This window comes from Mus caroli, unplaced genomic scaffold, assembly GCF_978045245.1.
Source record: "Mus caroli unplaced genomic scaffold, Mus_caroli_1 scaffold_4, whole genome shotgun sequence".
In the NCBI taxonomy this organism is placed as follows: Eukaryota; Metazoa; Chordata; class Mammalia; order Rodentia; family Muridae; genus Mus; species Mus caroli.
The window spans coordinates 140,121,489-140,191,947 of NW_028227259.1; the positions used below are offsets into that span (position 1 = coordinate 140,121,489).

Here is a 70,459-nt window from a genome sequence, read left to right on the forward strand (position 1 = left end):
GGCCCTCTGCGGTTTCTTTCTCCTGTCCCCGGAGTCGGGACTGCTGGGGTGTCTCAGTGGCTTCAGAAGACCTTACTTAAGCCGGGCGTGGTGGCGCACGCCTTTAATCCCAGCACTCGGGAGGCAGAGGCAGGCGGATTTCTGAGTTCGAGGCCAGCCTGGTCTACAAAGTGAGTGCCAGGACAGCCAGGGCTACACAGAGAAACCCTGTCTCGAAAAACCAAAAAAAAAAAAAAAAAAAAAAAGAAGACCTTACTTAGCACTGCACAGTGATGTCAGCTACACCAAGGTTTAGAGACCTAGGGGTGGCAAAAGGGGACAGTTCAGCCTCTCCAAAAAATGAAAAAGAGCAGGGCATGCCAGCACTTCGGAGGCAGAGGCAGGTGGATCTCTGAGTTCGAGGCCAGCCTGGTCTACAGAGTGAGTTCCAGGACAGCCAGGGCTACACAGAGAAACCCTGTCTCGAAAAACCAAAAAAGAAAAGAAAAAGAATCCTGCTTGGGCCACCCAGAGATCAGCTACACTTTGAGCCTATATTCTGACAGGCAATCTGACCAGGTCAAGAGGGAAGAGCCAAGAGCTCTGTGGCAAGACAGGTTCCTCCCTTGGGCCCACCTTATCATGAGGTCCGGGGAGGGAGGCCAGGCTCTGTTCCTGATCCCCACCCAGACAGGATCAGTGCTAATGTAGGCACTTGCGAACTCACTTCTCATAATTTTTTGGTCACTGTCACTGACCCAAATCCACAAGCTGACCCCAAACCACAAGGTTTAAAATTCTCTTCAGGCAGCCTGGGCTCCTCCACCTGGGGACCTCAATCCCCAGCTACTTCCGGGTTCCGGCATTCCCTCATACACTCTCCACCCGCCCCACCACCACCCCAGGACCACATTCTACTTGAAGAATGCATACTAGGCTTCCTTAAATTATTCTAGGAGACCCTCAGTTATCATCCCTTTGTGTCCAGGGTGGTCTTGAACATCATTAGCTGAGGATAATTTTGAACTTCTGATCCTCCTGCCTCCACTTCTTGATTGTTGGGATTATAGGAATGTGCTACCAGGCTTGATTTATGGTGTGCTTGGGAGTGTGTGTGTGTGTGTGTGTGTGTGTGAGAGAGAGAGAGAGAGAGAGAGAGAGAGAGAGAGAGAGACCCGAGAGAGACCCTGCATGAGCGTGCGTATGAATTCATGTGTGTACACCTATGTTATGTCCTGGAACTCTGTAGACCAGCCTGGCCTTGAACTCACAGAGATCTGCCTGCCTCTGCCTCCAGAGTGCTGGGGTTAAAGGCATGCTCCATCACCATGCCCGGCAGTCTTGTATTTTCCTATTCATCTTTTGGTGGTAACGTCTGCCCTCCAAGCCGGATATCTCTCTGGGCCCAGCACCCTCCCGTTGTCCAAGTCTGCGCTTTTGCCGGTGCAGCTGAAAGAAACCACTCAAAGTAGGCAGCGTGGAAGGAAGGCTGGGACTCGTGGAGCACTTGTCCAGCAAGCGCAAAGTCCTAGGATCTAGGCAATTATGATCCCCAACCCCGCAGAAACCGAGTGTGGTGATCCCAGCATTCATGAAGTGGAGGCAGGAAGATCAAAAGTTAAAGGTCATCCTTTGGCTACAGAGTTTGGAGCCGGCCTGAGCTACATGGAACCCCATTTCAACAAATCCTTTGCCTGTCTTGCCAAAAATATATAGCTGGTGGACTCCTCAACAGACCGAGTTGAACTTGAAGTCCAGAGCACTCACTAGTCTTTCTCAGGGCTACCCAGCAAGCAGCTCAAGGCAGAGCAAAACATGATGATGGGTTCCTGAAGCCACTTTGTACCTATCCTGTCACGGTTTAAATAGGAAAGGTCCCCGATAAGCAAATGTGTTTAAACACGTGGTTCCAGCAGGTGGCGCTATTTTGGCAACTTTTAGGAGTGGGGAGCTTGCTAGAGGAGCCGGCCCCCAACCCCAACCAGGCCTACCTACCCTTCTCTCTCTTTTTTCCGAGACAGGGTTTCTCTGTGTAGCCCTGGCGGTCCTGGAACTCACTCTGTAGACCAGGCTGGCCTCGAACTCAGAAATTTGCCTGCCTCTGCCTCCCAAGTGCTGGGTTTAAAGGCATGCACCACCACCACGCCCAGCTGTCCCTCCCTCTCTTTTCCAGGTTCCCCTGGTCCCACCTCTTCTCTTTATTGGGGTTGGGGGGAACGCTCTTCTGAGCTGTTATTTATCTCGCTCAGTCAGGTCTCTAATTCCACCCACTTAGTTAACTCTAGCCCACACTGTCAAAGCTCCAGACATCAAAATTCCTCTTTTTGTTGTTATATTTTGCTTGTTTATTAGACTTTTAAAAACTAATAGAGGCTGGTGAGATGGCTCAGTGGGTAAGAGCACCCGACTGCTCTTCCGAAGGTCCAGAGTTCAAATCCCAGCAACCACATGGTGGCTCACAACCATCCGCAACGAGATCTGGCGCCCTCTTCTGGAATGTCTGAAGACAGCTACAGTGTACTTACATATAATAAATAAATAAATCTTTAAAAAAAAAAAACTAATAGACTTGACTTACTGTATAGATAGATAAATAGATAGATAGATAAATGATAGCTAGAATTTCACATAGCGCGGGCTGGCCTCTAATTTGTTATATAGCAGGAGTATGACCTTGAACTACTGACCCTCCTGCTTCCACCTGCTGAGTTTGGGAATTACAAATTTGGTCATCGTCCCTGACTTAAGGACGATGTTTAAGTTATGTTTAAGTTGGAAGTTTTGTCTTTGTGTATGTTAGACCCTGTGCCTGCTCATCTGAAGGGAGTACACATTGGTGCCACTGCACAGCCCAACCAACTCCATGTTTGAAGCTCTGGAAGTTAAACTCCAATGCCAGGAGGAAAACCACGAAGTCCCCTTGAGCAAACATCCTATGGCAAACCACACATCAGCAGGGTCAAGGTACATCTCGATAGCCTAAGACCTCCTGCGGAAAATAGAAAATCTAGCCATCCTGTTGGTCAGGTGGTTTTGCCCCCATGTTTGGCTCTTACTAGAAAGACAGCTTTAAAAATATTAACTAGCTAACCCATATAGAAAATCTCCAAGTTTGCTATAACTACAATAAATACCCCCCACCCCTGGGCTCTCACTTCTGACCAGTACTAAAGGTGAGTATCCTTGCTCTAGAGCTTGTAATAAAGACCTGTATGTGTTTACATTGGAATTGGCTCCTCGGTGGCCTTTGGGGTCCCTGCGACTTGGGCCTAGCACCACCTTTTCAGAAGCGAGCACCCTTTTCATCCCCGTGAAGACCACCATGCTCTCCCAGCCTTGAGGCCATGAACCCTGCCAGTATCTGGATTTGGGGGGCACAGTAAAGAAACCAGAAGAGTCAGTCTAGTCCATGGGTAAAAAAGGCCGGGGTGGGGGGAGATTTTTCCAGCTCCCAAGGAGAGGTGGGAAATCTTCATGGTTACAAGGGACTGGGAGGAAGGGAGCCTGTGAGCTGGTAGGGCGGGAGCTTTGAGGTATATTACTAGGCTAGCATAGATCTTGATAGGCTGATAGGTAGCAAAGGCATGTGTGAATGGGGGAACCTGCTTTTTTGTTTTTGTTTTTGGCTTTTTTTTTTTTAAAGATTTATTTATTTATTACATGTAAGTACACTGTAGCTGTCTTCAGACTCCAGAAGAGGGCGCCAGATCTCGTTACGGATGGTTGTGAGCCACCATGTGGTTGCTGGGATTAGAACTCTGGACCTTTGGAAGAGCAGTCGGGTGCTCTTACCCACTGAGCCATCTCACCAGCCCCATGTTTTTGGCTTTTTTCAAGACAGGGTTTCTCTGTGTAGACCTGGCTGTCCTGGAACTCACTACCAAGCTAGCCTCGAACTCAGAAATTCACCTGTGTCTGCCTCCCAAGTGCTGGGATTAAAGGCGTGCGCCACCACTGCCCGGCCAGATGCCAAGTCTTTGATCCTCAGAATGCTTCAGGGCTGAACAAGCCACACTCAGGCAGGCAGCCCACCTTTCCCAAGCTTTGAGACTGCCCCTGAATGAAGCCCATATCCCCAGCACCCTCCTATGAGAAGTCCCCTGAGCACTCTCCCAGACCTTACCCAGGGGTTCGCTGACCAACTTCTAACTATCAGACTAGAGAAGACATCAGGTAAGAGGCCCAGGTCTAGGGTCTGGGAGATAGCCCGGTTGATAAAGTGTTAGCCTTAGCAAGTCTGGGGACCTGAGTTCAATCCTTTCTGGGGGCTTTTAACCGAGTAAAACTTCTGGGTGTGGTGGAGCATGCTTGTAACCCCCACACCAGTGAGTTAGAAATAACAGATTCCAGAAGCCCACTGGTAGCCAGCCCAGCTTACTTAGAGACCAATGAGAGAACCTGTTTCAAGGGAGGCAGACAGTGCCGTTTCTGGATGCTAACACTGTCCTCCACATATAGACAGGCACCCACATGGGAGCAAGAAGGAACGGGTAGGGGTGAGGGAAGAGAAAGAGAGAGGGAGAGGGAGAAGGGAAGGAGAAGGAAAAAGAGAGATCTCTGAGTGTGCTCTGGGCTTGTCTTCTCTGCTTCTAGCCTGGCTCCAAGGGTCCTCAAAGCCACTGAAATGTCCCTACTGTGGGACTGACCAGTGCTTGGGCCTGTTGACTGCTAGCCCATTCTGTTACTAGCAGCCATATTAGACCTTTGGCTTTCCCTAGTGCACCTTTCAGATAGGAATTGTTCCCGACTGTGTCTAACTCTCCACACAGCCAACACCTGCTAACTGTCAGTGATCCACTAGCAACCCTAGGCCACTAAGAGGCAGCAGAGGCTCATTCAGGTACTTGTGAGCAGGCCATGCAAACTGCCACTTTTTGTGTATATTTTAATTTTTTATTCATTTTACTTTTTTTTTTTTCAGAAAGGGTTTCCCTGTGTAATCTTGGCTGTCCTGGAACTCATTCTGTAGACCAGACTGGCTTGAATTTAGAGATCTCCATCAGATTTGGCTGTAAGGCATTTTCTTTTTTTTTTTTTTTTTTTTGGTTTTTCGAGACAGGGTTTTTCTGTGTAGTCCTGGCTGTCCTGGAACTCACTTTGTAGACCAGGCTGGCCTCGAACTAAGAAATCCACCTGCCTCTGCCTCCCGAGTGCTGGGATTAAAGACGTGCGCCACCACGTCCGGCTTTTTTTTTTTTTTTTTAAGGCATTTTCTTAATTAATGATTGATGGGGAAAGGCCCAGCCCATGGTGTGTGGAGGCCATCCCTGGGCTGGTGGTCCTGGGTCCTATAAAAAAGCAGGCTGAGAAAGCCAGTAAGCAGCGCCCCTCCATGGCCTCTGCACCAGCTCCTGCCTCCAGGTTCCTGATTTCCTTCAGTGATGACTAGCAACATTAACATGTGTTCAGGATAAACCTTTTCCTTGCTTGTTGTTGCTGTTGTTCAGGTTCTTTTGGGGGTGTGGTGTTGAGATGGGGTTTCTCTGTATAACCTCTGATTCCCACGTTCTAGAATTAAAAGCATGAACCACCACTATCCAGCTCCCTTAAAAAAAAAAAAAATTTTTTTTAATTGTGTGTAGATATGTGTACATGCGTGCAGGTGTCTGCAGAGGCCAGAAGGGGGCGCTGAAGATACAGGTAGTTGCGAGCCACAAGACGTAGGTGCTGGGACAAGCTCCTAACTACTGAACCATCAGCCCCTCCCTGCTTGTTTGTTTGAGACAGGGTCTCTCTATAGTTCTGGCTGTCCTGGAACTCACTCTGTAGATCAGGCTGGCCTCAAACTCAGAGATCCACCTCTTCTGCCTCCCAAGTGCTCGGATTAAAGGTGTGCGCCACCATACTCTGCTACTCCCGTTTTAAAAACAAGGTCTCCTGCAGTGCAGTGTTGACCTTGCTGTGTAGCTGAGAATGATCTTGTATTCCTGATCTTCCTGCCTTCAATATCACAGACATGTGTCACACTAGCTTTCTGTGGTGAGAGGGATGGAACCAAAGGCTACCTGGTTGCTAGGCAACTGAGGTGCCCCCCTGTCTGACTTAGGCTGGCCTTGAACTCCTGATCCTCCTGCCTGAGCTTCCCAAATGGTGGAATTAGAAATATACATAACCATACTCTGCCACACTCAACTTCCTGTATCATTTTTGTGGTGCTGGAGATTGAACCCAGGGCTTTGAGCCCTGTGTGTGTGCTGCAATTGAGCCAATTCCCTGGAGCAGCAGCAGGAAGCCAGTGAGTATCAAGCAATTGTCTGGTTCTATGTCGTTAGCCTTAGTCATGCTAGGTAAGCTTGCTACCACAAAACTGCACCCCAGTCCCTCCCTGGGGGATTCTAGGCAGGGGCTCTACCACTGAGCCATGCCCCAGCCCCTCACTGGGGGATTCTAAGCAAGAGGTCTACTTTTTACTGAGGTAATTTAATCTCCCCTTTCCCTAACCAATTTACTTTGAGACAGGAGTTCATTGACTTAAACTTGTCATCCTCCTGTCTCAGTACCTCCATATACCAATCTCACCCCTGTATCCGGGAATTACAAACCTGAGCCATGAGTTATAGTTTGCTCTGTGTGTGTGTGTGTGTGTGTGTGTGTTTGGTTGATTTGATTTTTTGAGACAGGATTTCTCTGTGTAGCCCTGGCTGTTCTAGAATTTACTCTGTAAAGAAGGCTGGCTTTGAACTTAGAGATCTGCCTGCCTCTGCCTCCTGAGTGCTTCAATTTAAGGCCCTCACCACCGACACCCAGGTGTCTTTGTGAGGTAGGTAGGCTAAATGGTATGCCCTGCATACTTAGGACACAGTGAAATGAATGTGAATTCAAACCCTGATTTTTCTTCCCTCATACAAGATGAGGCATGGCTGAATGACAGAAAACTGATCTTTGAGCCAAATGAGATGGCATCGTGGGGAAAGGAGCCTGTGCCAAGTTTGTTGAGAGACCTGAATTCGATATCTGAGGTCCACATGGTGGAAGAAGAGAACTCACTCACACATATGTAAACACACACACACACACACACATAATTCCTCCAACCCTCCTCTTCCTCTTCTTCCTCCTCCTCCTCCTTTTAAAAAGACTATGTAGCTGTCTGGCTGTCCTGGAATTTGGTATGCAGACCATGCTGTCCTTGAACTCACTGTCATATGCCTGCCACTGCCTTCTGAGTGCTGGGATAAATGGCGTGCACCTCCACACCTAGCCTCATCTCCCTAATTCTTGGTTACAAAATGACTATGGAGGAGCGGACATACTTTTCTTCTTCTGACCTTGTTGCAAGCTGATTCCTAATTGGCCACCATTCATTTGAAATCGTAAATATCTGACCAGAGCTGGCTGGGGCCTTGAATACTACAGAGAGAAGAAACTGGCTTCTAGGTTCCCCGGACTGTCATAGCCTATCATAGCCCACTACCAAAGGGCCAGCGTGTGAGGGGATGAAACTTGGCATATTGGTCATTCACCTTTGGGCTCTCCCAGAGTATGTGGACTGGAGCACAAAGATGCTGAAGCCCCGGTTCCCCAATTAAGGACACAGGAGTAATGTAGATAGATTTATTGAGATCGGTTCCGGAAGATAATATGGAGATGAGGGACTGCAGCAAGTTTAGAGGTCAGAGAGTGGGTCACTGTTTCTATAGCAACCCTGAGGGCGAGGACCACCTGGAGCTTGATGCATCACCCTCTAAAGTCCCCTCCTTCCAAGGACAACCCCTGTGGAGGTTTTTACGCCCTAAAAGAAGGCCAAAGCAGATTATTCCGTAAGGACTACAAAGGAGGAGACAAAGCCGAGTGAAGAGGACCCGGAAGCCAGGATAAGCTCCGCATTAGCACTGCGGCGGGCTCAGCAGCAGAATTCCAAAGGAGGGATGCGAGACCCAGCAACAGGCCGGCCATTGGCACGGAGGCGAGATGCTGGCTTGTGATTGGCTCTTACCACGTTCCGGCTAGAAATCAATTTCCATGCTGGGTGGGGCGGGGCTGAGCCGCGGCCCCGCCTAGCTCACAGCCGGGTACCTGGGCAGTCCGCAATGGCCAGAGGTAGGGAGTGGTCACTCTTAGATGCCTGGCTCTTTTATGGGCACACGCAGGCAGCACAATCCTTCGTTTCAGGCCCAGGTGTTTGGGAAGGGGAACATGCAGAAACTCGGGAATGGAGATCTCAGATGGGCTGGCCTTGAGGTCGCTACTGCCATCAGGGTCTCGGCTCAAGGCTGCAAATACCCGCACTAACCGGGACAGCTGCAGAACCGGCAGCACCCACCAGGGGGAGTCAGAGGACTCGGTGCTGGAGTCATTGAGGGTTTGGGGGAATAGATCCCAGAAGGGAAGACTCCTGAATCCCAGCAACCCCAACTCCAGGATCTTGTATTCACGCTCTACCTTCCTTGGCCTTTTTTTTTTTCTTTCTTTTCTTTTCTTTTTTTTTTTTAGATAACGTCTAACTGAATGACTCTGGCTTCAAACTCACAACATTGCTCCTAGCCGTCTTTGGAGTTCTATACTCCCAGAGCCTGGCAAAACTCTGAGACCCGGTCATATGCAGCCCAAGCTAGTCTGAAATGTATGGAAGTAGGCCTTGAACCCCAGAAATGTGACTTCGTTTTGCACCTCATCTTCTCAGCATCCTCCCCGGCTTTTAACTTTCCTTTTTTTCTGAGACTGGTTTCATGCAATCCAAGCTAGTCTTGAACATTACCTTGCAACTTTAAAAAAGATTTTGTGTGGGTGTGTTGTGTACACTGGCACATGCAGAGGCCTGAAGAGGGTGTTGGGGTATCCTCTACCGCTTACTGCCTCTTCCGGAGCCAGGCTCTTTTCCTGAACCTGGGATGTGAATTTCCTCAGGTAGGCTGGAAGGCAGCAAGCACCTGTTGTTGATGGTCCTTTGGAGCACAGGTCGCCTGGCTTGCCAGGGTGCTGGGTCCTGGTAAAAGCATGGCAAACACTTCCCAACCTAGCCTCGGCTCCAGCCCTCAACCCAGAACTCATCCTCCGGGCTCTGTGAGTGCTAGGAATATCAGGTGTACCCCACTTCACCAGGTGTGCCCCACCACATGCACACCTGGTGGTCTTGATGTACATGGAGTTTTTGTTGGTTTGTTTTGTTTTTTTTTCGCGGCAGGGTTTCTCTGTGTAGCCCTGTCCTGGAACTCGCTCTGTAGACCAGGCTGGCCTTGAACTCACAGATCTACCTGCTTCTGATTCCCAAATGCTGGAACTAAAGGTGTGCACCACCACACCTGGCTCGATTTCATGTATGATAAGCAAACACTTTACCAGTTGAGCTACCTCCCAGGGCTTGTTATACTTACCCAGCTTCATTTTGTCTTGAAATGTCTAAGTCCATGACCATGGCCTCTGTCCAATGCCCTAATTCCTAGCACTTGGAAGGAACGGCATTCTGACTTCCAGACTAGAATGGTCTACAAAGTAAAACCTTGGGTTTTGTTTTTTGTTTTGTTTTTTAAGTCAATGCACCACATATACCAATGATATGGCATCTCTAACTTCTGCCCCCACAATAGGGTCTATCATGGTGGGGATCTGGACAACAGTTAGAATGATTAATATTCAAAGACAGACTCATAGAACAGGCTGGGTTTACCCAGCCGATAGTTGCCCAACCTGTCTTGACTCTCGTTTCCTGATCCAGGGGCCAGGTTTCCATTCTTCTGCTTCCCCTCCCTTACTTCACACAGACTGAGAAGTCAGCACTGTGGAGGGACAGCAGTATTCCCAGCAGTTCTTTTGCAAGAAGAGTCTTCAACTCCAGGGAACACCCCTTACACACACACACACACACACACTCCCACCCTTTTTGAGGCAGGGTTTCTGTGTGTAGCCCTGGCTGTTCTGGAACTCATCCTGTAGACCCAGGCTGGCCTCAAATTTAAGAGTGCTGGGATTAAAGGTAATCTTTGCCACCATTGCCTGGCTGGCTGGCAAAACCCCTTCTAACTAATACGGAGAAAGCACGATTGCTCCTGTGGAATCCAAAGTTCTCACACTAACTAAAGCACTAACAAACCAAGGCATAGCTTGGGGGGAGGGTCCCCCAGCAAGCAGAGGCTACTCATACATACCACATAGCACGTCAAACATTCTCTAGTGATTGGCTGAGGAGGGGGCAAGAAGCTCAGCAGTAGAGTGACACCCCCCCCCCAACTAAGAGCCCCACCTATCTCTGCCTCAAGTGCTGGGCTTAAAGGTGTGCCACTGCCCAGCTAGTAGAGTGGTTCTTAGGAGCACCAGATCCTGAGACCTGCCAAACCAACCCACACCTAAGAAAACTCAGCAACCATTGTGATCCCCTTGCACAAACCCAGCTCTATATGAGATTAAAGAAATGTCTAGGGCTGGTGAGATGGCTCAGTTGTTAAGAGCACAGACTGCTCTTCCGAAGGTCCTGAGTTCAAATTCCAGCAACCACATGGTGGCTCACAACCATCCGTAATGAGATCTGATGCCCTCTTCTGGTGTGTCTGGAGACAGCTACAGTGTACTTACATATAATAAATAAATAAATAAATCTTAAGAAAAAAGAAAGAAAAACGTCTAAGGGGATCCAGTCACATCCATTATGGTGGGAAAAGAACGGAAGTGGTGAGACTCCCTTGATGCAGACTCACAGTGTCTCAGGGTTGCCTGCTCAGAGGTCCCTTGGGAGCACGGACAGCTACACTGTTCCCCATCTTGTATTTGGAGGTAGGACAACTACAGACCAGCAGACCTACCTCACCAGGCAAAGCATGCAGAAGTCAACCATCCTATCTACAGGTCCGAAGCAAGAAGCCTGGTGCTTTTTTGCGGGTGCTGGCAATATCTAGACCTGTAGTTTGGGCCTTGACAAATGTAGGCAATGGGCTCTGTTGCTTAAGACCAGGGTGGAGTCCAGGCAAAATCTTTAGCTATTAGCCTGGGTGCAGTGACCACCTTTAATCTCAAGAATTGGGAGGCGGAGGCAGGAGAATTTAAGAGTTTGAGGCCAGCCTGGACTACATAACCCTCTCACATACAAACGCAGAAATCTGCCTGTCTTTACTTGAGATTAAAGTCAGCGCAACCCCACACCCAGCTGTTTGGTTTTGTTGTCGAGTCAGGGCCTCTCTAGCCCAGCGGTTTTCAATCTGTGGTCAGGACCCCATCAGGTTGCATAACCATAGCAAAGCCAGTTATGAAGTGCCAATGAAAATAGTATTTATGTCACAGCATGAGGAAATGAAAGGGTCACAGCATAGGAAAAGCTTAGAACCGCTGTCCTAACCCCAGTTGGCTTTTCCCTGCACTTGATGCTAACCAGCTCCCCCTTGCCCTGCCCGCCCATTAGATACCCAGTTGATCACGAGGCCAAATTTGTGGCTCTTCAGATCTAACTGTAGGCTGCCATGGCAGAGCTAGGAAAACGACAGAGGCAGGCCCACCAGGCAAGTAGTCTGTCATACCTCGGCATTCAGATTCATCTGGTTATTGAATGTCAACTCCCAGAAATAGAGACTGCTGTTAGCCGGGTTAGTTTTCAGAGGCCGTTTCCCCAAGCTTGCTCTGAGGCCCAGACCGCCATTCTTGGCCACCCGATCACCCTGTGAGTCAACAGGCAGGTTCAGCTGACCAGTGTCAAGGCCAACACATGTGGTAATCACGCATAAATAGAGTGGGGAGAGAGCAGTAACAGGAGCATATGTCCCGGGCAGAAAGAGCCTGCCGTGTTCCCACCTCCAGAGTGCTCCCACCTCCATAGTTCTTGGAAGGAGCAGTACTCAGATAGGGAGGGTCCCATGTACGTGGGTAGGTCACTCCGCTAGCACCACTCCCAACTCCTGCCACCACCCTTTCTGTATTGCTTTTACTTCCCCCCCTTTAAAGACAGGCTCTTCCTATGTTGATCACCCAGCCTGGCTTTGAACTCAAGTCCTTACTTTAGCATCCAGGGTGCTGCTAGGTGCCTCTTGGTTATTATTACTACAATCTCCCCCGACTCCTACCAGACAGGGTTTCTCTGGGCAACCCTGGCTCTCCTGGAACTTGCTCTTGTAGACCAGGCTGGTCTTGAACTCAGAGGTGCAAGCCTGTACCTCCAGCTCTCGGGTGGCAGGCTCATCTTTCAGCTTACTCTGCCTGGGTGACGGTGAGCCTTCCGAGCTCCTGTTACTGTCCAGCCTCCACTCTTCAGGCACATCAAGCCCTACTAAATGACACGTGAGCGGACCCAGCACAAGCCCCGGGGATGTGACATGACGTGCGAAGCACCCAAGTCAGTTGTCTCACTGTATAATAAATGTAAGCTGGCCCTGAATTTGTGATCCTCCTGCCTCAGAGTATCAAGTACTGGGATGACCAAACCAACTTGCTCCCTCTCCACCCCACCCCCCAGCCCCTACAAACTGTGCCGGGAAGTCAAATCTAACCCCCCCACCTGCTAGACCAGAGCTGAGCCTCTGAGCCCCAACCCCCGCCAGCCTCACTCCCCAGTGGAGGTGGAGGACGCCCACCGCCAATCACATTGTCAAAAACACAGCAGTTAAACGCTATTAAATGAAGCTGGGCACCGCCGACATCAGATCTGTAAGTTTATTTTGCTCAATGTACGACGGCTACATAATGACTCACATTCATGAATATTCCATCACTGAGGAAACTGCTAAGAATGGTCCGTGTGCGAAATAATTCCTTAGCGAAACACGGAGTTGGGGGGGGAAAAAATCACTTGATTAGACCTTAAAAATAGTTTCACTGCATAACATGACGAGAAAGCACAGAGGCGCGTTCTGAGAACGTCCGCGCGTTCTCCTGCACTGCGATAGTTACAGTTTCACCATGACAAACACCAGACATTAAGAGTAAGCTAACACTGGTGTTTCTTTTGTCCCCTCCCCCCTGAAAAACAAAATATAGAACTGCATGTCACTATAGCAACATCCAAAACAGATCAATCTGTTACAATCACTATTTGGTAAAGCAAACTTTACCCCTGAAAGGAAAAAATTAAATTAAAAAAAAAAAGTTTAAAAAAAAATATTGAAGTCTTAAGTTTTTTTGTCATAGGATACATAACACCTACAGTGTAAGGTAATAAATGTCAAGCTACCGTATAGAAATACAACACCAGCATGCACAATACTGTATCAATAGGATGGAGGAGCAACCGCGCGGCACTGGGGACAGCATCAGAGGCAGGCGCACTTCTCAACAGTAAAGGAAGGAGAAGGAACCTTCCGAGCTCCCGGCAGGTCTCCCGCTCTCCCTCTTCAGTTCTACCCTCACATGACTGTTCTAGAACACAGCAAAGGTCAAGGCTGAAATGTAAAGAGAAACTAGGTTTTGCAATTCCAGTAGGTCATTTCCAAACAGTACAAGCGGGACACAGACATGCTCACTGCGGACAAGGAGACAACCCCCCGGGTGAAGCCTCTCCGGCCCCTCTGTCCACTCTGGTGGCCAAGCTTCCTCCGCTGCGGCCTTGCGCGGGTCTCGGTTAGGGGGTGCTGGCACACTAGCATGAAGAGGGGCTCCAAGAAAGGGCATGCTAGGACTGTGCAGAGGGGCGTCATCCTTCTGCAGCCACGGCACCAGCTCAAGTGGGCGACAAAGTGGCTGCTGGGCCTCTAAAGACAAGTTAAGCAAGTTTGGGGCGCTGCCCGTCTTGGGAACCCACAAGACCGTGAGTTCTCCAGAAGACATAAACTGCACACTCTGCATGCGACCGGGCGTGTTTATGGAAAGGGTTATCCACAGTGAGAATGAGGGACCCAGGGCTGAGACGGACCATGTAGGACATAGCAGCAGAGCTTCCTTCAATGTCACATGTGCAGCGACCTCATGAGAGAGAAGCCAATCTCAACAACTACGATTTCATTCAAAAAGGGGAAACCAGGAAAGCTTAGGTCAAACAGGGTGAGCATGGCCTCCTGCCGAACCTCGGCTACCCTCCACTAAGCACTTGGGAAAGGAGTGCCGGGGCTGAAGGGGGGCAGGGACAACTGGCTTAGGGACCAGGCTGCCTCAAGTGAACTGCCTCTTCCTAGTGGGTTCCCTGTAGGCTCAGCTGCTGGCACCGGATGATAATCCCCCACCCTCCACACTCCAGTCCTACGCCTCGGGGCACCTGCATGCTGCTAGCACAAGGTGCAGAGGAACATTCAACAGGCAGTGACACTGAGAAGGAGCCCTGGCTGCTGAGAGCAGAGTCTCTGATAAATGACATACAGACCTGAATTTTCTCCGTTTTCTCTGTGTGTGGGGTACTTAACGGTTTCTGTTTTTGTGATAGGCTGACCTTAAGGGTAAAGAAGAACTAAAAAGAAAGTATTCCCCACAGCCCCCTCCCAAACACCCATCAACCAAGACGGAACGGGGAGCTCTGACTCTCCCCACGTCTAGAACTGACGAACAGCCAGACCGACCCGGAAGCAGATGGAAAGCCGACCTGACAAAGGAGAGCTGAGAACCCATGGCTAGGCTCATGTATGGCTGTCATGTATCAATACTGTAAACTAAAATTTAGTGTTAATACTGTCAACCCGTCAGAGACTTCCAAATACAGGGCCATGTCTAACTCAGTAATAAAAGTTGTGCCTTCTAATCTAAGCCTGTCGAGTTGGGTAATTTAAACTATAACTTCTCTGGTGTACACCCCAGGGGGAAAAAAAGAGAGAGAGAAGAGAGAGAGAGAAAGAGAGAGAGAGAGAGAGAGAGAGAGAAATAAAAAGCACAGCCACAGAGAGAAAACAGCCACGGAACTGAGGACGAGGGCATGGACAGAAGAATCCTTACTGGAACCACAGAACGCACTGAATGAGGGCCATCCATCTCCGTTTTTCTTCTTAGAACCCTACTGTCTAGCAATAAGTTAAACTAAAAGGCAGACAGCTCCACTTGCTCGTTCCGAGCCTGCACAACAGTCCGGACGCCTGTGTGAGGCTGCTACTCCCATACCAGCATAGCTAGCCTGACTTTCCACTAGTGGTATTTTGGCAAAAATGTCAAAGAGGCAATCAAAGACAGGACAGTCGTGGGTTTCTCCCTGGGAAGGTCAGCCCTCCCTTTCCCCTCCCCCACCCGACCCCCAACTCATGGGAAAAAAATAAAGACTGCAGTAGTAGCATCAGCGGGCGCTGCCAGTCCACCTGGGGCCTTAGTTGTTGCCTTCACCGCCGTCATCGTCTTGCTGGTCGCTCGTCCAGAGCGTGAGGTTGTCTCGGAGCAGCTGCATGATCAGAGTGGAGTCCTTGTAGGAGTCCTCGTTCAGAGTGTCGAGCTCAGCGATGGCGTCGTCGAAGGCGGTCTTGGCCAGGTGGCACGCTTGCTCCGGGGCGTTCTGGATCTCATAGTAGAAAACGGAGTAGTTGAGCGCCAGGCCCAGCCGGATGGGGTGGGTGGGCTGCATGTGCTCCTTGCTGATCTCGTGGGCTTCGCTGTAGGCCTTCTCAGACGACTCCACCACAGTCGCCCTCTTCTCCCCGGTGGCCACTTCTGCCAGGTAACGGTAATAGTCCCCTTTCATCTTCAGGTAGAACACCTTGCTCTCGTACTGGGTCTCGCTGCAGTTCTTGATCAGGTAGTTGTCCAGCAGGCTCAGCACGTCCTGGCACACGGCCTCCAGCTCCTTCTCGATCTTCTCCCGGTAGGCTCGGACCATCTCGATCTTCTTCTCGTTGCCGTCTGCAGACGTCTTCTGCTCGATGCTGCTGATGACCCTCCAGGAGGAGCGGCGAGCCCCAACCACGTTCTTGTAGGCCACCGACAGGAGGTTCCGTTCCTCATTGGACAGTGGTTCATTCAGCTCTGTCACCTGGAGGAGGAAGGACCGAGCACCGTTACGACACAGGTGACGATAATGGGGTGAAGCTATCTTTACATCAACCCACAACGGGTCCATGCACCATGGAGACAGTTAGCAGGCAGAAATACTGCTCTCTGTCTGGGAGGAAGGGGAGCGAGTGACAGGAGCAGCACAGGTGGCTTCTACAGTATCAAGCACCAGTGTCCTCCACGGAAGGACCACCAGCCTGTCCTAAGGACAAGTCAAATCCTCTCCCGTGGCATGGACACCTAGCACTCTCAGCATGAGATGGCTATGTTCTCAAGCTGACCAGTGCTCTTACTTGAGTCATGGTTCCTCTGGGAAAGAATGAGTCACCCTTAAAAGTTGACTTTTGAGCAAAAGGAAGTTTTGCTACTCCTATGCTAACAACAAACAGATGACACACCACAGACAGGAAGTGACACTGGGCGACTGGGCCAGGCAGGATGGCTCAGAAGGTGAAGTGGCCTATTATAAAGCCTCAACACACAGGTTTGCCCCTGGTATCTACAGTGGCCAAAACTAATTCTCAAGTTGGCCCTGACCTCCACTATCATATAAACTCCCCCAACACACATAAATAAATGGAAGAAACCCTGTTTTAAAACGGCCCCCCCCCCCCCGCCCAAATTTAAAATGGGACTGGAGAAGCCAGGAGGTTGGTGGCGCACACCTTTAAACCCCGACCTGAGAAGCTGAAGCAGGCAAGCAATCTCTGTTGAGTTTGAGAGCACTGGCTGCTCTACCAGAGGACCTGGGGTTCACTTCCTAGCACCCACACAGTGGCTCACAGCCATCTCTAACTACAAGTCTAGAAGATCTAATGCCCTCTTCTGGCCTCTGTGGTAAAAGCCATAGACATAAAATATCTGAGTCTGAAGCCAGTCTGCTCTACATAATAAACTCAAAGACAGTCAGAGCTACATAGAGATCCTGTCTCAAAACAAACAAAAAAAAAAAAAAAAAAAAAGAAGAAGAAAAGGAAAAGACCAATTAAAGATCCTGACCACTGTGGAATCTTAGCAGACTAGGGAAATGGATTTAATACCATCTGATGGCTACAACAGTTCTCAGGACTGGGGTTGCAGCTATGCAATGCTAGGTTCCAACTTGCAGCACTGGGAAAAGAAAAAAGAGGGGATAAGTATGGCAGCCACTTAGTGCTGGAGATGGAACCCAGGGCCTCATATGCACTGCACCTCACCCTCGCCCTGAGCCAAGTACCCGAGATTAACCATCCCATTCCTAGTGAATGGCAGGAGTTAAGAATGAGGCCCCAGCAACATCAGGACTACAAGTCAGACAAGGGAAGCTTGTGCCCACAGGCCTTGGAGGGAAACAGACTGACACCACCTCAGTTAGGTCCTGCTGCTGTAATAAACAAACACATAATCAAAAGTAGTGTTTCTTTTTTGTTTTTTTGAGACAGGGTTTCTCTGTGTAGCCCGGGCTGTCCTCCAACTCAGAAATCCGCCTGCCTCTGCCTCCCAAGTGCTGGGATTAAAGGCGTGCATCACTGTGCCTAGCTTGAAAGGAGGCACTTTAGTTTCTTTTTCCTGGTTCTGAGTTCATGTTTTATCTCTTCTCTCCTCCCTTCCCTCCATTTCCACCCCCTCCTCTCCTCTGTCCCTGCTCCTGCCCCCTTTTTTCCTGGAACCCAAGGCATTGTCCAGGTTAGGCGAACACTCGACTGCTGACACTCACCTCCAGGCCTCAATGGGATAAGCACTCGGACCCTGAGATACATCCCAGATAACTTTTTTTTTTTTTTTGGTTTTTTGAGACAGGGTTTCTCCGTATAGCCCTGGCTGTCCTGGAACTCACTCTGTAGCCAGACTGGCCTCAAACTCAGAAATCCGCCTGCCTCTGCCTCCCGAGTGCTGGGATTAAAGGTGTGCATTGCCACCACCTCCTGGCTGTAGTATTTCTTCGTATAACCCTCAGGTCACACTCCATTACTGGGAGAAGTCAGGCTATGCAGGAAGGGATCTGCTTGGGGACTTGCTTCCCACTCGGCAGACATTTTTATACCACCCAAACCCAGCAGCCCCAAGTTGGTACCACCCACAGTGGGCTGAGCCTCACTTCCTGCTCCCCACCCCCACCCCCTATCACTCATAGAGAGAAAACACCTCCAGATAGCCTTGCCCACAGCTTGTGTCAAGTTGACGAGGAAAAAAAACAAAACAAAACCCCAACAAACAAGCCAGCCAGCCTTGCCTTAAACTCTCACCCCTTGTGCTCCAGGCTCTGCGCTGATGGGCTGACTGTGAAGTGTGGACCAACCTGCCTACCTCTTGCTGAGTTCTGCAGACCTCTCAGTCAGTACAAAAGCCCCAGAAGACAGGATCCTGTTGGGAGACCTGAGGAACAAGCGGCTGCATTTCTCTGGGCCTTGACTGATGAATCTGTGTGGCCCCACCATTACTTTTTAGGTGGTATTAGGGATCAAACCCAGGGCCTCTGGCATGCTAGCCTAGCCCTCTACCCACTGAGCTATAGTCCGACTATCATACCCATAAAAAAACCAGATTTCTGCTTGTTCATGGGTATCTTTAGGTGTCTGAGACAAGGTCTCACTACAATGTAGTCCTGGCTGACCTAGAACACACTGGCCTGCTCTGGCATCCATGGTGGGATTAAAAGCTTGAGCCACTGTGGAGGGCTTAACTCATGATGGAGAAGTACGTGCTACAAGTATGGAAAGATGTCTCTGAACCAACGGTCTTCAGCACCAGAACTCCCCATGAAGCCTCGGCCTTCCTCACCAACAACCACCTCCAGGGCTGTCTGGTCTCTTTGGTCTGACCCTCCAGTCTCTTCCTTAACTCTTTACATCCCGTCCAAGAAGAACCTCAACAGCACTCTGCAGAGAGCTAGCGCCTGGATGGTCAGCCACAGGCCAGTTCACAGGTCTCTGGAGAAACCGAAGCCCCGCTGTGGTGCAACCCAATCCCCAGCTCAGATGCCAGAAGAGCTCAAGTGCCTGCAGCCATGGAGATCTGGTTCTGGCCTTTGCCCTAAATCATGCTGTCCTTATTTCAAGAGCTGGGCGCTATTTAAAGCTCCGGTGACCTCATCAGCACACTACCCGGACGGCTCTGCTCTGGCTGTAGAGCCCAGAGGCAGCAGTGGGTGCTTGTAGAGAGAAAGGTTGTCTCCTTGCGGCCAACTGCAACATGGAGGTTGTGTAAGGCCAGCAGCAACCTTTAACTAGAGTAAATCAGCCATATCTGGAACATTTGCCTTGTTCTCTGCCAGTGAGAACTAAGTAAGAGGGGAAACCCTTAAGCTCTGTCTGCCCAAAGAAAGGAGCCCTGTGGGCAGACCCACCATCTGAGCCTCTAAGGGCAGAGGGTGGAGGACAGAATGGCCAAGGTCTGCCTGATCAACAGAGCAGGGTAAAGACCAGCCTGGGAAACTTGGAGGGGCCCTGTACCAAAACAAAATATAGTGAAACAATTTCTTTTTCCCCTTACAAATCTCAAGTCAACTGGGCATGGTGGGCACACACAACTGGTACAAGCCTTTAATCCCAGCACTCAGGAGGCAGAGGCAGGCGGACTTCTGAGTTCGAGGCCAGCCTGGTCTACAAAGTGAGTTCCAGGACAGCCAGGGCTCTACAGAGAAACCCTGTCTCGAAAAACCAACCAACAAACAAACACACAGCACCCAGGAGCACCTCTGTGAGTTCAAGGACAGCGGGACAGCCACGGCTCCACAGGCCCTGCTGCAGGGCCAACAACTGAAGTCACAGGAGAGAAGGCCCCACAATTACAAGCACTCACGGATCAGGGTGGGTTCCTAGATTCCATACAATAGGTCACAACCTTCTACAGTTTCAGTTTCAGCATGTGCCACACCATCCACAGCCCCGGGCATGTGCACGGACACACTCAGAAATTCTCAATTCCTGAGAATGAGGCCAGCCTGCTCTACCTAGTAACACTCACACTCACTCTCTCTCTCTCTCTCTCTCTCTCTCTCTCTCTCTCTCTCTCTCACACACACACACACACACACACTCACTCACACACACACACACAGCCCTCTCCCTTTTAGAATATGAAGAAGTGGCTCAGTGGTTAAGAGCACTTTCTCCCAGGGGACCCAAGTTCAATTCCCAGCACCCACATGGCTGATCACAACTGTCTGTAACTCCATGAAATTAAAAATCAAAACCATGAAGTAGTTTCTATGGGAGGGGGGAAAAAAAACCCAACAAACTAATTCCTGATCATCTGGCCTACACTCTCCCAAACCCCTCTACTGAATACAATTCATTTTTTAACAACTTTTTAAAATTTTATTTTATATGCATTGGTCTTTTACATGTTTGTCTATGTGAGAGTCAGATCCCTGGATCTATTACACAGTTAAGGCCTGGGTTTGAAGCCCCTGATACCACACACTGAGTGTGCCAGTGAACACTTGTGAGGCCGAGGCAAAGGGATCAGAAGGCCCTAGTCATCCCTGGATAGAGAGGCAACTGTCTGAGAGGCAAGCAAGGAGGGGAAGGATGGAAGGGCACCATCTTTCGGATAAAAGTTACAAAGCGCGACAATCAGATAACACAGACAATCCCGACAGAAAGAACTGAGGCAATTAAGTCACAAAAGGGAACAGCGGCAGTTTCAGGGACACGGCCCTGTGTGGAACTGTCACTGGACACAGATCCTTTTGTAAAATTGTACACAGCATGGAGAGGGAGCCCTAAAGTAGACTGTAAGGCTGCATGGTACAGTCATGTCAGTGGAAGAGTGTTGTGGCACACACCTGCAACCCTAGCTAGCCCTCTGGAGGCTAAGGGCAGCATGTCCAAGGCTAGCCCGGACTCCAGAACAAGATCCTGTCCTCCAAAACTGCAGCTGTAACAACGCAGGCTCAGGAGCCACAGTAAACATTACTCTGGTGAGGGGGGTGTTGGCAGGAGAGAGACTCAGCCTGTGTTGAGGCAAGGGGCACACACAGACTGCTCAGTTTTGCTTTAAACCTTGACTATGAGTGGAAATACCACTGCATACATAAAATAGCAGTGCAGGGACTATCCTACAGTGGGAGCAGACAAAGCAGAGCAGCTGAGTGCAAGGGACACACGTGCACAGGCATCTGTGGAATGTTCCAGAACTCGAATACTGCTTGGGCAATGTAATAAACCACTGAGGAATTAGCCACACACAGTTCTGGGTGGTCACAATTATTCGTGTATCCAAAGGCGGCCCATTCTTACTAAATAATAAACCAAAACTTGAGAAAGAATGGGGTATGTTACATAACTGAAGAACCTTAAACCCAAGCGACACCTGCGCAGAAATGGTTAACAGAAACGCTTGCCCACGGCTATCTTCAGAAGGCCTGCCTTTAAGGCTGACCTGACCCTTGCCAGGTATTTGGGCTCTTGAATCTTGAGGTTTTTACCATACACACACCCCACCTGGGGCAAGAACCATTTAGTCTTTGCACAAACTACCTGGTTTAGGCTCCCATGCATCCTGGGGTCTGGGACAGCCCCACCTCCACCCCACCCCCGATACCTAAGGTCTTTAGAAGACTTCCCTGGTGAACACTGGTCTTTCACTTGTCTGGCTGCACTGGACATCACCCCATGCCATGTCCTTGGCAGCCATGCCTCGCCTTTCCTCTGCAGACCGGGCCTTGCCAACTTTCAGCACAGTCAGTCTCAGCCACAAGCACACTGGGCTTGACCAATCAATGACTCCAAGGTAACCTTGGGAACTCATCACAAGCTTACCCTAGAAATCCTGAGCAACAGGTCACCCTTTAAGACCTGATGAGGTAGCACTCAGGCGGCTAAGGTAGGAAGGTTGTGGGCTGGATACCAGGCACCTGTCTAACAGCGTGATGAGGGACAACACTGACAGAACAGTGCATCAAACGGAGAACACCTGCACTCAGCCACACTGTGCTATACTGAGGACATGGCTTTCCTATGTGATGGATTCTGGGCTCAGTCTTTTGAGTAAGAGTGTGTGGTTTGTTTGTTTGGTATTTTTGTCCTTTCTGTTGTTGTCTACAGCAGGATGCCATGTAGCCCAGGCTGTCCCCCAACCTCTATCTCCCAAGTGCTAGCTAAGGTGAGCCACCAGGCTGGCTCAGAAAGCTTGTCTCCTTAGGGAGACACCACCACAGGCCGGGAAGCATGACAGCCATCATACTGGGTACAATTGGGCAAAAGGGACCATCCCAGGATGCCAGAAGACATCCTTGGCATGCTCAGGGCCAAGGTCACGGTCTCAGGGAGGATAAAACTGGGCTGAAACTCAGGGCTTTGTAGCCAAGTTCTTTCCACACTACCCTGTAAAATGGGCATTACATAAACTCACTGGACAGGCGTGACTCTGAGGGAGACAATGCTTTCCCCAGTCCCAGCACCCAGAGCAGCACAGGGATCAAAGCCACCTGCTTCCCACCCCAAGGACTGAGAATTCCAAAGATCAAAGCAGGCATGGTGACATATTCCTGTAATCCCAGCACTCAGGAGGCAGAGGAATCAGTCCCAAACTGCCCTAGGACCACATACAAAGATTTTCTTCTAAGTGGACAGAGATGACTCCATAATTTAAAGTATTCACTCACTTGAAGTCCCTATGGTAGGAGGTAGCTACTTCCTTCGCAGCTTCAGACAATTCAGGTAACGGGTTCAGGGTTCAGTTCCCAGGGTGGAAGATGGTGCCCCATCTCTCTTTTTTAAACAATGAGTGTTATTTTATGTGTGTGTTTCGCCTGCATGTTTGTGGGCCCACATGTGTGCAGAACCTATAGAGGCCAGAAGAGGGCGTCAGATTTGATGTTTGTGACCACCCTCTGGGTTATGGAAATGGAACCTGGCTCTTTAGTACAAGCCATCTCTTTAGCCCCAAACAATAAATCTTTAAAACAAAAACACAAGAGTAAAACCAAAACACTTCCAAACCTCATTTTGTGTTCATGTTGACATGTCTAACGGAGGTTGGGGTCAACTCTGATGTCTTTCTCTGTCCTTTTCGTTTTTCTGATATATTATCTCACTGAGTGGGCAATGCTAGCAGGGCAGGAAGTTCCAGAGAGCCACCTGTCACTGCTAGGGCTAAGATTACAGACAGGTGCCACCCACCAAGTGTGTCTGTTTATATGGGTACTAGGAACTCTCTCCAGCCCTACACTCCACCCTATTGGAGACCATGGGTGCTAGCTAGCTCCTACCAATGCAATCGACAAACACTGAAGACCAAACGCACCTCCAGCAGAGCCACGCCCAAGTCTGTGTTATAGAGGGGGAAAACTAAGCTACCAGCACCCAACCTGGTGACAACCTGGTTCCCATCATTAAAAAGCTCTCTGCGGGGCTGGTGAGATGGCTCAGTGGGTAAGAGCACCCGACTGCTCTTCCGAAGGTCCAGAGTTCAAATCCCAGCAACCACATGGTGGCTCACAACCATCCGTAACGAGATCTGGCGCCCTCTTCTGGAATGTCTGAAGACAGCTATAGTGTACTTACAGATAATAAATAAATAAAACACTCGGGAGGCAGAGGCAGGCGGATTTCTGAGTTCGAGGCCAGCCTGGTCTACAGAGTGAGTTCCAGGACAGCCAGGGCTATACAGAGAAACCCTGTCTCGAAAAACCAAAAAAAAAAAAAAAAGCTCTCTGCTCTGAAGCTGTATACCTCTGAACAACCCTGTCTTTCAGATTACTGCCCCACTGTGACCAGTTTGCTCCCTTGACTCACCTGTTAGTCACCACAGTATCCTTTAGGCACGGTCAATATTTGCAAAATGACCGAATCTACACTGGATGAGTCCAGCCCAGTGTTTATGAAGATGGCTGTGAGCCCACCCCTTTCCTGTCAGGTGTGCAGCGCCTCCCCTCAAGACATGGGATCTGGTTCAAGGGTCTCAGCAGCCAGGAGCAGCCGGTAGTTTTTCCACAGGACCCAAGTTCCATTTCCATAACCCAGAGGGCAGTCACAATCATCAGCAAATCTGACACCCTCTTCTAACCTCTACACAAACTGCACACATGTGGGTCCACAAACATTATGCCTGCAAAACACACACACATAAAATAACACTTATTTAAAAGAGAGAGGTCGGGGGAGCAGCTTCTACCCTGCGAACTCAACCTGAACCCTCAGTTTAACTGAAACTCCTGAGCTCCTAAGGAAGTAGCTACCTGTTACCATAGGGAGAAGCTGCCCTAACCTGGAGAGCAAGAGAATTCAGCCTCGTGGAGGCAGCCCACACCAGCTATTCTCAACAGTGAATGGAAGTCCAGACATGCCACGTGCAGGGAGGGATCTTGTTAGCCTAGCTGTCAAAATAACATTCTTCCAAAATTCAAGTAAACTTAAGTTGGTTAAAATGTCCTTAAACACAGCTGCACTGAGTCATAATAACCCCCACACCTGCCTCCTCCTCTCTGGCCTCTGCTCCTTCAGTTGTCTCCTGAAGTCAATGTCCTCTTTCCTTACACTTATGTACGGCCCCTCTGAACTTCTGATTTTGGGGAGTTTATCTTTATCTTGTAAAAGAAGTTGCTCTCAAACAAAAATATAAAAGCAAATACAATAAAAAAAGTCAGGTTAGTTCTGGCCCGACAAGACTATGGATGGATGGATGGATGGATGGATGGATGGATGGATGGATGGTGTGTGTGTGTGTGTGTGTGTGTGTGTATTTGTGTCTGTCTATGTGTTGGAAGCCAGAGAAGACAGCCCTGGAACTGGAGTTAGAGGCAGTTGTAGGCTGGGTGGTTAAGAACTGAACTTGTATCTCTGAAATAGTGGCAAACGCTCTTAACTGCAGAGCCACCTCTCCAGCAACTTGTCTGAGGGTCTCATGTACAGTCGATGGAAATAGTGAACTCTTGATCCTTTAGCTTCCACCTCTCAGTACTCCAGTTACAAGGTAGGGGCCACCATGCCAAGCTTCCCCCCCACCCCCAGGTTTGGACAAGAGAGAGGGTGAGAATGAAGCTAGGGTTTGGAGGAACTGCAGACTGCCTGGTGGCCCTTCCTTACCAGCCTTCCTGGAAATGAGACCCTTAGTACCCTCCTTCCTCCCCCAGTCACTCATTCTGGCCTCCACAGTACATGCACACACAAATAATCTGGAGAACTATCCCAGACACCCAACGACACCCAACACTGACCTCTGCCCTTCACACACATCCTCCCGATTAAAATACTCCCAATTCAGTGGACCTGAAATCTGACCCCAGGACTGGGGGGTGGGGGGTGGGGGGGGACCCACTCCTACTCCATGGCTCAGACAGACAGACAGACACACACACCCTGCACACCACTCAGTGAATAAATACATGGTTAAAAACTTAGCTGAAGTCCAGCATAGTTAATGCATGTGCACTTGAAGGCCAGAAGGGGACATCAAAGACAGACACACCACAGATGGTTCTGAACCATGACCTCTGAAGAGCAAGCAGTCAGTGCTCTGAACTACTGAGCCATCTTCCCAGTCCTTTCATGTTTCGTTTTAATTCACTGTAGCCCCAGGTAAGGTGAGATGGTAGCTTAGCATGCACAGCCCCTTGGGATAAATCCCAGAATAGCAAAGCTTCATTAGCCATGCCCTCTTTTCTTTCCCCTGTCTAGTGTGACTAGTGGGTCTTCATCAGCACCCTCTGGCCTGCCCTGTTCCAGCCTCTGTAACTGTCAACTCCACTGCTCAGCCTCAATATTTTCAGCTATCACGGGTAAGGACACTGAGCTCAGGTGTTAAGACCAGCCTGGGCATCAGTGAATCCTACCAATCTGAGAGGGTCTTAGGGCTCAAAGGCTCAAAGCCAGAACTGCACACATGGGCTGGAGATGGATGGAATCCAGATGACAGGCTGTCAGGGCAAATCCCAGCTCCCAGAGAGTTGGAGGCACCCTGCTTACAGCGAGTTCAAAGCCAGCCTAAGCTACATGAGGCACACAGGACCTTGGACGTGTTAACCCCCATGTAGCCCCTGGTATTTATCACCTCAGTGAACAAGTCTGCACTGCTCTAGGGGCCTTTCATGAAGTCAAAAGTGTTCTTCAGACGGAGCATATGGTAACTGGATCCTTCCCGTCTTCCCCCAGTTATCCATCTCTTTTGTAGGCACTCCACTCTGTAGACCAGGCTAGCCTGGAGCTCAGATCTACCTGCTTCTGCCTCCTGAGTGCTGAGATTAAAGGCATTCACCACCAGTGCCCGGCTTCATTTATACTTCAAACGGCTGTCTTGGACAGTTGCAAACTAAAAATGATGTCCGAGGTCTGCCTTTGCTTACTTGCTATGCAGCCAGGGCTAATCGGGGACTCAACTCTCCTGCCTCAGCCTACTGAATGCTGAGATTACATAAGCTTGCACCACCAGACTCCTCCTCCATCTAAACTACTTAACAGCTAAACAACAAGAGCCTCCCTTGTAAGTTGGTATTAACAACTTCAGACTTGCTATTCTCAACTGCTCAGGGCCTGGTGGATTCCCTGGGTGCTACCTATCTATAGTGATAACTAAATTGCTTACAACTTCCTGTTGAGAAGAAATAGAAACGACTTCTATCCCTCCCCCTTAGATAATCCATAACCCACAAATGTTTTATTATCCAAATAAACAGTGTACAGAGAGAGAGATGCACGCTTACAGAAGGCGGACAATCCTGGGCCTATATCCTTCCTCTCCTTCCACCCTGTTTGAGCCGGGGCCTACTTGATGTTATCTCAACTGTGGTCTCTTCATTTCTTCCCACTGCAGACTTCAGGCTAAGCTGGCGTGAGTGACTGGGGATCCTTCCTCTGATTTTTACCTCCCCGTAAGAGCACTGGGGCTACAAATGGGCGCTACCACACCAGGCTTTGGTGTGTCTAATTCTGAATCCAAGCCTTTCCCTACTGAACCATCTCTCCAGCCTATCTGTTGTTTTTTAAAAACAGAACTCGAGGGGCTGAGAGATGGCTCAGTGGTTAAGAGCACCAACTGCTCTTCCGAAGGTCCTGAGTTCAAATCCCAGCAACCACATGGTGGCTCACAACCATCTGTAATGAGATCTGATGACCTCTTCTGGTGCATCTGAAGATAGCTACAGTATACTTAGATATATTACAGGACTTGATGGGTGGTGGTAGCACTCACCTGTGATCCCAGCACTTAGGAAGCAGAAGCAGGCGGATCTCAAGAGTTTTCAGGCCAGCCTGGTAGACCAGCCAGGGCTAGACCAGTTCTAGAACAGCCAGGGCTGCACAGAGAAACTTGTCTTGAAATAAAACAACAAAAACACAAGAGGACTGGACTGACTCCCTGACTGGGTTACCCAGGCTGGCCTCGACCCATCAACTCAAGCCATCCTTTTACACTGGCCTTCTGAGGAGCTGGACTACAGCTTGTACCACCACAGCTGACAAAAATGGTGACATTTCTGGTGGACAAAAAGGTCCCACTTTCCTCCCAGATCTACTTCTTTCCGGCAAGTTGCTTCCACTTTGGTTGGTGCCTGGCATCCGTCTCTTCCCTCTTGGCAGTATCTCCAGGACTGAGAGCAAAACAACCACACTTAGCTCCTCGTGCTAAAACTCGAAACAACTCCTCAGTTAAATGATATTTAAAATACACTGAGCCGGGCGTGGTGGCGCACGCCTTTAATCCCAGCACTCGGGAGGCAGAGGCAGGCGGATTTCTGAGTTCGAGGCCAACCTGGTCTACAAAGTGAGTACCAGGACAGCCAGGGCTACACAGAGAAACCCTGTCTCGAAAAAAAATAAATAAATAAAATAAAATACACTGAATCATAGGGTTAGTGATAGTTAAAAAAAAAATTAAATGTGAAAAAGCATCTGTTCCCAGCACTCGGGAGGCAGAGGCAGGCGGATTTCTGAGTTCGAGGCCAGCCTGGTCTACAAAGTGAGCTCCAGGACAGCCAGAGCTATAAAGAGAAACCCTGTCTTGAAAAACCAAAAAAAAAAAGAAAAAGCATCTGCATTGGACTCTACCAACGTGAACAAACACCGTCAGTAAGGCTGCACTGCGCTATAATCCCCAGCATTTGGTAGTCTGGGATAGAAAGAAAGATGAAATTTATGACCAGCCTGAGCCAACCTAGGAAGAAAAATACAAGCCCCGTGTGAGGCAGAAAAGACAAACTCAAGGTCATCATGGTCTACAGGGACCCAGAGCTATGCAGGAAAAAAGGTCAGCAGGCTGCTCATGGGCTCACGGCCCACAGACCTAAATGAGGAATGGCAACACAAACTCAATCTTTCTCCTGTTGTTGTTTCGAGACAGGGTTTCTCTGTGTAGCTCTGGCTGTCCTGAATATTGCTCTGTAGACCAGGCTGGCCTCAAACTCAAGAGATCTGCCAGCCTCTACCCCCGCCTCTATCCCCCAAGTGCTGGGATTAAAGGCATACACAGCCACCACCACCTGGATAAAATTTTATTATTAATATGTTTACTATATGTTTTTCCTTCACTGTAAAACTGTCAAAAATAATTCTACATAATACTGATAGTAGCAACTACACACACATGTAACTACACACATACGATCTGGGTCATTAGTGGAAAGTATTTAAATGGCCAGTTTCTATTGTGGGAGGGAAACAAGGAGCCCCGGAAGACTGGGATTAGTAGCTCACACCACTACACCCTGCTGCCTACTGAAAGGAAAAATTATTTACAACAGTGGGAGATAGGACGGCAGTACAAGAATCATGATCTGAGTCCTGACTCCTAGCACACACGTGAAAAGTCACCCGTGACAGCAAACGCCATGAAAGCAGGGAAAGACTGACAAAGCTCTAGGGCTTTCTGTCTAGTCACTCTAGCCTATCAGGTTCAGTAGGAGACCCTGTCTCAATAACAACAATAAAGACAGGGGTGGGGGTGGGGATGGGGTGGGTGGGAGGGGGTCAGGAAGACAGCTTAGTAGGCAATGGAGCCTGCCGTCAAGCCCCCATGATACTGGACTTGGAACCCGGGAACCTACCCAGTAGAAGACAACCAACTGTTATAAGCTGTCTTCTGCCATGTTCTGTACCACATACCTCACCCCCACACACAGAAAACAGAATTAAAATAGTAACAATATGGTAGAAAAAATAATAATGAGCCGGGCATGGTGGCCCACGCCTTTAATCCCAGCACTTGGGAGGCAGAGGCAGGCGAATTTCTGAATTGGAGGCCAGCCTGATCTACAGAGTTCCAGGACAGCCAGGGCGATACAGAGAAACCCTGTCTCGAAAAAACAAATAATAATGAAGAACAATTGACAACTCCAGACCTCTGGCCTCCATACACTAACGCTGCAGCACAGGCCTGCATGAGTGAGCCTTATCCAGCTGCTGCCCCTGTGGATTAAAAAGGTTAACAGAGAGTGGAGTGGAAAAAGGCACATGCTACCAAGCCTGAGGACCCAAGTTCAATCCCACAGGACCCATGTGATGGAAGCAGAGAGTACATTCCTGCAAGCTGTCCTCTGACCTCCTTCCCCACCTTCACCCCCGACCGCTGACCGCCCCACCACATACACACACAAGCTAGGAGAACTACAGTGCCTAACAGAAGCAGAATGCTAATATACACAGTCTCCAAGGATGTGTGGGAGCTATTTTCTACCAGAGTTTAAAGAACAGAATAACTCCTTTAAAAAACAAGGCGGCAGCAGCCGGGCATGGTGGCGCACGCCTTTAATCCCAGCACTCGGGAGGCAGAGGCAGGCAGATTTCTGAGTTCAAGGCCAGCCTTGTCTACAGAGTGAGTTCCAGGACAGCCAGGGCTACACAGAGAAACTCTGTCTAGAAAAACAAAACAAAACAAAAGAAACAAAAAACAAGGCAGCAGCCAGGCATGGTGGCACAAGCCTTTAATCCCAGCACTCGGGAGGCAGAGGCAGGCGGATTTCTGAGTTCAAGGCCAGCCTGGTCTACAGAGTGAGTTCCAGGACAGCCAGGGCTACACAGAGAAACTCTGTCTAGAAAAACAAAACAAAACAAAAGAAACAAAAAACAAGGCAGCAGCCAGGCATGGTGGCACAAGCCTTTAATCCCAGCACTCGGGAGGCAGAGGCAGGCGGATTTCTGAGTTCAAGGCCAGCCTGGTCTACAGAGTGAGTTCCAGGACAGCCAGGGCTACACAGAGAAACTCTGTCTAGAAAAACAAAACAAAAGAAACAAAAAACAAGGCAGCAAGCAGGGCATGGTGGTGCATGTTTTTAATACCAGTTCTCAGGACACTGAGGCAGGTATATCTCAGAGTCCAAGACTATCCTGGTATACATAGTGAATTTCAAGGTCATCAAAGCTTTAACAGTAAAACCCTGTCTTAAAAACAAAGGGAGAACAGGCAGAAGAACAGAGACAGAGGAGCCCTTGGTGCAGAGCAGAGCGCTCAGGGCTTGGCACTCAGTACCTCCATCTCCACCCACTCCCAACCCACCCAGGATTTCAGGTCCCTTGTGGCAGTAGGAGCTGATGGTTAAGCATCCTTTTAACACCAAGGGGGGAAAATAAATTATCTACCATCTGGATTTAATACCCTAAGGGGGAAAAACCCTCTATGCTTTAAAATTGCTATATTTGAATGTAAAGACACTGCTGGTGATTTGAGCATCTGTGGCAAATAAGGGGTAATTTTAAGTAGTCAAAAAGCCATCTTCCAAAACAGTAAATAATCCCAAAGGGGCCAGGAAAGCAGCAAAGTATTTAGAATCAAATTGCCAGTATGCTGTAAAGTGGCGTGCTGGTGCGTGTGTGTGCGTGTGTATGTGTACACATGGAGGGGGTTGCAGTTTATACTATCAAACCTTACTTTTTTACAGTCTTCATTAAAGAAAATAAAGTCAGCCGGGCGTGGTGGCGCACGCCTTTAATCCCAGCACTCGGGAGGCAGAGGCAGGCGGATTTCTGAGTTCGAGGCCAGCCTGGTCTACAAAGTGAGTGCCAGGACAGCCAGGGCTACACAGAGAAACCCTGTCTCGAAAAACCAAAAAAAAAAAAAAAAAAAGAAAATAAAGTCAAAGTAGCAAAAGGGAGTGGGCACTTACACATAGCAATCTCCAAACTTGGGAGGCAGAAGGTTAAGTTCAAAGCCAGTTTGTGCAATAAGAGATCCTGTCTCTACCCTAAAAACAGAGTGGGGACACAGTAAAGAACAAAGGGAAAAGGGGGAGGGGCTGCAATTTCCCACACATTCCCCTCTATAGCCACCTAATTTTTAGTACAAAAAGCAAGTGACCACTCCAAACCATTCTCATCTTATTTTTGTGACAGTGGACATTGACTGCAGGGCCTCACTAGGCAAGTCTCCACAACTGAGCTGCAACTCCACCCTTCTTTAGTCTGACACAAGGACTTACTTCTCTAGATCGACCCCGAGATCCTCCTACTGCTGCCTTACTGAGGCATGTGCCACTATGCCTGGCCTCTAAGACTTCATAAAATGAATGTATTTACTGTGTGTGGGCACACAGGCACCACTTCACACATGTAGACGTCAAAGAACAGTTTGTGAGAGGTGGTCCTCTCCTTCCTCCATGTGGGCTCTAGGGACTGAACATAAATTGTCAGGTGTGTAAACAAGTGTCCTTACCGAGCCATCTTGCCCGCCTTCAAAAACCAAATCCCCCAATAGGCTTGGCAGTGAGTGCCTGCCATCCCAGCTGGGAGACAGAAGCAGAGGGTGGAGAGTCCCAGCTCTTTGCTGGCTACAGCGTCAAGTCCCTGGGCAGCCTGAGCTACATGAACTTAAAATACAAAGTTCCATTAATACCGAATCTTAAAAATTGCTGGTTCTGGTGATGCAACACTTTAATCCTAGCACTCAGAGGCAGGGGGATCTCGGAGTTCAATGCTAGCCCAGTCTACAATGTTCCAAGACAGACAAAGCTACAAAGAAGAACTCCATCTCAACTAAAACAAGAGAAAAATTACTAAGTCTATGACCAACCTGAACACAAGTGATCCAAGAAGCTAAACAGGTTCAGACTGGATAAAACAGGTACTGCATATTTTGTGCAAGCACACAGTATGTGCTTATATACATATGGTACACACAATTATTTCCCCACGACTTACACTTGGGGCTCTGTATGTGAATATAAGTCATATTTGTCTTTTTAAAAATGTTACTTAAGGGGCTGGTGAGATGGCTCAGTGGGTAAGAGCACCCGACTGCTCTTCCAAAGGTCCAGAGTTCAAATCCCAGCAACCACATGGTGGCTCACAACCATCCGTAATGAGATCTGGCGCCCTCTTCTGAAGTGTCTGAAGACAGCTACAGTGTACTTACATATAATAAATAAATAAATCTTTAAAAAAAAAAAAAATGTTACTTAAGCCGGGAGTGGTGGCGCATGCCTTTAATCCCAGCACTTGGGAGGCAGAGGCAGGCGGATTTCTGAGTTCGAGGCCAGCCTGGTCTACAGAGTGAGTTCCAGGACAGCCAGGGCTACACAGAGAAACCCTGTCTCAAAAAAACAAAAAAAAAAAAAAAAATTTTACTTAAAGTGCCCCTGAAGAGCCCGGGGTGCTCTAACCGCTGAGCCATATGTATAGTGCCACGTTTCCAGTCTTAAAAGTCTATCAGCGCAGAACTCAAAAGGCTGGGCTTACGAGATACATAGGAGATACGAGTATGTGTCTGTCACTAAGGGAGAAAGGCATTCAGCGCCAGTGAGACAGTGCGGAAGGTAAAGAAAGGTGCCTGCTACAAGAGTTTGGTCTGAGAGCGACACAGTGAAAGGAGACAACCAACGCCCATGGTTTTCTCAGACCTGAACAGTCTCTCAATATAAATCAAACATGATGTAACAAAACTACTTAGAAAAAGAAATGTATTCAGTGATTTCACACATAAAATTAAGGCAGCGGTCTAGGCACTAAATTAACAGGGGGCAAAGGCTGAAGTGCAAGGGGTGAGCTTTTGCCTGGCATGTGTGAAGCTCTACATTCAAACCCTAGTATTTCAAGAATGGAAAAGGCCTAAGCTGGTGATGGCACACACCTTTAGACCTAGCAGTCGGAAGGCAGTGACAGACAGATGGATCTCTGAGTTCAAGGCCAGTCTGTTGCTCCAAAACACCTGAATTCGGTTCTTCCCACACGTCAGGAGCCTCACAACTGCCTGCAATTCTAACTACAGAAGACCCACACTTTCTACAGGTACCGCACTCAAGCACAAACCCACACACAGACACACACATGTACACATAATTCAATGAGGTTAACAGGGTGCCTATATACTCTGGAGGAGAGGATGGATGCCTGTCAAGTTTGGGCCCAGCCTCAGCAGCACAGGGAGAGCCAGGCTTTAAGGTGAGCAGAAGTGGAGCTCACCTCCCAGAAACACCAGAAGAAAACAAGTCTGGGCTTCCATGCCTTCAAAGTACAAGCACCCCAGACTCAGCTCCTAGATAAATGATGCTTAAAGATGGCAGCCTGAGTATCCTATCAACTTTCACAAAGTAGAAGATACCAAAATGATGACATTCATACCTTCCAAAGATATGTTCTACAGTGTGGGCTGAGAATGTAGCTGAGTTCATAGAGGGCCCAATTAGCATGCAGAAGGTCCTGATTCCATGCACTGCATAAAAAAGCAGGCATGGTTGTACAATTCCGTAACCTCAGAGCTTGGGTAGTAGAGGCAGGAGAATCAGAAGTTTAGGATTATGAGAATGTCAGTCTGGCTTCATGAAATGCTGGAAAGATGTCTCAGCTGCTCTTGCATGAGCTCCCAGCATCCTTGTCAGACGGCTCATAACCACCTGAAATCGAGGAATAAATCACTCGTATCTTTTAACGACATCCTGGTCTGCTCGAGTGGTACCTGCAATCCCAGTACTAGAGAGCCAGAAGCAGGAGGGTGAGATGGTCAAGATCATCCTAGGGTTACATGGATGAGGACTTGCCAGCCTGGCCTACCTGAGACCATGTCTACATATGGGAAAACAGACATACTGCCTTTTCCTTTTTACCAACCAGTTAACAAGCAGAGCTAATGCTCCCTGCACACTGGAAACATTCTATTCAGGTCAAGTGCTGGTGGCAATCAATCTGCTTACCTTCCACCAGCCCCTTACAGAGGAGAGCTGGAGGTGGTGCTGTCTGCAATCCCACCACCCAGCCCATCTGGGCTACAGTGGGTATCATGCTAGCCACTCAGCAGGTACCTGCCTCAATCAATCAATCAATCAATCAATCGATCGATCCAGACAACTACCACCTAGCCTACTACTTCCTTGCCAACTAGTCCTAACAGGAAAAGGGAAAGGCATGGTGACACACTCGCAGCACCCCTGCATGCCTTTAATGCCAGAACTGGGGAGGCAGAGAGATCGGAGTTCAAGTCCAGCATGGTCTATGTAGCAGGTGAGCCTGGTGGTACAGATTATAATCTAGTTCAACTACAAGTTCAAGCAGGGCCTGCTGTTAATTATTTCTGAGAACTTGCCTCAAAAGCAAGAGGAATGAACATGTATCTCAGTCGTATAGCACATGCATGGCACCCAGGACCTATGTTCAATTCCCCAGCATGGCAAAGAAAAAGGTATTTAGTTAAGAGTCTACACTTGTTGCTATTATAAAATCACTGGATACTCTAAGTGCAATGAGACAGGCCAGCCACGCCAGCATTCTAGATCCCAAGTCCAAGGCCAGTCTCCACTGCAGTGCATTCCAATAAGCATAGGCTCACACACTCACTCTCACTCTCACACACACACACACACACACACACACACACACACACTCCAGATTCAGAATCCATTGGTTCTGTCCTCTGTGGGCACCTGAGCTCACATGCACATACCCACATACATATAAATAAGTAAAATAAAAATCTTTTTTTAAAAAGCCAACCAGATGATAGTTTCATAACCAAAGTGATAACTGACACCTAAAATAGAATTTGAGGACCAAAAAAAAAAAAAAAAAAAAAAAAGGCCATACATAAGGCAGCTGTATATAGCTTATAGCCTAAAATGGTGGAAAAGGCAGGCAGTACCTCCATAGTGAGACCAGACGATTAGTAAGGGAGGAAACAGAATGCAGGGGGTCATATGAACAGAAGTACGAGGCAGTGAGACACCTCTAATCGTGTCACCCGTTTGAGGGCAGCCTTGGTTACACAGTGAGACTCTGTCTCAAAACTAAGAAAGAGGGCTGGAGAGATGGCTCAGCGGTTAAGAGCACTGACTGCTCTCCCCAAGGTCCTGAGTTCAAATCCCAGCAACCACATGGTGGCTCACAACCATCCGTAATGAGATCTGACGCCCTCTTCTGGTGCATCTGAAGACAGCTACAGTGTACTTATGGATTAGAATAGACTATTAACAGGGTTGGAGAGGAAGCACAGTGCCCTGGTTTTCATCCCTAGCACTTGAAGGGGGAAACAGGGAAGAGCATCCTCAGCTACATAATAACTTTGAAGCCAGCCTGGGCTGCATGAAACCCTCTCTCTCAACTAATTAAAAAGGGGGGGCCAGAAAGACACTTGGCAAGTCACAGCAACTGCTGCTCTTTCACTGGACCTGGGCTGGTTCCCAGCACCTACATGGTGGCTCTCAGCTATCTCTGACTCCTGATCCAGGGCCTCTGACACCCTCTTCTGACCTTCGTAAGCACTGCATGTACCCGGTTCAGCTTACATGAAGGCAAAACTCATACACATATTTAAAAAAAGAAAAAAATCTGAAACTGGTAGGAATACAGAATCACACACTCAGTCAGATAAAGGGTGGCAGGTGGTAAAACTGCAGGTGAGTAAGAAGAGAAACACTCTCCTGAGCCCACATCCACAGGGCCGGCTTGTAGCTGCATTCCCTACCTTCCGCCAAGCTTCAACAGCTCAGCAGGCTCAGTCACTGCCTGGGGAGTGCTCATGAGGGACCTACTATCACACAGCAGGGAAGTCATTCACAAGAGTTGGCCTTGGGCACAGAGGAGCACCAGCCATGTTTTCACAACCTCCCAAGGCTTTAACAGTTTGTTCGGATTTCAGATGAATTGCTGGTTTAAGTGAACATCATATGGCTTTTATGAACTGACTCGTTAAATGAAAACACAAACCTAGCTAGAAGCTAAGTCCCTTCCTCTGCTCTATGAAAGAGTCAGAGGCCAAAAATAAAGACCAAAGGACAACCAATTACCAATGACTTGGGGGGGGGGGGGGGACACAGAGGCAATCTCATTCTGAGCAGCAACTGCAGACCAGCATCCTTTTAAACAAAGGCCTTGTCTCAATTCCTTTTGGTAGGTTTAAGTATCCCTGTATGTTCCAGACTCTACCCTCACAAGCCACACCCAGCTTTCATTTTTGAACTGGGGGCAATGGCTGCCTAAGGAGGTGTGAAATACCAAGTGCAATTAAGTTGTGAGTGTGAAGTTCTCTTACTGGATTGGGCTAAGTTAATATGCTGTGAAATTTATCTAAAACCAAAACAAAAAAACCAGGTATCTATCAGTTGGATGTGATGTATCTGTCCAGTAATTCCGGCACTGGGCAAACAAGGGCTGAAAACAGGTGGCTGAGTTCAAGACCAGCTTGGTCTACACAGTGAGAACCTGTCTCAAAAAAACAAAACCCAACCTATTTTTCTTCCTTCTCGATAACACAGAATTAGTCGTCATAAATGACAGTCCCTGAAGCATCAGGCATGGAATCCAGCTGCTGGGGGCTGCCTTTAATCCGAACAGAATGGTAACATACATATTAAACCACATCCTTTATCTCTAAGAATTCAGGAAGCATATGACAAATTTTCTCCCAATTATTTGGGGGATGGAGAAAGTGCGTAGGGGCTGGTGAGATGGCTCAGCAGGTGAAGATGCTTGTCGGCAAGCCTCATGACCTGAGCTCAATTCCCCAGACCTACACGGTAGACAGACAACTGACACCTGCAAGCGGTCCTCTGGCTTACACACACATGGCTGGTAATTCTTAAAGAGAGAAAGGAAAGAAAATCATTTAATCTTCATTTCAGCATTGTAAAGGACAACATGAGAAACAAAGTTATACGCTAGCTCCATGCCAAGATGCCTATGCCCCAGGATAGAGAACAGCTGGCACAGCTCCACCTTAGAATAGCCCACAAAGGGGTTGTCACTCCATGAGGACAATGGCTATCGATCCGGCTCCTGAAGAACCCGCAGAGATTAAGGGTTTTAAAACCTGCTGACCCCACCAGGAAGACCGATTTATGTAACCGTGGCAGACTTGCTAGCATGACCCCCTGGTTATGAGTGCCTAAACCGTCATCTCAGGGAAGTGATGAGTCCAGAACCTGCTATTCCCCCAGGAGGCCACTGAAAGCCAAAGACAGACTAGCCCTGTGGTCTCCCCCTCACCCAAGATCCTCAGCAGAAGCCTGAAATTGCAGCCAATCCCAAACACAGTATATCTCATACATACCTGTGATAAATTTAATCTCTAAGACAGGCACAGAAAGAGAAGAGCTGATAAGAAAATAGAACAATTATAACAACAGACTGTAGGAGAGGTTGAGGACTTTTATTACATTTCCATCATTTTGGACAGTGACTGGCCAGAGAAAGTGAGACGAGACAGAACCTGAAAATGTGGATGAAGGGAGCTAGGAGTTCATCTATCAGGTTGGACCCATCGAGGCGCTCTGCTTAAATGCAAGATTACATACTCATCTTAAATGGGCCCAGCACTCCCCGTTTCGGAATTCTGCCCAAGCACGATCTCTATCCTAGTCACCTACACACAAGGCTGTGCACGGATTCCAGCCACAGCATTCCCAGAATAATTTCCCTAGATACAACTAAACCTAGTTCCCTCTATCACTCAAAGTTCGGCTTACAGGAGAGCTCAACTGGGGTGGTGAAATGAAGTCTCCTTCCTCATGCCAAGTTGTCGAATGAGGGCGGTTCCATTTTTTCTGGTGCTGTGACCTGAACTCAGGACTCACACACAGGCAGCTGGATGAGCTGCCAAGTTTAGGAACCAACCCTGTTTCAGTTAAGTCTTGTGTGAAATTTCATGGTGAGAAGATTTTCTCAAAACCACAGAAAATAGGTTTAAGGAAACTTTTTTTTTTAAATCTTTATTTTACAAATGGTTCTTACTTCTAAAGTACTGCCAATAAAACACAGCCTTCCCCTCTGGAAAATACTGTATGGGGTTCTTATTCCCTAACAGCTACTGCAGATGGCCAGCAGGAAGCCAGCATTCTTTAAGGTTTTTATGAAAACCCTAAATGCACACCCCACCTCTTCACTCTGACCACAGAGACCTTTTTACTTACAAATCCATTCATTTCCTCATTGTTGGGTTTTTAAAATAAGAGAGATGAATGCTTAAAACTTGAAAGTATCCTATCAACTTTTGTTACTGGGAGTGTTAAGGTGAATGGGCTTGCCTAGATGTCACTGCCCATTTCTAAAAGAAAATAAAATTTTCATTTTGGGGACCAAGGCCCATCTGGTAGAAGATGAAGTGTTCAATGCCACCTGGCTTAACAGCTCATTTCTGCATTACCTTGGACAAATGCCACTGAAAACTCCCTACCAGCCCTTAGGTGCATTGCAGCCTCTGTGTCATTGTGTGTGACATCACTGGGTTGCTATGGATATAGGTGCGAGGTCACTCTCGCTCTCCTGTGGAACTAGAAATAGGGGAAAATTAGATTCTAGATATCACAAACTGAAGACATTTCCAGCATTAGTGACCTGAGAGTCCAGCTTGTATCCTTTAATGGTTTAACTGTTATAAAAAAAAAAGGCAACTGTAACAACACACTAGTACAATAGTATTTCTGATTTTAAAACCAATTATTTTTTGTAAAACATCTGTAGCTTATTTAATTAGGAAAGGATAAGCACCTGGCCTTTTGAAAAACCAAGAAAAAATCATTTAAAATTAAAGTCTCTCTCTCCGGTTTCATTTGTAAGGTTTAACAGGGAGGGGGCACTCCAGCACCCACTTTACACCAGAGATGTATTTAACAACCTTTGTTACATAAGATAGGAAGTTAGATATTAACAGAGTGGAAAACCCAATTATTAATTTTTGAAAACTGTAATAGTAATTTTTCTACTGAATTTTGCAATATTCAGCACCTCCCCCCCCCCCCCGCTGGCAAACTGGTCCCCAATTCATTAATAAATTGGGAGTAACTGACAAAATGGTGCAACTAGTTAGGATTTTGCATCTCAGACAAAAATGCGACAGTATTCCCTTCTTGTCAGAACGAGGATACATTAGGTCAGAAGAAAAAAAGCCTCAGATACATTTAACCAAAAAAAAAAAAAAAATAAATTTTCTTTTAAAAAGACTTTTTCCCCTTTAAAATAAATCCTCCCAGCCTCCACCCAGTCTAGGCTCTCTGCAATATGACAAATGCAGAATCTTCTGGAATGACTTGATACTGCCTCCCACCACCGCTTTGTTTGCAGTATCAGATCAGACAGAATATTTTTTTACACTCAAACGAATTTCTGCAGACTCGTGCCTGCAATTAAGAGAGAAACTGCATGTCTCAGTCAGTTAACATTCAAAGGCATTATATTTAACCCTTTGAAATGGAAAATAAATAAAATGAAAAATGAAGATGCTATATAGAGGGTCATGAATGGGAACGCCAGCGACACACATATCCCTCCCTTCCCAACAGACTTGCTTTGGGGAATGGTTAAAAGGAAGCCTTTTGTTAAAAAAAAAAAAAAAAAAACGTGAGAAAGGTGGTTTCGATTTTACATCATTGAGGCTGGGTTTGGTTTTTTTCTTTGGGGGGGGGTCCTACATTTTTTTTCTTCCCGAAACGTCTTTAAAAGATGTGTCAGTGAGAAAGATGGGGGGGGGCATGATGGAGTGGGGAGGCGGCAAACTGGGAGACCTGCTGAGTGAATGGGGAAGGCGCCGCCCAGACACCAGGGAGAGAAAGAGGAACCGCATCCATGCGGTCCCCCCGCCCCCACGCCTAAACTGGGAGGAGGGGAAGTGGGGCACAAAGGATGCGCACGGCCCCCAACTCAGGTCTCTGGACATTCAGGGTCACAGAGAGACCCCCACCCCACAGCAGAGACCAGCCACGCAAGACCCCGCCCCAGCCCCGAACTCGGAGAGGCTGGGAAAGAGGCCGCGTCACCACTCGGGTGCATGAGCCCCTGTCCCCAATCCCTCCAAGGAGTGAGATGGAGAGGTGACCCTATAGTCGTGACAAGACAACATGCCCCTGGAGCATGCCTTCCACGCCGAGGAACGCGGTGTCGGGAAAGCTGGGGCGAGGCAGGGGGGAGGGGGAGGAGACACTCACGTTCTTCATGGCCGCGGCCATATCGTCGTAGCGCTCCGCCTGCTCGGCCAGCCGGGCTTTCTGCACCAGTTGCTCGCGGTCCACCATCTTCACGGGGCTGAAGAGGATCGGCTGGAAAGAAGGAAACCGAAGACCGCCTTGAAGGGCTTTAGGAAAAGAGAGGAGCGGCTTGGAGCTCGTGTGTCGGAGGGACCGACCCACGAAGCAAGCTACTGAGGCGAGGACGAGGAGGAGGCGGCAAGAGCTGCGACCGCGGGACCCGGCGCAAGGAGGCTGCGGCTCCAATGCGTGCAGCGGGCGGACAACCCCCTGCGGTCCCGCCCACACGGGTGACGTAAAAGTCACCGCCTACTCGCGCATGCGCGCGCCCCGCCCGGTCCCGCCCGGTCCTGCATTTACTGGGCTTCTCTCCTACTGGAACATTCGCGGTGGCTCTTTGCGATTTTCTCAGTGTATCCCCCGTACTCCACTGCTCCCTACACTTTACCGTAAACCCTCAGCTTCGTCAAACCCACCTCTCCTTGCCCCCTGAGGGCCCCCCTTTTTTTTTTTTTTTTTGCATAGCCTCAGGCGCGTGACCTCCTGGGAATTGTAGTTTGACCTGCATCAAACTGAATTGCAGAGCAGACCAAGGACAAAGGGGTGATGGAGACTACATCTCCCAGTGGGCATTGCGCGCAGGCAGAGGCGGACCGGATGGGGGGCAGGGTCTAACCCGCAGCCGCTGGGGACCCCTGGCGGGGAAGGAGTCTGCACTAGCCTAAACGAGTGCTGATTCACGGCCTCGCCCCATAGCCTCTGGGCAGTTGGAAGGAAAGAAAAGGTCTCTGAAACTGAAGTAACTGGTCATGGTCGAGGGATAGGGGAAGAACACGAATATAAAGTAGGCAGAAGAAGTACAGACACCGTAAATCCAAACTGCCCAACCACCACCATGGAAAAGGTGAACCTGTCCTAGAGATGGCCGCGTGAATGATGCAACCCTTGGACAACTCTCTAACACACACACACCAAGGTTGCAGTCTCCAGTGATGCACTTTAACATCGGACTTAACTGGATGAAATCATGGAATGACACATATCCGCCCGGTATATTGCCTATTTTCCCTAAATGGTGTAGCTGCCTGCAGACTGACCCTGGGGGACTCCCTTCTTCCTCTCCAGTGAGCTGGACCAACGCCTGCCTGAACTCACACCCGCTATAGTTTTGACCGCGTATTTTATTTTCATTGTGTTTTTATGGGCTGTTTGGTTTGAAGTAGGGTCTTACACTTCTTAAGGTGGCTCCAGACGAAGTTTTGGAATTATAAGTATGCACCAACACAATGGCCTTGACTGCATAGTTTTGCTTCATCCATTCAACACGTTGAGCACCAGCCCAGTTCCAATGACTTTGTACATTAGCACACAACAATACACAAAGCATACAAAGCACTCCGCTCAAAAAAAAAAAAAAAAAAAAAAAGGAGATAACTGTTTGAAACCCAGAACAAGCAGCTGAGGTAACTTTTAACATATCAAAGTGAACCTGGCCTCCAGGTTCTCCAGGCCAGCTGGGGCACAGGCAGGGGGAGGGGCTGCCCTTTGCCCAGGGGCTCTTCCCTATATAATCCAGACTTTTTGTTTACCCACCCCTTGTTTTGCTCCTTTTGTACCTTTGGCTTCCTGGCTGGTTCCCCTCTTCATGGTTCAGGGTCATGACCACTCTGGACTCTTCCAGATGTGTCTGCTTCTGGCTATGCCTCTTTTATATCTTTATTCCCCCCCCCCCCCAGACAGGGTTTCTCTGTGTAGCCCTGGCTGTCCTGGAACTCACTCTGTAGACCAGGTTGGCCTCGAACCCAGAAATCCGCCTGCCTCTGCCTCCCAAGTGCTGGGATTAAAGGCGTGCGCCACCACCGCGCCCCTTTTATACCATTGTATAAACTGTAATAAACTCTCTCCTTAGCAGTACCTTAGGATCACTCATATCCTTGCCTTTCTTTTTTATTAATTTGTTTTACACTCAACAATCAGGATTAGTCTTTAATCCCAGCATCAGGAAGGCAGAGGCAGCCAGATTGCTGGGAATTCCAGCCCAGACAGAGCATCTCAAAGATGAATGAATAAATGAATGAATGAATGAATGAGAAAGAAAAAAGATGAAAGGCTCAAGAAGTGGCTCCGTGGTTAATGTTGCTGGCTGATCCCCCAGAGAGCCCCAAGTTCAGTCCCTAACACCCAGTCTAGTCTACTGGCTTATAAGTGCCTGTGATTCTAGCTCTGGAGAATCTGATAGCCTTTTCCAGCCTCATTGGGCACACAAATGTAAGAAACACATAAATAAATCTTGAAGCCAGGTGTGTAACACAAGCCTTTAATTCCAGCACAAAGGAAACAGAGGTAGGCAGATTTCTGAGTTCGAGGCCAGCCTGGTCTACAGAGTGAGTTCCAGGACAGCCAGGACTATTCAGAGAAACCCTGTCTCAGAAAAAAAAAAAAATTCAACCTCTGGGCCCAGAGCAAGTGAGGACCAGAGCAAGAGGGAGAAGGGAAGGGAAAGGAAAGAAAAATTCAACCTCTAGCACCACACAAAGTATTTTCAGGTGGGTGGTGGCACACACCTTTGATCGAGGTATTTGGGAGGCAAAGGCAGGTGGATCTCTGTGAGTTTAAAGCCAGATTCTGTAGAGTGAGTTCCAGGACAGTCAAGAGTACACAGTAAAAGCCATGTCTTGGAAAACAAAACAAATGAAAAAAAAAAAAAAACTTTCAACTGGACAGAGGTTCTAAGAAAGATTCTACAATGGGGTCAGCAACATTTCCACCTGAGCCCTCATAGACTAAAGGAAGCATGGGAAACAGTAGGAAGGGTGCTCGCCTTGCAAACAAGGCTTAAGCCTAAACCCAGCACCTACAGTTTAAAAGCAAGCAAATAAACGAACAAACCTGGGTGTGGTAACACAGATGTGTAATGCCGGCCTGGTGAAGGCTGAGAAGACTCATGGGGGCTCCCTGGCCAGCAAACCTAACCTACTTGGCAAGTTCTAGGCCAGTGAGAGAGCCTGCGGACACCTGCAGAGCAGGCTCAAACTCACACAGATTATCCTGCCTCTGCCTCCCTAGTGCTGGAATCAAAGGTATTCACTGTCATCTACCTGGGACACTGGGACAGATTTATTGATAGGTGGCTTGACTGTTTGGTGTTTCATGATATTCTAATGGTGTCAGGACTGAGACTATAAGGGACATAAGTAACATGCTACGTCATTCAAAGTTGGAGTTTGATGTTTTCATTGGTAGTTTTTACTGTGCTGAGACTGCCACCCAGGGTCTCACACGGATGCTCCCAACTGAATCCTGTCCCCCACCCCCTAAAATATTGTTTTTGTATTCACCTAGCCCCTCCCCTGCTCAGGAACTAAGTCATTTTAAAATAATAAACGAAGCGTCTTTATTATTTTCCTGGTTGATGTTGTTTGTTTGGTTGGTGGGCTGATTACATAGTGGCAGTCTGTTTTTCCAACTTTCCCTTTATTTTAGAAAATGCGGTTGGTTTTTCTGTTCTGAGATCTGGCCTCATATAGTTCAGAGGAACTTTGACCTGTGTAGCCAAGGATAACCTTGGATATCTCCTATAACCTAAGGATAACTCCTAACCCTCTCACCTCTGCCTCCTCAGGTCTATCACCTGTTTGGTTTTGCGTTTATTTGATTATTTTTTTTCCTTTTGAAATAGTCTCACTTTGTAGCCAAGCTAGTCTGAAGCTCTCTATGTTACCCAGGCTGGCCTTGAACTCCTAGCCATCTGTGTGCCTTAGGCCTCAGAATACAGGGGTGACAGCAGTGATCCAACACACTCTCCACAGGATATTTTAACAATGGTAGAAAATAGTCAGATCTGCATATTGTCTTCATCGCTATTGAAGGATCAGAAATTACCACAGGACCTGGTAGATCGGAAGCATACACTGATGTCTTCTTCTGATCTCCACAGGCACCAGGCACGCATGCCCTGCACATGCATGCATGCAGGCCAAGCACTCAGACACATACAACGATAAATAAATTGAACAGTGTACACCAGTGAATGACATAGGCATGGCACAAACCCCTCTAATTCTAGCGTTGGGAAGACTGAGGCAGGAGGGTTGTCCATAAATTTAAGACCAGACTCAGCTACGGAACAACGGCCTGTCTCAAAACTCAAGAACAGATGGGTTGGAGGGATGTCTCAGTGTTGAAGGGCACCGGCTGCACTTCCACGGAACCTGGGTTCAATGTGTAGCTCCCACATAGTGGCTCACAGCCATCTCTAGCTCCAGTTCCAAGAGATCTGATACCCACTTCTGGCCTCCATAGGCACAAGGCGTACACACAGTACACATATATGCATGTAGACATAATACCTATACACATAAATTAAATTAAAAATTTTTTTAAAAAGTAATCCAAAAAGAGGGCCAGCAAGATGGCTCAGTGGGTAAGGGTGCTTACCACCACAGAGTTCAATCCCTGGGACCCAACTCCCACAAGTTGTCCTCTGACCTACACACACACACACACACACACACAAAGACACCAATGCGTGTTCCCCTTCATACTCACACAAAATAAAGTACAGAAAGAAAAATCCAAAACGGGGGGGAAAAATGAATGAATGAGATCAGTAAGCTATTGAGTGCAGTTTTGGGGTGCTGTTCTACCAAGCATGGAAGGGAGAGACCAAATGGAGAGAAATTCTAAAAATTTAGAATTTCTAAATTTTCTCCCCATCTTCTCCTGCAAAGGATTTGGCCTGGTCTCTTCTCTTACCGTAACACCAGGCAATAGTCAGACCCTAGTGTAAAACAACAAAACAAAACAAAAACAAAACAAAACAAAAAACCAAACCCTTCCCTCCCATGTCCTCTGTCTCTGAGGAAACCTCCTCAGAGTCACCCTTTTTCCCTGTAATCCAGTCTGTGCCAGTTCATCACCAAAGCTGCCTGAGTTCATTAAACAGGCCAATAAGCCCGGCACTGGTAGTGCACTCCTTTAATCCCAGCACTTGGGAGGCAGAGGCAGGCGGATCTCTGAGTCAGAGGCCAGCCTGGTCTACAGAATGAGTTCCAGGACAGCCAAGGCTACACCCTGTCTCGAAAAAAAAAAAATCAAGACAAAACAAACCAACAAAGAGGTGGAGGGAAAGAACCCACTCCACAAGAATGTCTTCTGACCTCCACATGCTACACACACACACACACACACACACACACACACACACATACACACATACAGAGACATACACACACACACAGATATATACATACACACAGAGATACACACACACAGATATACACACACACACAGACACACACAGAGACATATACATACACAGACATACACACACAGAAGACACACACAGATATACACACACACACAGACATACACACACAGACAGACAGACACACAGATATACACACACAGACATACACAGACACACACACACAGATACACACAGACACACACACACAGAGACATACACACAAACAGAGACACACATACACAGAGTCATACACACACACAGAGACACACAGACATACACACAGGCACATAGACACACAGGCGGGCTCACACTCACACACACTCGTACACACTCAAGTTTTAAATAAGTAAATATTTAAAACTTAAAAAAAAAGAAAAGAACACTATGAGTGACAGCTGACATTTTAACTGCCAGTGTGTGTGTGTGTGTGTGTGGGGTGTGTGTGTGTGTGTGTGTGTGTGTGTGTGTGTGTGTGTGTAGGGAACAGGATTTCTCTGGTTCCAGACCAGCCAAGGCTAGACTGTGAGAACCTATGTAAAAACAAAACAAAACCAAAAACAGGTAGCTCAGTAGGACCTTGGACTCCTGACCCTCCTGCCTCCACCTCCTGATGTGAGGCAGATGTGAGCCCCCCCTCCCGGAGGGGGGTCTGGTTACACAGTGCTGGGGCTTAAACCCGGGGCCTCATGCATACTGGGCAAGCACTCCACCACTGAGCTGTGCATCAAGCCCTCTCCCTGGTTTTCAGACCAGAAGGCAGAGACACAGCAAGGCTATGTGATCAACTGAAATCCTGCACTGGAGGACATGACCTTCTAACTGCATCTTCTCCGGCTGAGTTGGCAGACAAGCAGGCCAGCCATGGAAATCAGTGGCCTGCAGTCATAAACTGTCACGGCCCTGTCCCCTGACTGCTGGAGACATTCCCAGATTAGTGCATAAGGGAACAGTGGCCGCGGCAGCAGCATCTTCAACAAGCTACCAACAATGTACCCATCCTGTTTCTGAGCCCGCTTTCACATGGGCAGCTTGCAAAGGATGATGGGAGAATCTCAGTGGGCAGCCTCTAGAGTAGTCCTAGATCAGACGAAGAGGCCTGTGCTGAGAGGCAGAACTCAAATGTTAAAGACCTTGACTTTGTCATGGGACTTGCCAGATGACCTTGGGCAACTATATTATCTCCCTGGGTTTCAGATTTTGAAACTATAAAAGGAAGAAATTGGATCATGTCTATGCATATGTCTGTTTTTTTTTTTTTTAAATGTATGATTTTATTAGCAAGGTCTTTAGTCCTATGGATCCCTTCCTAGGAGCCCTTCAGTGACATTTGGTGGTATCAGACATTTTTTTTTTAAGATTTATTTATTGATTATATGTAAGTACACTGTAGCTGTCTTCAGACACACCAGAAGAGGGAGTCAGATCTTGTTATGGATGGTTGTGAGCCACCATGTGGTTGCTGGGATTTGAACTCCAGACCCTCGGAAGAGCAGTCGGGTGCTCTTACCCACTGAGCCATCTCACCAGCCCCACATATGTCTGTTTATCTGTGGTTTGTGTACATGTATAAACCAGAGGACAACCTCGAGTGTCATCTTCAGGAAAGCCATTTACCTTCTGTAAGACAGCATTGGCCTGGACCCCACAGATAAGCTGGGCAACAAACCCCCAGGGGTCCAGCTGTTCCCCCCTCCCAGGGCTGGGATAGCAAGGACATACCACGACCACCACCACCATACCTAGTATTTTGGGGGGTGGAGGGGAGTTCGAGACAGGGTTTCTCTGTGTATCCCTGGCTGTCCTGGAACTCACTTTGTAGACCAGGCTGGCCTTGAACTCAGAAATCCGCCCACCTCTGCCTCCCGAGTGCTGGCATGCACCACCATGCCCGGCTAGTATTTTCTACATAGGTATTGGGGATTGAACTTGTGGCCTCATGCTTGCAAGACAAGGTCTTTGCAGTATGAGTCCAGATGAAGGCTTCCTTATAGTGGGGCATGATAATGCAGGCCTCAGCCCTCAGGAAACTAGCCTGGTCTACATAGTAACTTCCAAGCCAGCCAGGATGACACACTGAGACAGTCTTTAAAAAACAAAACAAAGCCGGGCATGGTGGTGCACGCCTTGAATCCCAGCTCTTGGGAGGCAGAGGCAGGCAGATTTCTGAGTTCGAGGCCAGCCTGATCTACACAGTGAGTTCCATGACAGCCAGGGCTATACAGAGAAACCCTGTCTCGAAAAAACAAAACCAAAACCAAAACCAAAAAAAAAAAAAAAAAAAAAATGAGCATTCTAGGATCCAGAGAGATGATTCAGTGTTAAAAGCACTGGCTGCTCTCCGGCAGTGCCAGAGTTAGGTTCTCAGCACCCATGTGGCTGCATACGGTGGTCCGTAACTCTAATTCTAGGGGACTAGATACCCTCTTCGGGCCCCTGAGGGCATTGTGCACTCGTGGTACTCAAACACACATGTAGACAAAATACCCATACAGATGAATAAAAATAAAATGTAAAGATATTCCATTCGAGTCAGGTGTGGCAGAGTACAACTTTAATTCCAGTGCTGGGAAGGCAGGGGCAGACAGTGAGGTCTGGTGGACCAAGGCTATATTCCCTGGAGCTCACAGTTGGCCACATAGCAAAACCAATATGGGAAAGGAGAGGAGAGGAGAGGAGAGGAGAGGAGAGGAGAGGAGAGGAGAGGAGAGGAGAGGAGAGGAGAGGAGAGGACTCTTGCCATTTGTATCTGCAAAGCTTGCAGCTAAACCCTGAGTATCAGTATCTTTCCATCTGCCTGAGTAGAATTTCTGAAAGGTCTTTGAAAACATACATTCTAGCTTCTCCATCTGTTGCTTTGGCTGTATTGTGCAAGCCACGCCCATTGTGTGGGGGCCAAACACTCTGCTCTGTCATCTAGGGGAACAATTAGGTGCCTGTCATGGAGAAGCACAGCTGTAATCCCAGCACTGGGGAGGTGGAGGTGGAAGGGTGGGGCTACATAGTGAACCAACCCTAGCTATGTGAGACACTGCCTAAAAAAAAAAAAAAAAAAAAAAAAAAAGACCAATTACAAAACGGGTGTGCTGACTCATGCCTGTAGTCCCTGTGCTTAAGAGGCAGAGACTGCAGAACTGAAAGGGCTTTAAGGTCACCCTAGGCTTCTAAGCTATACAACAATATATTTGTCTCAAAATCTCTCTCTCTCCCGTCTCTGTCTGTCTCTGTCAGTCTGTCTCTCTCTCTCTCTCTCTCTCACACACACACACACACACACACACACACGAATGGACACACACTGTGGTGCATGTATGCCATCCCACTAAATAAATAAATAAATATATGCAATAAAAGGAAATACAAACTTAACTGGTCTCAGACTAGCTTTGCCTCTTCCTTCTGATTGTTGGGAATATAGGCAGGTGCTCTATGTCCTGCTCTGTGTGTGTGTGTGTGTGTGTGTGTGTGTGTGTGTGTGTGAGAGAGAGAGAGAGAGAGAGAGAGAGAGAGAGAGGAGAGAGTCTACCCAATGGGTCTGGAGAATTGACCTCAGGTCCCCAGGCTTGGTGGCAAGCACTTTTATCAGTTGATATATCTCTTAAACCCTGCAGTCTCAGCGAGTTCCAGGCCACCCAGGGCTACAAAGTAACATCCTGGGTAGGAATCAATGAAAATGGAAAAGGAAGGAAAAAAAAATACACTGCCTCAAGTAAAGAGACAAATCAGTTCTTTTCAGGACGTAGAGGAATAATGTAGCCTGTGCTAGAAACTTATTAGCTCGGAGCTCTCTCTCTCTCTCTCTCTCTCTCTCTCTCTCTCTCTCTCTCTCTCTGTATGAGTGTGATTTTGAGACATTGTATTGCTATGTAGCCTAGGAGCCTAGGATGGCCTTAAACCCCTTTCAATGTCCCTATCTCTACCTCTCAAGATGCACACAAGCCAGTTTGATCTTGGGTATCTTCCTTTATCATGCTCCACTTCAGTTTTTTTTTTTTTTGGTTTTTCGAGACAGGGTTTCTCTGTATAGCCCTGGCTGTCCTGGAACTCACTTTGTAGACCAGGCTGGCCTCGAACTCAGAAATCCGCCTGCCTCTGCCTCTGCCTCCCAAGTGCTGGGATTAAAGGCGTGCGCCACCACCGCCCGGCTCCACTTCAGTTTTTGAGGCAGGGTCTCTTTCTGAACCAGGAACTCACTGATTGGCTAGGCTGGCTGACTATCAAGCTTCAGTGGCCCTCCTCTTCCCACTTTCCCCAGGGCTGGGGTTACAGTTCCCTGGGTTTGGGGATCTGAACCGACATCTTCATGCTTGTGCAGCACACACTTTACCCACTGTGCTGTCTCTTCAGTCCAGTCCCTAGAACGGCAGTATGGAACTTGGAAAAAAAGTGCCTAAAATGAACATTTGGTTTGAGACTTGGAACTCCCATAGAGAGCCAAAGACTCATGGGGGAGAGAGAGTTACAGTGTTGGGAACAGGGCAGCCTGCTGACTACAAGCAGAGAGATGGGTGCCTGGTGTGTTTAAAGGACTCCTAACTGCTGAGGATTGGTCAATTTCAGTCCAGTTCAAGCAATTTTCATTCCCATACATACATTGCAAAATCAAACATTTAAGTGATAAGTTAGGCATGTGGCTAGGTAGAGCTCAGCAGGTAGAGTGCCTGCCCATCATCATGCAGGAAGAAGCCCCAAGCTCACATAAACTGGATGTGGAGGTGCACACCCACAAACCAATACTTGAGAGATGGAAAAAACAAGGCTGAGAAGGTGAGAGTCATCCTTCACGACATAGCTCAAGACCAGTCCAGACAACTGAGTAGTTAGGGCTTTACTGTTGTGAACAGACACCGTGACCACGGCAACTCTTGTTTGTTTGTTTGTTTGTTTGTTTTTTTGAGACAGGGTTTCTCTGTGTAACCCTGGCTGTCCTGGAACTCACTTTGTAGACCAGGCTGGCCTCGAACTCAGAAATCTGCCTGCCTCTGTCTCCTGAGTGCTGGGATTAAAGGTGTGTGCCACCACGCCCAGCCCATAGCAACTCTTATAGGACAACATTTAACTGGGGCTGCCTTACAGGTTCAGTCCATTATCATTACGTGGGAGCCTGGCAGCATCCAGGCAGGCATGGTGCAGGAGGAGCTGAGAGTTCTACATCTTCATCTAAAGGCTGCTAGCAGAATACTGGACTTCCAGACAGCTAGAATGAGGGTCTTAAAGCCCACACCCACAGTGACATATCTACTCCAACAAGACCTCACCTTCTAAAAGAGCCACTCCCTGGGCTGAGCATATACAAACCATCACACTGAGACCTAAGAAATAAGACAATGTAGAGCTGGGTGTGGTGGCATACACTTGTGATCCCAGTACTTGGGCTGCTGAGGGTGGACTAGGAGTTGGAGAATAGCCTGAGCTACTTGAGTAGAACAATTTAAAAAAACACAACAATAAAGATAAGAAAGGAAAGGAAAGAGGACTGGAGGGAGGGAGGAAGGGAGGGAGGAGAAACAGGAAACAATCTATAACCTTCAACTGTTCACCTACTCACAAAGACATGACCCTCTCAGCTAGGTCCCATCAAAAATTACCATGGCCCCTCAAAACATCATTGTTACATGGGAAAACAAGTGTTCAAAATATGAGCCTGTGGGGGCATGTTTCTGATTCAAATCATAGCAGGGGGCTGTCCCTGAAAGGAGGCCAGGCTGAATCTAAGTGGTCACAGAATCTCCTGGAAAGGGTGAGATTGGCGCTGGCATTGGCCATTGTTCTGCAGAGTCAGCCCAGCGCTAATGCTCTGAGAGTACAAATCCCACTTGGTCATGTAATAGGAAGATGGGCGCTGACGCAGCATGCAGACAGGAGCCAGGGCTGCGCCAGATGCAGCAGGAGGCTTGGTCATCCAGCACCAGCGCCTTGCTCTGAACATGGGGATGGGCAAGGACAAAAGGCACCCATTCAAGCCCAAGCCTTGTGAGTCACTGTGACTCAGGAACATGGAGCTTGTCTTCCTGGCTGAAGTCTCTGAGCCAGGCAGGTGTCTTCTCTGTCCTGTTGGGAGCTGGGGGTTGTAAGGCTAGATGGGACAGCAAGAGTGTCTTGCTCATCCAGAATAGGAATCCCTTACACAGTGTAGCAGCTCCAGCTGGCAGACTTCCAGCCACAGGCAAAGATTTGCCATTTGGGGGGGGGGCGGTCCCTGTTCAGTGGAAACAGCTTTTAAACAGTCATACCATTGTGTCTAGTGGGTACTCATGGTGATCTCTGGTGTTACAAGAAAAAGGACAGCCCTTCTTCACATGGAAGCCAGGAATGTGTGAACCCTTCTTCCTCTTCCTCCTCCCTTCCTCTTCTTCCTCCTCCTCCTCCCTTCTCTTCCTCCGTTTTTCCTTGAGACAGGCTTTTTCTGTACAGTCTTGGCTGCTCTGGAACTGATGCTACAGACCAGGCTGGCTTAAACTCAGAGATCCACTTAGCTCTGCCTCTCAAATATTGGAATTGTGTGTGTGTGTGTAGCTGTGAGTAGAGTCCATGGCCTCAATCTTGCTAAAAAGTATATGAATACTAAGCCACACCCTCCAGCCCCTCACTGGGGGATTCTAGGCAGGGGCTCTACCACTGAGCCACGCCTCCAGCCCCTCACTGGGGGATTCTAGGCAGGGGCTCTACCACTGAGCCACGCCCCCAGCCCCTCCCTGGGGGATTCTAGGCAGGGGCTCTACCACTGAGCCACGCACCCAGCCCCTCACTGGGGGATTCTAGGCAGGGGCTCTACCACTGAGCCACGCCCCCAGCCCCTCCCTGGGGGATTCTAGGCAGGGGCTCTACCACTGAGCCACGCCCCCAGCCCCTCACTGGGGGATTCTAGGCAGGGGCTCTACCAGTGAGCCACGCCCCCAGCCCCTCCCTGGGGGATTCTAGGCAGGGGCTCTACCACTGAGCCACGCCCCCAGCCCCTCACTGGGGGATTCTAGGCAGGGGCTCTACCAGTGAGCCATGTCCCCAGCCCTATGTGAAGCCTTTTTGTCTCCACAAAAGAGAACTGGAGGAGAGGATGAGAGGGAAGCAAAAGTTCTTGTCCTGCCCTCCTCAGCTTAAAAAAGGTCTGACACAAGGGGCGGTGGTGGCGCACGCCTTTAATCCCAGCACTGGGGGGGGGGGGGGGGCAGAGGCAGGTAGATTTCTGAGTTCAAGGCCGGCCTGGTCTACAGAGTGAGTTCCAGGACTGCCAGGGCTATACAGAGAAACCCTGTCTCGAAAAAACAAAACAAAACAAAACAAAACAAAACAAAACAAAAAAGGGTCTGACGTGGCATAGGCTAACCTCAAACCTATTATGTAACTGAGGCTTACCTTGAATTTTTCCTGCCTCAGCCAAGTCTATGCTCCACAGCTGGCCAGACCATGTGTTCTCTTTGTCCACAATAAGTACTGCATACTGGGAATAGAAAGATGGCCAGGACACGGGGACTAAGCTGGTGACTCTCATACACTCCTCTATGTATATAGCCAGGTATGATTATGGTGGTGGTGGTAGTGATGTGTGTGTGTGTGTGTGTGTGTGTGTGTGTGTGTGTAATCCTAGCACTGAAGAGACTGAAGCAAGAGAAGGGCTAGCCTGTACTACAGAGAGAGTACCCCATCTCAAAAAACAATCGAAAAAAGTTTAAAAGGATACGATGCAGCAGGTAAAGATCCCTGCCTCCAAGCCTGAGGGCCTGAGTTCCATCCCTGGATCTCACACAGTTGTAGAGAAGCAACTCTCACAAGTTCTCATCTGACCTCCATACATGCCCCATAACACACATGTGCACACTCATGTGCGCACGCGCTTGCACACACTTCAAATATAATAAAACTATTTTCATGGGGCTAGAGAGATGCCTCAGTAGTTAAGGGCATACACTACTCTTCCAGAGGAAGATTTCCAAGAAACTGTCTAGCACCTACATCAGGTGGCTCACATGCACCTAGAACTCCAGCTCCGGGAAAGCCAAGGCCTCTTGCCTCCACAGTCACCTACACCCACATGCACTTCCCCACACATGTGCATAGAACTAAAAAAATAACATTTTTAAAATAAATTCTTTTTTTTTTTTTTTTCGAGACAGGGTTTCTCTGTGTAGCCCTGGCTGTCCTGGAACTCACTTTGTAGACCAGTCTGGCCTCGAACTCAGAAATCCGCCTGCCTCTGCCTCCGGAGTGCTGGGATTAAAGGTGTGTATCACCATGCCCAGCTAAAATAAATTCTTTAAGAAAGAAAAACGTTTAAAGCCAGGTATGGTGGCATAGACATTTAATCCCAATATTTGGGGAGGTAGAGGCTGGTGGATCTCTGTGAGTCCCAGGCCTGTCAGAGATCTATAATAAAGCTTTGTCTCAAAAACCAAAAGACAAACAAAAACAAAAAACAAATTTGTTTTTAGGAGCTGGGATGCAGTTTAGTGGTAGCATGCTTGCCAGTCCGGTGCACTGGGTTCAATCCCCAGCACTGAAAAAAAAAAAACAAGTTTATTTGGCTTTTGATTATTGAGGCTGGGAAGTCTAAGAGCCTGGTGGCTTGGAACCTGGTGAGGGCCACCTCTGCATTGTAATGCAGTCTCCATAGCTCAGACAGGATAAGTATGCTAGCCGGGATCTCCTTCTCACATCCTCCTCTTCCCATCCTCCTCTGCTCCTGTTCCTCTTCATTGTTATTATTGTGGACTTTGTTTTGAGACAGGGTCTGGCTCCACATAGCCCAGGCTGGTCCTAACTGTCCCCAGGGTGCTGGGATTCCAGGTGTGAGCCACCATTCTGGCTCCTCCTCCTACAATACCACTCAAGCCAGCAGTAGAACATTATCCACTCCTAATTCTCTCCTTGAAGGCCCTCCTACCAAACTCTATCCATACGTGGATTAGAGAGCTATGTTTCTCCACATGATTACAGCCAGAAAAAGCCTGATTAGCCTCAAACAAAGGGCTTGCGGCGTTTCTGATCTCGGCCCTTGTGTTTGAAAATAACACACTAGCGACAGAGTGGCTCAGAACAAGCCATTTGGGTTAATGCTAAAAAAAAAAAAAAAATTTCTTGCCTTCCCCCAAGATCCTTTGAACGCCAGTTGTCCCATCCAGATCAGAAGAACAACGTGGAATCCTGGGGATTTTCTGACTCTTTCTTGCCTCCTGGGAGATTTCCTTGGTTCTAGGAGTAGGGGAGGAAAGGATTAAAAGAAAAAGGTCCCAGAAGGGCAGGCTTCAAGGTAGGTGCCATTACTGAGGGGGCCATGTCACCAGCCCTAAAACGTTATTTATCATTTGCCCATGGGGGAGGCATGAGATGTGAGCCTGCAGTGGGCACTGGCTGAGCCTTCCGACTCTTCAGCCAGGAAAAACTGGGGTAAGGGCTGCGTGGGGGCAGGCTTACATTGCACTTGTTTAGTTTAATTGTGTTTAGTTTGTGTGTGTGTGCACATACATGGAGACCAGAGGATGGGCTGTAAGACTCAGCTCTCTCTTCCACCATGTGAGTTCCATAGACCCAGCTCAGACTGTCAGGGCTCCAGGCAGGAGCTGCTGGTCCTAAAACTTTATTATAGTGTGTGTATTGTGAAAATTGTGTGTGTGTTGTGATACGCATAGTATGGTGTGTGAGTATATTGTGGTAAGTGTATATATTGATATGCATGTGTATTGTGATGTGTGTGTCTGTGTGCATGTATTGTGATATGTATATATTGTGGTGTTTATATGTGTGTTAGTGTATGTGTCCATGGATGGGCAAAAGATTATGAAATCAATTCTCTTTCCATCTTTAGATGGATTCCCGGGATTTACCAGATTTATATGGTAAGGGTTTTACCCACTGAGCAACCTTACCCACCCCTGCACTAATTTTTGTACTGTATTGTATTGTATTGTATTGTATTGTATTGTATTGTATTGTGTTGTGTTATGTTGTATTGTATTGTACTATTTAGATACAGGGTTTTTCTGTGTAGCCTTGGCTGCTGCTTCCTCCTCTCCCTCCTTCTCCTCCTTTCATTTTGTGTGCACTGGTGTTTTGCCTGCATGTACGTCTGTGTGAGGGCGTCAGATCTTGGAGTTACACACAGTTGTGAGTTACCATGTGGGTGCTGGGAATTGAACCTGTGTCTTCTTAACCGCTGAGTCTTCTCTGCACTTTTTTTGTTTTGTTTTGTTTTTTGTTTGGTTTTTCGAGACAGGGTTTCTCTGTGTAGCCCCGGCTGTCCTGGAACTCACTCTGTAGACCAGGCTGGCCTCGAACTCAGAAACCCACCTGCCTCTGCCTCCCGAGTGCTGGGATTATGCACTTTCTTTAAAACAGGGTTTCATGTGTCCCAGGCTAGCTTTGAACTTACTCTGATCCTCCTGCCTCAGCCACACACATCTTGAGATTGTATGTATGTCCCAGTAGCTGCTTTTCGTGTCCTTTGCTTACGTGGTTTTGGTTTTGTAATAGGGTCTCTAAATGCAGCCCAGGCTAGCCTTAGACTGGTTCTGTCACTCAGGCTGGCCTTAATCTTGTGATCCTCTTGCCTCAGCCTCCTCAGTGCAAGCAAGATGGCTCATTTGGTAAATGAACTGGCATGGCAATGTGAATTTGACCCTTGGAACGCATGTGGTAGGAAAACCAACTTCTTCAAGTGTCCTCTGGCCTCCACCTGTACTCGTAACATGAGCACGGCTATACACACACACACTAAAGAAATTAATGCAGGGCCAGGCGTGGTGGTGCACACCTTTAATCCCAGCACTTGGGAGGCAGAGGCAGGGGGATTTCAGTTCAAGGCCAGTTCAAGACCAGCCTGGCTACATGGTGGGTGAGACCTGTCTCAAAACAAGGGAAGATCTGAAAATCAGTATAAGAACCTGGAGATAATCTTGCTGGAGGGTTGGGGTAGCTTGGAGGGGACAAGTGGATCATCTGGGGTGGTCGAAGGGAAGAGCATCCTGAGATAACAGTTGAGGGAGACGGACTTCAGAGTGGACGGCAGGGAGGTTCCTGGGAGCCTGTTTCTCTTGAAAGTAGAAGCTGGAGTCAGTTGCTGAGTCACGGCAGGAGGAGGGGAGGAGGCAGGCTAGAGAACAGGCTGCTGGTTTCCGGGAACTCCTGAAGTGGGTGGGGGTAAGGGCTTACAACTACTGACCATTCCACAGCCATCTGGGCCTGGAGGCCATGTTCTAAGGAGGCAGCCATCTGTCCCACCCTGAGATATTTTTTTTTTCTCTAACAGTCTTAAACTGCATAGACCAGGGTCTGAGAGTGTCAAAATCTGAACTGCAGAGTAGATAGGGTCGACATGGCCTTGAGATGGAAGAAGTTGAGCAGAGTACATGAGGACATTGGTCTAGTCTCTAGGCAGGGAAGGAGAGTCAACAGGTGGCTGTAACCCTTGGGGACACTGAAGTCCAAAGACAGAACAAGAGGGGATTCTCCAAGATGATAAGAGAACATTCAGGATAGTGGGGCGGACCTAGGCTGGAGTTGGGAGTGTGGCTCAGCAGTAGAACACCTATCTAGGATCCCTTAGTGAACAGACTGGTCAAGTGTCAGCCAGCCTAGAATACATCTGGGAGGAGCCAGGAGCATGGCTCAGTGGTTGAGCCTGTCATGAGCGAGGCCTAAGGTCCACGCCCAATAATGGGAAGAGAAAATAACACAGGAAAAAAACTAGCTTGGGTCCCTGAGGGATGAGGTTGGCAGCTAAGTTTTCTGAGCAAAGGAACAGAAAAGAAGTCCAAGATCCAACTCCAAGTGAACCTCAAGGAAGAGACTTTCTCTGAGCGCTTGCTGTATAAGAAGCCACATGGCAGTGAAGTGGCCTTGAGACCCACATTGTCAGTCCTCCCAGTTCTACTTCCTTTTTTTTAAGATTTATTTATTATTATACATAAATACACTGTAGCTGTCTTCAGACACACCAGAAGAGGGCGTCAGATCTCATTACCGGTGGTTGTGAGCCACCATGTGGTTGCTGAGATTTGAACCCAGGACCTTCGGTAGAGCAGTATGTGCTCTTACCCACTGAGCCATCTCGCCAGCCCCCGGTTCTACTTCCAATGGAGCCAAGCACCCACCTATTCTGCTGTGGGGGTTCACATTCTCAGGGCATCACTGACCACCTGTATCAAATGAAGATGGTCCAACAAGCTTTTGGAGATTAAGCATAAAGAAGTAGGGGGCTTGATCAGCTTGGACCTTGATTGTAGTTGTGTGATTTTTTTTTTTTTTTGAGCAGATGTAAAGAAACATCTGTTTGACTTAAGCTTAGTGTCATATATACCTATAATCCGTGCTGTGGGGAAGTATGTGTGTGTGTGTGTGTGTGTGTGTGTGTGTGTGTTGGGGGTGTCAGCCAGGAAGATCAGGAGTTCAAGGTCAACCTTGGGCACATCATGAGTGTTTTTGGTTTTGTTTTGTTTTTTGTTTTTCCAAGACAGGGTTTCTCTGTATGGCCCTGCTGGCCGTCCTGGAACTCACTCTGTAGACCAGGCTGGCCTCAAACTCAGAAATCTGCCTGCCTCTACCTTCCAAGTGCTGGGATTAAAGGCGTGCGCCACCACGCCCCGCTGCACATCATGAGTTTAAGGCTAGCCTGTGATATATGAGACTTTGGAGAAAGGGAGAGAAAGGGAGGTAGGGAGATAAGTTTGGGAAGGAGAAGGGGGAAGGACAGAAAGGAGGAAAGAGAAGAAAGGGAGGGAGAGAGGAGAGAGAGGGAAAGAGATTGATCTGACAGAAGAGCAGGCAGGAAGACAGATTGCTGGACACAGAGACTGGGAGAGGGAGAGAAGATGCTGAGCAAGCTGGTCAGATGCCAGTGTCATCCTGGAAGCTGCTGGGCTGGACCCAATCAGGGCAAGATGGATGGCTGCCTGGAGAACAATGCAGAAGTCACCAGACTAGACAACTGGACTGTCTCTTCTCTCTGTATGCTCTGCAAGAAAAGTCGGGGCCAGGAGCAGGGCATCGTGGTACAAACCTGCCATGGAAGTACCAGGTAGTAGAAGCAGGAGGACTCAAGGTCATCTTCAGTTACATAGAAAGTCCAAGGACACATGAGAGTCCTCTAAAGGCCAAAGGCTAGGGGAGGTTGGAGAGATGGCTCAGTGGTTAAGAGCACTTACTGCTCTTTCAGAGGACTTGGGTTCAATTCCCAGCACATATGTGGCAGCTCACAATGACCTCTTTTTGTTGTTGTTGGTGGTGGTGGTGGTTTTTTTTGATTCAGGGTTTCTCTGTGTAGCCCTGGCTGTCCTGGAACTCACTCTGTAGACCAGGCTGGCCTCGAACTCAGAAATCTACCTGCCTCTGCCTCCCAAGTTCTGGGATTAAAGGCCTGCACCACCACGCCCAGCAAAATATATATATATATATGTATATATATTTAAAGCTACAAAAAAAAAGACAAACACGGTGAAGAGTTTTGGCTTTGTTTTTTTGGGGGGTTTATTTCAAGACAGGGTCTCATCACGGTGTAGCTAGTCCTCAGGAGATGGCAGAAGGGGGATCAGAAAATTGTGGTCAGCTTGCATTACATGTGCAAAATTATGAACAAAATTAAGCGGGGGGGGGGGGGGTGGGGGGTGGTGGATGAGCCAGGCAGATTGATTGGGCAGACAGCTCCATGGATGCTCAATTTCTGAAATTTCTAACAACTGGGGCTGGCACGGTGGCCCAGCAGGTGATGGTGCCTGATGCCAATCTGGAGGATATCGGTTGGATTCCCTAGCATTCGCATGGTGGGAGAGTGTTGACTCCCACAAATTTTCCTCTCAGATGGCTCCACTCGTGTGTGTGGTGGCCCAAGCATGCTTGCATCCATACATAAACATTATACACACATACACAGAACAATAAGAAATAGAAAATAGTAATTAATTTTGTTTTCTCTTGGGTATTTCCCATGGTAACAGAAAGCTACCTAGCAGACATGAGGAATTCATCTTCCTAGGGCGTTATTTTGTTTGTTTGAGACAGGGTCTTATGAAGCCCAGGTTAGCCTTGAACTTGCTCTATAGGAGAATCCTCCTGAGTCTACCTGCTACATGCTCTGATTACAGGTGTCTGCTGCCACACACAGTTTATGCAGGGCTAGGAATCAAATTCAGGGCCTCATGCATGCTAGGCAAGCAGTTTACCAACTGAGCTACATCCCAGGCCAGGTTTTGTGGTCCCCCCCACCCCCACCCCATGGCTTCACTATGTAGCTGTGGCTTGGAACTCAATGGTGATCCACTTACCTCTGTCTCCAAAGTACTGGTATTTCCCATTTGATTTTAATGTATGCATGGATGCGAGTGTGAGTGTGTGCAAATGTGTGCATGAAGACTTAGAGGATAACTTTCTAAAAAGTCAGTCCTCTCCTACCTTTAGGTAATTTGGAGAATTGAAGTCAGGTTGTCAGGCTGTTTCAAGGAATTACTTTTACCTGTGAGCTTCATCACTGGCCCAAGGCACTATTTTTGTTTTGTTTTGTTTTGTTTTTTGAGACAGGGTTTCTCTGTGTAGCCCTGGCTGTCCTGGAACTCACTCTGTAGAACAGGCTGTCCTGGAACTCAGAAATTCGCCTGCCTCTGCCTCTTGAGTGCTGGGAGTAAAGGCGTGCGCCACCAAGCCTGGACCTTTTTTTTTTTTTAAGGTAGAGGCAACTTTGATTTTCCAAGTGGATGGCCACATGGATGGAACAAGCTATCTATCCCATGAAAAGGGTTCCCTGAGCTGACTGCTGCTAACCTCAGCAGGGACCCAGACTTGTCTAACTCATGCAGGGATCTTGAGACAGAAAATTGACTATGGTGGCAGACAGCAGGTGCCTCGTTGTCTGCAGCTTCTTCATCAGGCCTCCCTATCCATCGAAAGGGAAGCCAATGACAGTGCAAAGACTCAAGTCCCTGTTGCTCTGTAGCTCACGGTGGGGCAGGTCAGTCCTGGCTCTCCGCGTGTTTCTCCATCTGCCAAGACTGAGTTATGTCAAACTTGATCTGGTCTGCAAGGGCCAATCTTAAGACGACAGACACTCAGTCAGGGTGATGCTACACATAGAATTTGCTGTGGTACAGCAGGCTGTGTTAAAATCCTCAGTCTAACCCACCTGAGGTAGCTCACATCCATAAGACCAGCCACTGGGAAGATGATGGGGGGGAAAATGCTTGAGGTCCAGGTCAGCCTGGACTGAAGTGTGAGATCCTGTCTCTGAGGCAAGGGAGTCCAGAAGTCTGTGTTAATTTCTGGCTACACAACACATTTCAGGGCAGCAGAGGCTACATTGTCTTGTTTCAAAACAAAACCACAACCACAACACCCCTCAGTTTATTGTTCATGTTTGCCAGAGGTGGGGAAACCTTTTCCAATTCTTTAATTGGTTTGTTTTTGAGACCATGTCTTATGTAGCATAGGCTGGCCTCGGATTAGCTATATAATTGAGGGTGACCATCTGTCTCCACCCCTGGGACTTTAGGCATGTGACAGCCACCACACTGAGGTTTGTTTTCTTTCCTTTTTTAAAATCTATTTTCTTTTCCTTGTTGCTGATTTAAAAAAAAAAAATTATGACATTTCAATTGTGTGTGTGTGTGTGTGTGTGTGGCCGCATGGCCGAACCTTTACCTGTGGAACCCTTTCGCTGACCCAAACTGAGTTAGGGACTGAACCTTGGACTTTCTGAATGCTTGGACAGAGCTCTACCAGCTGAGTTACACACCAGCCCCCTTAATCTTGGCTTATTTTAGATTTTTTTTACCCGATAGTGCCACCACACCCTATTCCAATTCTGGTTTTATTGTGAACTGGTTTTACAATTTTAACAGTCCTTTGTGGGTTAAATGTCCTCTGTGAAAGTGGTGGCAGGCGTCTCACGCCTTTCATCTCAGCAAGCAGGTCTTTGAGTTTGAGGCCTGCCTGGTCTACAGACTGAGTTCCATCCAGGGCAGCCAGCGTCATACAGAAAAACTGTCTCGAAAAAAACAAAACCAACCAAATGGTCTTTTATGAAAATATCAGTAGAGAGCTTTAGGATATAGCTCAGTTGGTCGAGCATTTGCCTAGCATATGTGAAGTCCTGGGTTCCTCAGAATTGCATAAATGAGCAGGGGTGGCATGCACCTGTAACCCCAATTTGGGTGGGCAGAGGAAGAAATAAAATTCAAAAACCACAAAGTCACCTCTGGCGAGCCACCCTGAACTGCATGAGACCTTGACTAAAGCATTTTTAAAAGGGGAGTGGGGGTGGGGTGGTGAGGAGGGAAGCCGCCTTGTGGCACAGAGGTTGTTCTTGGTAAATACTCTCTGTAATCCGCAAACGTCCGCAGGGACTGAAAATGTCGCCTAAACTCCAGTGTCTTGGGAATGCTTGACCTTCCTTCCCTTATATGGGCTGCACCGGGGACTCAATTCCTTTGTCAAACCTACAACTCTGCACAAAAAAATGACCCGCCCGGAGGCATGGAAAGGTCTCGAAGAGCGTGGCCCCGCCCCTGCCCCACCCAACCAGCAACCTTCCAGTTTGCTGCGACTGGCTGAATCAGTTTCAAAGCTACCCAATCAAAATCCTTCAGTAAGATAGAGGCGTGGCTTCAGTTCCCACCCAGGGCGGCCTCTCCCCTGAGCTCTGGCGGTGACTCAGCAGGAAGGCGCGAGTTGTTGGGGCCCGGAAAGGCAGGGCTACGTCACGTCCTACCCTGTCCGCCCAGGCCGTCGAGGCTTACGGGGCTCCAGTGGGAATCCCAACACCTGGCCTCTGATGGTTCTTTTTTGTTGTTGTTGACCCAGCAAAACCCTGGACCTTTCCGTGATCTTTTGTTTCCTCCGTTTGCACAGTGGTTAAGAACACTTCCCGGAGGGGCTGGTGAGATGGCTCAGTGGGTAAGAGCACCCGACTGCTCTTCCGAAGGTCAGGAGTTCAAATCCCAGCAACCACATGGTGGCTCACAACCATCAGTAACAAGATCTGACTCCCTCTTCTGGAGTGTCTGAAGACAGCTACAGTGTACTTACATATAATAAATAAATAAATCTTTAAAAAAAAAAAAAAAAAAAAAGAACACTTCCCGGAGCAGTGCCTGAGTGGGAAGACCCTGGAAGTTTGGAGTTTGACCTTACAGGAAGTCAATCCCAGCTGCCTCATAATTTTTTTTTTTCCTCTTCTCTTTTTGCTAATCCATCAATCCTCAATGTTTGGCTCCCATTCGGGTTGTCAGGCAGGTGCGACAACAAATACACAAGGGAGGCTAGCCTGCTGCAGTTCGAAAAACTCACCAGAACTTAAAGTCATCCTCAGGAACGTAGAGACAAGCACAGATGGTATAGATGATGAGGGGCCAAGGCTGGCGTGATGGCTTAGCAGGTATCAAGAATCTCTGATATCCGCATGGAAGGAAAGAATTCCTGTGACGTGTACTACACAGGTATTCAAACATGCATGCATTAGCCTTTTTTTTTTTTTTTTTTTTTAAAGTAAGAGGGGCAGCAGTTAGGGCACTTGCTCTTGCAGAACCCCTGAGCTCAGTTCCCAGCACCCAGGTGGTGTGGTTTACAATCATCATAACTCCACTACCAGGGGGCTCCAACGCTTTGTGACTGTGGAGAACACAGGGTATACACGTGGGCAACATTCAGCCATGTATGAAAACATTTATACACAAAATAAAAATCTACCAATAAAAAAGGGGCTGCAGAGATGTTTCAGTGGGTAAGAGGAATCATTGTGCAAAGTTGGGGACCTGAGTGGGGATTCCAGCACCCAGGAGTAAAACCTGAGTGGCCAGGAATGCATCTATAACTGTGGTACTACAGAGGGCAGAGACTGGATGACTTCCGGAGCTTGCTGGCCTTTAGCCTAGCTCAGCATTTGAGGAGAAAGCTTGCACCAAGGGGGTCTGCGTGTGATAGAACTGGACGCCCTGTATCATCATCATCACCATCACCACCATCATCATCATCATCATCACCATCACCATCATCATCATCACCATCACTACGCACAGGCACACTCAGTAATAAATCTTTGCGCGGGGGTGGGGGGTGGGGTGGGGAGGAAAGAAACCAGAATTGGAGTTTGTGGCTGTGGCTCAGTGGTCGAGTACTTGCCTTCCATGATTCAGGTCCTAGGTTTAAGCCCCAGTCCTACCAAAGCCAAACAAAGCAATCAAACCAACCCAAGCAAGCAGGAATGGAGTCTAAAGGAAGCATCAGAGAACAGCAAAGGCATAAAGAGGGCAGCAATGAATGAGAACAAAATATAACAACTCACACATGAAAATGGATGCCAGCCCTCTGAATTTAAGATTAGCATGGTCTATAGACCAGGTTACAGGAAAGCCGGGGCTATACAGCAAACAAACACACACACAAACAAACAAAAACAACTTGTCTTGAAAAACTAAAACAAAAAGCAAACAAAACTAATATAGAAATTCATAGACAGAGAAAGTGGAGAAGGTAGCGTGGCCTTTCTAGAAGTTCAGGCTGCCTTAAACTCCTAGTCCACCTGCTTACGCATGTAAGTGCTGGAATTACAGATCTTTGCCACCACTAATTCAGGCAGGCTCTCCCAGCAACCCCTACCCCCAGGTATCTCATAGTCCAAGCTGGCCTTGAATGGCTATGTAGTTGAGGATGGCCTTGAACTCCTGATCTTCATTCCTGTGATTCCTTTAAAGAGGGAGTATCACAGGTTGACCAGAGGAGGTTTTTGTTTTGTTTTGTTTTGTTTTGTTTTCTGGGTTTTTTTTTTGCCATTTTATTTTCTGGGCCTATTCAGTCAGCTTCTCTCACTCTGCAGCTCTGGCTGGCCTGGACGCCAACCCCACCCCACCCGCAGCACACCCTTCCTCAGCACCGGAGCACGGTCATTACAAACATGCACCAGCGTGCCGTACTGCCTCTCCTTTCCTGGATCTCCATTTGTGTGTGTGTAGCCGAATGGAGGATGACCAGACGCTCCACTGAGGAGCCTGAGGCTTGCCATGGTGAGTCAGCATTTCCCGGCCGTGATGGACCCTGGAGAACTGGATGCTGCTGCTCTTGGACCACAGCCTTTCATCGCCACACCAGTTTTCTCCAGAAAGTCCTTCCTGGAGTTTTTCCAGCAGCCATGGTACAGGTTTTCAAACAATGACCTCAGTTAAAAGACTGGGAGAGATAATGCTTTATTTACTTGGCACCTATGGACAGTGGCTATGGGCCTCCAGGGTTCTTTGTTACTGCAAAGTAGAGGCTCTGTATGGGGGGGAGGGGGCAGTGGAAATCAGAGAAGCTGCAGGAAGGGCTCCTCTGGTCCCTGCTTTGGCCCCTGCAGCCCCCTTGTTCATCGGAGCACCATCTGAGTCCAGGTCCTCACCCAGCAGGGAAGGTGATGGCCTGGGTTCTTCTGCAGTCCCCTGCCAGTTTATAGAAAAGAGCACCCCAACCCCTTTTGTCTCCCCACTTTTAGCAGGAGACCAAGATAGGTCACGGGAAGGTTTTGAAGGCATTTACAGACAGACAGCCCAAGCCTCATGGATGTGGGTGCAGAGAGGAAGGATCGGGGGTACTATATAAATGAGTTCCCCCAAAGAGAAGTGGGTTATTCTCCCACATTTTCTGAGTTGGCTGAGCAAAACATTGCTATGTTCACTGTATTGGGCCTTCCGCCGGTGATAACAGTCTCGGGACACACAGTAAGAGGACTCGGGCAGGTACTGCATCTCCCATGCATGGGGAGAAAGGAGTACCAGGAACCCGAGCTATCATAGGAAGGCATCCTGGGAAAGGACAGTCAGTTCCCCATAGGCTCCTTTGATATGGTATGGAGTACAGAGCCATCTGGGTCACAATGGCTGGCACAAGACACTGGCATCCTCGCTGTGGTCACAGTTGTGGACATCCCAGCGGATATGAGAGCACAGTAGCAAGGTGCTCTCATCTCCTCGGCATTTGACATTGTCCAAGAGGATTGGGCCTCGGCCTGGGCCAAAGTGGGCCTCTCCTGGGGCTGCCAGAGCCTGGCCACATCCCAGCTGACGGCACAGGACAATGGCTGCCCGTAGGTCCCAGGCATCATCGCAAACAGTGCCCCACCTTTGTCCTAGGAAGAGTTCTACGCGCCCCTCACATCGGTGTGTTCCACTAGCCAGACGGAGGTGCCCTGTGTTGGAGATAAGGCCCGGGTCAGAAGAGCCCATGGAATCATGGGACCCAAGAGATGGCTCTACAGTTGAGGGCACTTGCCACCAAGCCAGATGACTTCAGTTCTATACCCAAGAACAACTCGCACAGGTTGTCCTCTGACCTTCACATTCCTTCATACTGTTTTGTCTTCACATGTGTGAACATATACATGCATATACACGGGTACACATATACACGGGTACACATATACACGGGTACACAGACACCAATAAATAATGCTGGACAAGTTGGCACACACCTCTGATCCCAACACTAAGGAGGCAGAGGCAAGCAGATCTCTGTGAGTTCAAGCCTAGCCTGTTCTACACAGCAATGGTCAGCCAGAGCTATGTAGTGAGACCCTCAACAGACAGTCTCAGCCCCTTAGCCACAGGCTGTTTGCAAACTATGACCATGTCTTATCCTGACCCTCAAAGTTTACTGTCCCCACTTCCACACCTACATTCCCTAGGCTAATTTGTTGTTTGTTTTTCCATGAGCCCTTGTATGTTGTTCAGGCAGGCCTTGAAGTTACTGTCCTTCTGACCCAAGTCTCCAGAATGCTGGAATGAAAGCCATAGGCCACCATGCCTAATTCTGTATTCTCTCATTTCTTCAGTTTGTTTTGATCCCAAGTGGAGAAATCTCTAGGTTGCTGTAGTGTTTTATCACTCCAGGTCCATCTTATCCCTAAAGTTCCAACCTCATTTTCAGTGGCAGTAAACACCTACCATCTCTGGGCCGAGGACTGGGCATTCGGGTGGTCTCAGAACCAGCCTGCTGGACTTGGAGTCCCAGTTCCTCTGGGCCTGGCTCAGCAGGGGCATAAAAAAAGAGATGGCTGTCATGGTGGGGAACATGCTCCCTAGAACCAGATCAATTCTCCTAACCTTCTCAAGTTGTACAGAAAGACAGAAAGAACCTCAAAGACCTGCCAACCTAAGGTAGGAGACTGGAGGGCCCCCTAGGTCTGGGCATCAAGTAAAGGTGGAGATAGGAGAACAAGGGATTGACAATGTCCTGCCAGACTTTGTACACGCCTGTTTTCATTGGTATCTCTGAAAAGTCAAAGGCTAGTTTTGGGAAAGCGGTCAGCACCTCCTGCTTCCTACCAATCACTAGCAGCAGAGAGAGACTATAAATTGGATAGCACAGCACGAGTGACCGCGCCCTAGTCGCCCCCTGCAGACAACTCGCCCTTCCGGTTACGCCCCTAAGGCTCAGCAGCGGAGAGTGCCGGGCTACCCCCGCTATGCGCAATACTTCCGCTGCAGTGCAGCAGAGAGCGCCACGCCCATTCCTCCATCTCAGCGCCTGCTATCAGGCCCCGCCCACAAGCCCTATGCCCTGCTTCACTTTCGCCTTCCCAGTCTTAGGCCAGCCAGAAAGCTACACAGCTTCCGCTCGCTCCCACAGCAGGGAGCTCCTGCGCACGACCCACCCAGGCCTCCTCAGACTCGGCCCCACCCGCGACTGTGAGCTACAAGAGGCTCCGCCCACAGGACCGTCGTGGCCCACGCATCGCCCAGCTCAACCACATCTTGTCCCGCCCCTACAGGATGCCCCGCCCCTCTCCTGATTCAGACCCGCCCATAGATGTGAGCGCATGCATTCATGGGTCCTCACCCAGCTTGCACAGCTCTGCCTTTCCTCCATATGAGCCCCGCCCGCATCTCCTATGGGTCGGGCCCCGCCCACTACTCCGGCTCCACTCCTTCTCACGCCACAGCTTCACCTGCACATAGCGCTCCGGCGTCTTCGTGGTGGCCGCAGTTGTGCTGTCCCCAGCCCAGGTGGAAGCAGTCGCTGAGGCGGGCCTCGGTACCGGTGCAGCCTACGTTGTCCAGCAGCACAGGGCCTCGGCCATAGCCAAAATGACCGAGGCCCGTGGCGCCTAGCGCGGGCCCGCAACCCGCCTCGCGACAGGCCACGCGCGCATCCGCGAAGTCCCAGTCATCGTCGCACACGGTGCCCCAACCCCCGGCGTACAGCACCTCCACTCGGCCGCGGCACGGGCTCGGGCCCCCGACCAGCCTCAGCCTCCCGCCTGCGGGGCGCACAGGCCGGTGCCAGGGGATGACCTGGGACTGCAGGCTCCCCTCCCTATTGCAGCCCGTGGCCCACCTGCTCCCTCCCGTTGCGGGACCCAGGCAGGGCCACTTACTTTTCTTCCCTGAGGCCCAGGCTGCTGTCGTCAGCCTCACTGTGTCCCTGGAAGGCAAGGCACCAACTCCTGTAGCTGTGGAGACAAGGGAGCCTTTGAAGGGAACAAGAAGGCCATTTCCACACCCACAGTTTACTTTGCCTCAGTCACAGAGTCACCGCACTGTCTAGTAAAAATCATCTTTTAGGATTTTCCTCCCCATTTTCTTTTTTTCCCAAGATAAGCTCTCAGTATGTAGCCTTGGCAGGGCTAGAACTCACTATGTAGTTAGGCCTGATCTCCAGGTGTGGTGGCCCATGCCTTTAATCCCAGCACTTGGGAGGCAGAGGCAGGAGGATTTCTGAGTTTGAGGCCAGCCTGGTGTACAAAGTGAGTTCCAGGACAGCCAGGGCTATACAGAGAAACCCTGTCTCGAAAAAACAAAAAAGGGCTGGTGAGATGGCTCAGTGGGTAAGAGCACCCGACTGCTCTTCCAAAGGTCCAGAGTTCAAATCCCAGCAACCACATGGTGGCTCACAACCATCCGTAACGAGATCTGGCGCCCTCTTCTGGAGTGTCTGAAGACAGCTACAGTGTACTTACATATAATAAATAAATAAATCTTTAAAAACAAAACAAAAAAACAAAAACAAAAAAAAAAGGGACTGATCTCAGAAGAGATCTGTCTCCCGAATGCTAGGATTAAAAGCTTTTGGGTTTTTGAGGCAAGGTCTTGCTTCAATTTGGTGTGACCCAGCACTCGTGGTTTACGTGGTCCTTCAGATGGGCTTGTTCTTTTTTGTTGTTGTTTTGTTTTTTTGAGACAGGGTTTCTGTGTAGCCTTGGCTGTCCTGGAACTCACTCTGTAGACCAGGCTGGCTTTGAACTCAGAGATCCACCTGCCTCTGCTTCCCAAGTGCTGGGATTAAAGGCATGCACCACCACTGCCCGGCTTGGGCTTGTTCTTTTTTTTTTTTTTTTTTTTAAAGATTTATTTATTTATTATATGTAAGTACACTGTAGCTGTCTTCAGACACTCCAGAAGAGGGCGCCAGATCTCGTTAAGGATGGTTGTGAGCCACCATGTGGTTGCTGGGATTTGAACTCTGGACCTTCGGAAGAGCAGTCGGGTGCTCTTACCCACTGAGCCATCTCACCAGCCCTTGGGCTTGTTCTTGATCAGCAGACAGTCAACCACCTGAGTTCCACCCCTCAACTCCTGAATCTTAAATTATCGTAATTTTAATCACACAGTGATACCTGTAGTTTTAATTCCAAACTTACCTCTAATCTTGATTCCTGATTTGAGTTCCTTCTCATGGGCTCTTAATTCCCCACCTTAACAGCAACCCCTAATTTGACTCAAGCATTTTAAAGAAATCTTTAATCCCAGCACTCAAGAGGCAGAAGCAGGTGGATCTCTGTGAGTTGAGGGCCAGCCTCATCTACAAAGGGAGTCCCAGGGCTACAGAGAAAGAAAGCTCTTATCCACCCTTAATTTTTCAGAGCTCTGGGTGTCATCCGCTCCCATCTGCTCATCTCTACCATCTACCCCAAAGCCTTTGCTCAAGTCCCTTTCCTGTGTCTCTAGAAGAGCTTCCTTAGTTCCCATCCCTGCCTGTCTCGTCCAACCCTTCCAGTGGGGAGAGCGGGCTCTTTACCTGCCGGCCCAGTGTGCCGTGCCCAGTCTTCTTTTGTGACAGACGGAGGCAGAGCTGTGGAAGTCGGAGGGCTTAGAACTAGAGCAGGAGAGAAGACAGAAGGGTCAGTCACTGGACCAGCTTTACATCCAGGACTGGAATTCAATGAGCCCTGGCCAGCTTTGACAGCAGTCTTTTATGTGAGGTACAAAGATGCATGTAAGCCTGCTACATGCTTTCATTCCCCTGTCCCATAGAAGTCTAGTGGATACAAAATAGAAAGATGCAGAGCTGTGCCCACTAAGGATTCCCATGCTCACTTCTGAGGGATTTACAGCAAAAGGACTCAACCAATTTTATGGCCTGGGATATAGGTCCATTGGTAGAATGCTTGCCTAGCGTGCATAAGGCTCTAGGTGCATTCTAATATCACATGACATGGGTGTGGCTGTCCATGTTGGCAATCCCAGCACTGGAGAGGTGAAGGCTGGCGGGTCAGAAGTGAAGGGTCATCCTTTAAGTACTGAGCTCGAGGCTAGCCTAAGACACTAATGAGTCTACATTGAGAAAAAGGAGGTTAGAAAAGAAAGCAAGCATGAATGTCATTGAGCAAGATCAGTTGTGATTCTGCTAGGGCTCCTGGTGCCTCTCAAGACCTTGACTTTACCATCTCTAAGCTCAGAATGATAGCTTTTGATTTGCTATAAACACTTCCCATCTACTAGAAAAGAGTCTATTTGAGAAATGGTGTGATGGTCCCATGAATCTTTTTTGTTTTTTTGAGACAGGGTTTCTCTGTGTAGCCCTGACTGTCCTGGTGGTACTCACTCTGTAGACCAGGCTGGCCTCGAACTCAGAAATCCGCCTGCCTCTGCCTCCCAAGTGCTGGAATTAAAGGCATGTGACACCACGCCTGGCTTGGGTTTTTTTGTTGTTTGTTTGGTTTGTTTTTGTTTGTTTTGTTTTGTTTGTTTTGTTTTGGTTTGGTTTTTGGTTTTTCGAGAAAGGGTTTTTCTGTGTAGCCCTGGCTGTCCTGGCACTCACTTTGTAGACCAGGCTGGCCTCAAACTCAGAAATTCGCCTGCCTCTGCCTCCCGAGTGCTGGGTTGTTTTGTTTTGTTTCAGGGTTTTATGTAGTCCAGGGAGTAGTAGAGCTGTAAGTATGTACCAGTAGGCCTGGTTTGTGTGGGGCCGGAAAT

General features: G+C 48.6%; 2 protein-coding genes across 2 annotated transcripts; both read right to left on the reverse strand.

Moving 5' to 3' along the window:
- Positions 1 to 12,535: 12,535 nt before the first annotated feature.
- Positions 12,536 to 40,338, reverse strand: Ywhag (tyrosine 3-monooxygenase/tryptophan 5-monooxygenase activation protein gamma). Its single transcript, XM_085837287.1, has 2 exons — positions 40,040 to 40,338; positions 12,536 to 15,769 (listed from the first exon to the last, which is right to left on the reverse strand). The coding sequence occupies exons 1-2, from the start codon at positions 40,124 to 40,126 to the stop codon at positions 15,113 to 15,115; spliced, it is 744 nt and encodes a 247-aa protein (XP_085693413.1). The 5' UTR covers positions 40,127 to 40,338; the 3' UTR covers positions 12,536 to 15,112.
- A 24,129-nt stretch (positions 40,339 to 64,467) lies between these two features.
- Positions 64,468 to 69,344, reverse strand: LOC147005373 (scavenger receptor cysteine-rich domain-containing group B protein-like). The gene is made up of 4 exons (XM_085837291.1): positions 69,282 to 69,344; positions 67,213 to 67,716; positions 66,209 to 66,286; positions 64,468 to 65,454 (listed from the first exon to the last, which is right to left on the reverse strand). The coding sequence occupies exons 3-4, from the start codon at positions 66,231 to 66,233 to the stop codon at positions 65,138 to 65,140; spliced, it is 342 nt and encodes a 113-aa protein (XP_085693417.1). The 5' UTR covers positions 66,234 to 66,286; positions 67,213 to 67,716; positions 69,282 to 69,344; the 3' UTR covers positions 64,468 to 65,137.
- Positions 69,345 to 70,459: the final 1,115 nt, after the last annotated feature.

Excerpts from the sequence above, each read along its gene's own strand:
- Ywhag (XM_085837287.1), bottom strand. The coding sequence starts at position 40,126 with ATGGTGGACCGCGAGCAACTGGTGCAGAAAGCCCGGCTGGCCGAGCAG. Across the intron at positions 15,770-40,039 it reads TGGCCGCGGCCATGAAGAAC|GTGACAGAGCTGAATGAACC; the intron begins GTGAGTGTCTCC and ends TTCCTCCTCCAG.
- LOC147005373 (XM_085837291.1), bottom strand. The coding sequence starts at position 66,233 with ATGCCCAGTCCTCGGCCCAGAGATG. Across the intron at positions 65,455-66,208 it reads CAGTCCTCGGCCCAGAGATG|GGCACCTCCGTCTGGCTAGT; the intron begins GTAGGTGTTTAC and ends TCTCCAACACAG.